General features: G+C 37.1%; 3 protein-coding genes, 1 long non-coding RNA gene and 1 other non-coding gene across 6 annotated transcripts in view; 2 read left to right on the forward strand and 3 right to left on the reverse strand.

Annotated features, from left to right (window-relative positions):
- Positions 1-9,202: 9,202 nt before the first annotated feature.
- Positions 9,203-13,583, reverse strand: LOC113344238. The gene is made up of 9 exons (XM_026588246.1): positions 12,956-13,583; positions 12,586-12,680; positions 11,978-12,057; positions 11,795-11,836; positions 11,595-11,722; positions 11,281-11,461; positions 10,980-11,158; positions 9,886-10,128; positions 9,203-9,774 (listed from the first exon to the last, which is right to left on the reverse strand). Exons 1-9 carry the CDS (start codon positions 13,426-13,428, stop codon positions 9,477-9,479), a joined length of 1,719 nt encoding a protein of 572 aa, XP_026444031.1. The 5' UTR covers positions 13,429-13,583; the 3' UTR covers positions 9,203-9,476.
- Positions 13,584-33,367: 19,784 nt separating this feature from the next.
- On the forward strand, positions 33,368-33,441 carry TRNAN-GUU. The gene has a single exon. It is a non-coding gene; the product is annotated as a tRNA-Asn (tRNA).
- A 15,907-nt stretch (positions 33,442-49,348) lies between these two features.
- LOC113344262 (kinetochore protein NDC80 homolog) lies at positions 49,349-52,564 on the reverse strand. The gene is made up of 4 exons (XM_026588270.1): positions 51,266-52,564; positions 50,354-50,597; positions 49,860-50,006; positions 49,349-49,773 (listed from the first exon to the last, which is right to left on the reverse strand). Exons 1-4 carry the CDS (start codon positions 52,441-52,443, stop codon positions 49,537-49,539), a joined length of 1,806 nt encoding a protein of 601 aa, XP_026444055.1. The 5' UTR covers positions 52,444-52,564; the 3' UTR covers positions 49,349-49,536.
- Positions 52,565-64,923: 12,359 nt separating this feature from the next.
- Positions 64,924-70,555, forward strand: LOC113344265. Of its 2 annotated transcripts, XR_003357724.1 has the most exons (11): positions 64,924-65,313; positions 65,412-65,516; positions 65,657-65,722; positions 66,331-66,414; positions 67,418-67,539; positions 68,003-68,175; positions 68,845-69,049; positions 69,407-69,558; positions 69,756-69,846; positions 70,105-70,161; positions 70,252-70,555. It is a non-coding gene; the product is annotated as an uncharacterized LOC113344265 (long non-coding RNA). The 2 variants fall into 2 exon arrangements; XR_003357725.1 differs by lacking the exon at positions 69,407-69,558.
- A 682-nt stretch (positions 70,556-71,237) lies between these two features.
- The window catches only part of LOC113344214, a 1,829-nt gene continuing 977 nt past the window's right edge, over positions 71,238-72,089 (reverse strand). Inside the window, exon 2 of the mRNA XM_026588224.1 lies at positions 71,238-72,036. Coding sequence (XP_026444009.1) covers positions 71,238-72,036 — 799 coding nt within the window. The remainder of the gene's footprint in view (positions 72,037-72,089) is intronic.

Here is a 72,089-nt window from a genome sequence, read left to right on the forward strand (position 1 = left end):
AGGATTGGGTTGAGTTTGACTAGGAAACTTACCTTTTTCCCTCAAAGATTCATTTATCTGACTAACCTGGTTTTTTAACTCAGAAATAGCTTGGGAGTTAGCATAACCTATATTTTTACTTTCTTCTATCCCTTGAGCAACCATTAGGTTGATCTTATCAGAGTTTTTAATAAACGAGGCTAGAGTGTCTTCTAAACTTGTGATCTTTTTATCCGAAGGGTTCTGAAACTGGGGTTGACCTGAAGAGTTCTTAGCATAACCAAAACCTGGGGGAGGCTGAGAATTACTAGACTGACCTTGATTCTGGCCCTTAGACCAAGAAAAATTAGGATGGTTTCTCCAACCAGGGTTGTAGGTTTCTGAGTATGGGTCAAACTTCTGACGGTTCTCAAACCTAGCGTTGTTATAGACAGCATGGGCTTGTTCTTCACTAACATGACCTTCCCAAAACGAGTTATTGGGCTCTACTCCACAACTAGAGACTTGAGCGGCTCTAATCCTATCATCAGGTTCAACAAGAGACCTATAATTAGGCTGATTCAATTCCAAAGCTTCTAACCTTCTAGACAAAGCAGCAAACTTAGCATCTGACTCGAAGCTTGTATCTACCACATTGGTGCTACTTCTATTGACCAAGAGTCTTTTAGGGGGTTCAACACAAGACTCCCACTGTTGGGATTTTTCAGCGATAGCTCCTAAGAAGGTAAAAGCATCATCAGCATTTTTACTGGTGAACTCACCAGCGCACATAGACTCGACCATGGCTTTGGTCGAATAGTCTAAACCATTATAAATAATCTCAACAAGTTTCATTTTATCAAATCCATGGTGGGGACACTGGGATAGGAGATCATTGAATCTCTCTAAAAACCTATAAAGAGACTCTCCCTCTTGTTGCACACTAGCACTAATTTTCTGCCTAACAGCTGCAGTTTTATGCTTAGGGTAGAATTTCATATAGAAAGCAGCAACAAGTTCCTGCCATGTTTCAATGGACTCAGGTGGTAGGTTGTTCAGCCAGGTCTTGGCTTTATCTCTCAAGGAAAAGGGAAACATCTTAAGTTTCAAAACTTCATCAGTGAGGTCTTTTATTCTAACTGTCCCACAGATTTCCTCAAAGTCCCTAATATGAAAATAAGGGTTCTCATCATCTTTTCCTAAGAACATAGGGATCATCTGAAGAATACTAGGTTTTATCTCGAAATTAGCCGTACTGGCTGGCAATTTAATGCACGAAGCTCGGTTGGTCCTAGTTGGGAACATGTAATCTTTCAAAGTTGCCATCGCTGGCACAGCTGAAGTACTAGGGGTACTTCCTCACGAAGAGACAGATTTCAAAACTAAAGTTTCCAAAAACGGGCTCTCAAAAGAAGAGTCTTCGAGCTCCCCGCTTTCACAAGAAGAACTTCTAGGCTCGTCACTAATCAAACGGCCAAAAGTATTTCTTTTCCAAGCCCTTTCGGGCATACACTAAAAAAAAAAAGAAAAAAAGTCCTAAAAGGAAGGGAAGTTCTATGCAAACACAAACAAGGCTGACTCCACCACAGCAAACCTACTGATTTCTAGCAAACAAAAAGCATGATGGTTCCACTTAGATTGTTTCTAGACCAGCTTCTGATCCTTCGAAAGGGAATTCGTTACAATTTAAGCAAACCCCCCTGGAATCAATCCAAGTCAAAGTAAGTTGAATTGAGGCGAGGGAAGCTCAATGGAGCTTTGATACCCAAGGCCTCACCGCTATCACAAGGCGGCGCAGTCACGCATTCAACTCACAGAAACCATCAAGAACTTCGAAGTATGCTAAAAGAGTAACCAATATTTTTCGAACGACTTTCCTACTAAGCTCGTTACCCTATAGGTCTCGTTTTATTCCAAATTTTAAAGCTTAGGTTCGCGTTTGGTTTCGTTTTCCTAAGGCGGGAAAGAAGAGAACGGTGATGAAATCCGAACCCTTATCTTGTATGGCCAGTGCTTGCCCTTTACTAGGAATTTAAAACAACCGTTTTCAGTTCCTCAGCATATATGCAAACGAAGGAATACAGTAACTCGGTGACAGGGGATTCGCGAGTGTTTCGACAGACTTACCTCCCGTTCCAGACGGGGGATGAACCGTTGTCGTCGACTCGGGCCACAACTCCTATGTTGTGTACGAACCCGAAGGGTGGAGGTGATATTGTAATCACCGTCCTTCTCTGCAAACAGTTTAATATTTAATCTACCCTTCCGTAGGGTTTAAAAAAAAATTAATGTCCAAATGTCCAAAGTCCAAAAGAAAGGTCCAAAAAATAAAGTGCAAAAAGAAAAAGAAAAATACAAAATAAAAAGAATTCCTAATACAATCTAATAAAATACTACTCTCTTTTTTTTTCTCTCTTTTTCTATAAAAAAAAAATTCTTCTTCTTTAGCTCCTTTCGCTTTGCCTTTTACTTCAAGTCTTTAAATATTCTCCAAAAGCTTTGGAAAAAATTTCTTTCGCTCAAAATTCCCAAAATCTGAAAGGAAAAGACAAAAACCCAAAAACGTAAAGAAGAACAAAAAAACTAAAAAAAAAATAAATCTAAAAACTCTATCCTAAAGACAAGTCCGCGTCGGCGGCGCCAAAAATTGATTATATTTTCAATGCTGTTGTAGTAAAGAGTTCGTTGAGGCTTGTGAAGGCAATGAATTCTATAGTTAATAGAACTTAAAAATATATAAAACTTAACTCAAAATTGATTTCAAGTGATTGGAAAATAACCAAGACACTAGAATCCACTATTACACATGAATGATGTCAAATATTTCATAACTCTAATTATCCTTTTAATCCTTTATTTCTTAATCCACAAATAATCAAACATATTATCAAAAATTAATTGTATCTCTTAAGCATAGATTATCTAACCAAAGCATAACCTATGTAATTGAATCACAACTAATGAAGAAAATTATGTAAACTTTTAAGAACTCTGCAAAAGCAGTGATTGAGTGAATTATAATTAAATACTAGAGAAAATGAAATAGCTACCCATTGTTCATGTGTGAATAGCTTCATCCATTGTCTTGGTTACGAGAGAATTAACCGCTCATCATGTTGGAAACACGCTCAAAAGTTGATTTCATTTATGCTCAAAGGGTTACAAATGATGAATAAGGGAGAATTATAATAAAAATCGGGTTTGCAATGCTTATAACTGTTGCAAAAGCCGTTACAAAGAGCCGTTACTGTACTGTTGCGTTTTTTAAGTCTGCCTATGATCTGCAACCCACAGTATGTGTCGCTGACACTGTTTAAAAACGACGGTTGTGGCAAGTCTGTTTTTCGTGTTCTTCAGTGGCAGCAGCAGCAGCAGGTGGTCTCTCTGCAAATTCGATTTTTTTGACTCTGTGGTGCTCTTAACTTCTCCCAATCTCTACGTCCCCCTTCTGCTCGACCCCAGTATCCTATTTATAAACCTTTGGACTAAGAATCTTCGATCATTACTCCAAAAAATCTTCCCATATCTCGACAGTAAAGAAAAAATAATAAAGGAAATTTTCTTTCCTTTCTCGCCTCTTCACACGCCTGCTGATGTCGATATACTCTCAGGGCATTGTTTTCACGTTCCACCAGAAGTAAAACTCTATCAATCCACACGCCAACTATACAGAACTCGTGATGGAGCAACCAAAACCCGAGTAACCATGTTTTCTTCACTGCAGATTATCCAACCAAATCCAGATGATTTTTGAAGCCCATACCACGCCTGTATATCTCAGTCAAGTGTTCCCGTGAAGTTTTAGCCATTGAATCACATTATAACATCTTCAAATTTCGACCGAAAATTCTCAGAGAGCTGCCACATTTTCCCGCCAATTTTTAAGTTTCAAACGAAGAAGATGGTGTCCCCATAACCAGTTGTGGGGTGCGAATAGCAACTGCCTTTTTGGGGTGCCCCTTAGTAATTGAGGTGCCCCTTAACCAAATCTGGGCTCCGTATAGCAAGTGTCCTCCGGGGGTGTGCCGAGTGATTCTTCGAGACGATTTTTCCAACAATATTTATTTTCCAAAAATACCTAAAAATACACAAAACACCATAATAAGGACGAAAACGAGTACCAACGATACGAAACATTGAGGACAATTTAGGAACATAAATGCGTCTATCACTGAACATTCCATTACTTGTTAAGAAAAGCCTTTCAGCAAATATCTAGAAGTGAAAATATATCCACGCCTGTAAAAGAGTCATATTCCTTCAAGTTTGGTTCCTTTGATCTTTAAAAGCCTTTATCAACTCGTTCAACGAGTGCGCAAGGATGGCATTTCCCCAAGAGTATTCATGAATCTTGTAAACTGGTTGCAACATCTGAATAAAGTTGGTGCTCATACAGGATCTAGAAACGTCGGTGGAGATAATACATTCCAGGATGTAGTGGACATACTCATTGACCATAGCGAAGATTCGTTCCTTACCGTGTACATGAAGCTTATTTGTTCCCATGAACAGGTACCTCAACTCCGAGAGATGGAATATCCTCTTCTTTGATTTACCTACTAGCATCTGTGACTTGTTCATCTCCTCATCCCATTGGAACACATTCTTAGTTAAGCGTAAATCTTGTCCCACTCAAGCTCTTGCGCGTATTTTTTGTGCTTCATGGATTTACCTTGTATTCTTATCTCGGTAATGAACTTCGCATCATTTGGAGTTATAGTCATTTCACCAAACGGAAGATGTAAAGTATCTGTTGTTAGAGCACCGCTCGGTCGAACTCGTAAACATTGTTATCTCAAGCATTTTTGTCAAGTTTAGTTGCCAAAACTATAAGTTATGATTTCTAATCTACTTATAGATAAGTCTCATACTAGGATAGTTAAGTGTAGTTGAGCTCTAGACCCCATGGCATTCATCATATGAAGACGAAGAACTACTCAAGGAACTGGTGGAACTTCAACGACAAATGGTATGTGGAGACTTGAACTTATCTATCACTCAAAAGTATATCTATTGTATCTCCTATTTTGAGACAAAAGTCGTATTGCTTTATAGACTTCGTTATACACATTTTTTATTTTGAGCCGAGTTTATCTCGCTTATCTATTTCTCGAAATATGTGTTGGTAAGCTTTCGCTTTAGCAAGTTCATCTTTACTCGTGACGAAAGTCATGTTCATATTTCAATATCTTGAAAATTGCTTTGATGAAAAATAGTTTGTGGATAAGAACTATATAACATCCTCTAAGAAAGTTTCAATGACTGAAATGAGAGTTTAGAATATGTAACTATGCTTGGATATAAACATAGTGTGTTCCCACATCCTCTAAGTCATAATCGGGAACTGAAAGTATGCATACATGTATGTGTACTAATGGCTGATGGAGACTGGGTAAGTATGTGCACCCGTACGCATACTGGCGAAAGATAGAAAAGAAGTCACAAACATCTTCGTCTCATAGTTTGTGATTCCGCAATATCTTGTTTCGTTAATCGATTAAGATTATTGTGAGGTGATTGATAATTCTAGGATGTTCTTCGGGAATATAAGTCCGGGTTATCGATTGGTTCCTGTTCACCTTGATTTATCAAAAAACAGAACAAAACTCGTAGGTATTTCTGTGCGAGACATTTTATATATTACTATAGACTTTTATGTGTGAGACTAATTTGTTTATCAAGTCTTCGACTTTGGGTCGTAGAAACTCTTAGTTGTGGGTGAGATCATCTAAGGAAATCAAGTGCATAGTATCCTGCTGGGATCAGAGATTATACCTTAGTAAGGAGCGAAATTGTACCTTGAATCGCTGTGATAATTATCGGGTTTCAACTACAATCCAGATCGAAGTTAGTTTGCAGTAATCTAGAGTCTATAGCGGCTTAATACAGTGTGGCGTTCAAATCTGGACTAGGTCCCGGGGTTTTATGCATTTGTGGTTTTCTCATTAACAAAACTTCTGGTGTCTCTGTTATTTCTTTTCCGAATTATATATTGTTATATAATTGTGATATCACAGGTTGAATCGATCAATTGGTAAATCCAACCTTTGGTTGTTGATTGAAATTGATTGATCCTTGAACATTGGTCTTTGGTACCGTTCAAGTTATAACTCTTATATTCAATCGGGCTCGCAGATTTCTATTTGTTGATTGCAAAATTGAATTGAGAGATAGAGATGTTAACACTTTGATATACGTTTCTTAATATTGAGTCTAACTATCTAGTTGATTCTCTTGAAAGTATATTAGAGTTAGTCCATCCAAATTTCTAAGCGAAATACTGGGTGAGGTTGTTAGACCCCCGCTTTTTCATCGGTTTCCCCTTAATATCTCTCCTCAAAGGCGGAACAAAGAGGTTTTTCGCAACCAAGAACCAAATTGTCGATCGCAAGCAACAACCCCATAGATTTGACTAGCTTGATTACTTTCTCAACTTCTCCTATGGTTGATTCTGGTGTTTCTAATGGCCAATTCTTCATCATACTCACTGACATTCCTGGATTCACAAGACTAACGACATCCTTGTGATCCTAAAAAAAACAACAACAAATCCGATGGAAAATAATAAAAACACTAGACAGATAATAAAATTTATCTTACATAACATAAGGTTTAGGTAGTTATTATGGTATGGAAGACGCCAACGGCCCAAATATTTTTATACCCCGATAACAAATTTCCTCCATCACTGGGAATCCCTTAAACTGGATCATTAGGGCCGCGATTAAATATCTTCAGCGGTTCGGGCATCCCCTTTTCATCTTATTTGAACAATCATTCTTACTATCTTCCTTACCTTGAATCAGTGTGAGATTTATTGGGTTTCAATTACAGTCCAGATCGAAGTTAGATTGTAGTAGGCTAGAGTCTATAGCGGATTAATACAGTGTGGTGTTCCAACCTGGACTAGGTCCCGGGGTTTTTATGCATTTGCGGTTTCCTCGTTGACAAAACTTCTGGTGTCTGTGTTATTTCTTTTCCGCATTATATATTGTTATATAATTGAAATATTTGTGCGTTGAATCGATCAATTGGTATATCCAACCTTTAGTTGTTGATTGAAATTTATTGATCCTTGAACATTGGTCTTTGGTACCGTTCAAGTTATCTCTCTTATATTCAATCGGGCTCGCAGATTTCTATTTGCTGATTGCAAGATTCAATTGAGAGATAGAGATATTAACTCTTTGATATACTTTTCTTAAGATTGAGTTAACTGTCTAGTTGATTCTCTTGAAAGTATATTAGAGTTAGTCCATCCAGGTTCCTAAGTGAAATATTGGACGAGGTTGTTAGACCCCCGCTTTTTCACATGTTTCCCCTTAATATGTCTCGGCAAAGGAGGAACAAAGAGGTTTTTCGTAACCAAGAACCAAATTTTCGGCCGCAAGCAACAACCCCATGGATTTTACTAGCTCGATTATTTTCTCAACTTCTCCTATGGTTGATTATGCTGCTTCTAATGGACAATTATTCATCATACTCACTGACGTTCCTAGCTTCACAAGACTACGACATCCTTGTGATCCTAAAAAAAACAACAAATCCGATGGACAATAATCAAAACACTACACAGCTAATAAGTTTATCTTACATAACATAAGGTTTGGCTAGTTATTAATGTATGGAAGCGCCAACGGCCCAAATCTCTTTATACCCCCATAACAAATTTCCTCCATCACTGGGATTCCCCTAAACTGGATCATTAGGGCCGCGATTAAACATCTTCAGCGGTTCAGGCATCCCCTTTTCTTCTTCTTTCCACAATCATTCTTACCATCTTTCTTACCTTGTGCTTGATCTTCTCCTACTTTGACTTATTCTTGCACTTTTCCTATCTCTTCATCAACTTCGTTCTCACTTACTTTTTCATAAGTTTCATTCTCACTTTCTTCTTCATCAACTTCCTTGCCGCGAAATTCTTCTTCACCAACTTCCTTGCCACCACTTTTTCTTCATTAACTTCCTCACCATTTTCTTCTTCAACAACTTCTTTATGCCACATCTTTCTTCAGTAGGTGTAGCAGAATCAGATTCTTCTTTTGTTGGTTGATCCGCTTGAGGTGGCGGGTCATTGATGCGGATCCCTTTTGCTTTATCCCCCGATCCCCTTCGGTGGGAAGCATTCAAATTTTTACCACCCTCTCAACAAGGTCCCAAACTCTGAGGAGGATCAAATTCATTTATCCTCTTATATTTGTTTTCGGATTGTCGTTTGCTTGCCCTTGTTTTCCCTGTGGAATGCAGAGATAAGTGACAAACAACAATGGAACTCAATGCTTTTTTTTTTTTGAATTCTAGGTATATACACAATCGGTTTACTCGATACACATTTAAAATCTGATTCCTAACGTAACACATCAACTATCAATTTATATAAGTGTTCATGAATCCGATTCTAACAAAAAAAAAGGATACAAAAAAACTAGGCATTTTTTCTTACAACAATTGGTTTACTCGATATACATATAAAATCTACTTCTAGCATTACACATTAACAACCGGTTTTTATAAGTGCTCATGTAATCAGATTATGGGCTAAGTAGTTAAGAATTCAAAGGCTACACAGCCTGTATCGGTTTTTGTGGACACACATGTAATCCGATTCAAACAAAAAAAAGTTACAGAAAAACGGTTATCCCTACCATAACTTAATCGGTCTATGTGGACATTAACATTTACTGATTCTGATAAACCCAGAAAAATTTGATTTCAAAATTTTCAATTTTTGAGCGATTGCATGTCACTAAAACCTAGTTCAGGGGATTAGGTGGACAGTAAAGTACCTGATTCGCCTCATTTGCTGCTTTTTGTGTGTGATGAAAGATTGTTCTTCCTCCTCAACCGTTGTGTTCTTCGGTTTGTTTCGAATAGCTTCAACAATTCCGAGGTTTCTCTCACTAGGAAATTTCCTGTCAGTAGCATACGTCACTCTTGTTTGTTTCGACATTTTATAAAAAGAAAAACGATTAATCGTTTTTGGATCGTCGATAATCGACGATGTTTCGGTTCAAAAAAAAAAATAGAGAGAAGAAGAGAAAAAACCTAATTTTAGTTTTAGGTTTATATTATTAAGAGTTAATCGAGTTAAACTGGTAGTATTAACATTTAATAGAGGACAAACGGTAGTTTCGGAAAATTTCGACACCCCATATCATTTCCTACTGGATGGAATAATCTATAGGCCCCAAATAATCACATTAGACCCAAACTAGCCAAGTTACTTTTGAAGTGCTTCATTTTCAATTATTGGCAGGTAACTATTAATAAATATAGTTTTTTTAAATGTGCTACATCAGCAGGTGGAAAAAACAATGAAAGCCTAGTCTTAAAGATTTCGGAAAAATTTGCTTCACTGTAATTGCCAAGCGATGAACATACAACAATATAGGTGATGATCAATAATTAACCTTGTTAACCATACATGCTATGTTAATTTACATACTAACTTCTACCTACAGAGTGGTAATCGGCAAATCTACCTAGGCAGTAGTACGGTGAACCCGAGTGGTAATTATTCAATTACTTCTTGCACGCACCCAACGTGAGGAGCCAGTCTTTGCCAAACCTGAGTAGTAATCTCCTACATTAGCAACGAAGAGAGGGTCTCTTTCTTCCTCTTTGACTTCGATATGTTTATCGTTGTTGTCGTTACTCTTACTTGTCTCCTCCAACTTCTTTGTCAGATCTTCCATGGTCTTCTTCAAACTAGATCTACTCACTTGCCCTGTTTCACCAGTGGAGATACCAACCATTGTAATCTTTGGGAGAAGAGGATTTGATTGTAATTCTTCTGTAGTGCTTGTCCTCTTTGAACTAGTTGTCATGGATGAGGAAAAGAAAATCAAGGTTTAAACGACAGAATTTCAAATTCATATCAAACATCATCTGATAATACCCGAGAAGATTTTAGTGGTTTGGCGTTACCTTGTGTCCGAGGTAATCTGATTATATGTTTTCTGCTCTTGTGTCGACCATGGGTTGGAAAACCAGCCTCCAAAAGGAAACCGAAAATCTGTGTGATCTGGTTTCTGTTCCACCGGAGCACTCTCCCTTAATTTAGATTCTCTAGAACCAAGTTCCAATGCATCCCTATTGTTCTCAAAATCAGAATCTAAGGTGGCAGCTGCACTAGTTGACTTGGCATCCTTCAGAAAAGAAGCTGCAGTCCTGCATCAGTAACATTTCAACATGAATATACCATAGAGGACATATTCTAGGGATAAAGACGAAAAGATCAAATAATAAACTTCAAGAAGTATCTAGACTTGCACAAAAACCGTGTTATTACTTAATAACAGCAAAGAAGTGCTTTTGACTTCAGTCTGTATCTAGAGTTGTGATTTGTTTTTCTGTGGACAACAAAACAATCAACTAACAAAGACCACCGCCACTTTAGGTTACTTTATTGTTTTGCCGTTCAAGCTATTATTAGATGGAATATTTAGCGTACAGACCTCAGCCAAATTTCAAGAAGCCATGAAATCCATAGTTGAACAAGAAGAATTCAGTCAGCATTTTCGCATCATATACCTTTATCAAAAAATCGATCTTGTTACACTTACAGATGACAGGCAAAGGGGATACACCACCACTAGTAAACTGGAATACTTTTGGTAATTGCTATGAAGAAAGATGATCCCAAAACTCGACTCACCAAGTAGGTTACCACAACCAGGTTCAACCATGTTTCAACTCTATATTGCAGCGGCTTTTGACCCCCAAATTACTTATGAGGGTATCTCGCCCAATGTCAATAACAACTCCTAGGCCAGCTAAATCAAACTCTTAAACTAAAGAAAGTAACCATTTGGTCACTTTTATGAAGTGTGTCGTTTTGTTGAGTTCAGTAAACTAATATTACTGACTGTAACTTTCTTTTATCAACTATGTTTTATGCACACTAACGTATCAGGATTACCAATGAGGCAACACATCTACCAAATGTTCAAGGTTAATAGCATTCTGACCTATATACAATCCTTTAATCGTTAAAATAGGGTAAAATGGTGGAGTAGTACCTTCTCTCGAAAGAGTCGACCATATAAGGGAATTTGGGTTGAATACCAGTAGCTTTCCTTACCCACTTGTTTCCCAACATTACTTTGTCTACAGCATGATGGAGTTGCAGTTCTGCAACCTTTGAGATTACACTCAATGGAATTGTTGGTTGGCCCATCTCATCCATCACCTCTTGGACCTGTCAGAAAAGAATAGGTATCATGTTAACTACATATCCAAGTATTCAGTAATATTACGAAGTTATGAATTGAGAAAAGATTTTAAACTGCAAGCTCAATGCGTAATGTATGTTTCTTATACCTCTGGAGGTTCCCATAAGCTATCCGCATTGTCTTCGACCGCATCCGCTGACAAGCTATCATCAATAATATCCCTTCTCCGCTGCACACGGCGATTCTGAATAAGTGTGTGGAAATGCTGATCAACGGAGTCTTCAAGGATGTTGTCCAACGTCTTTTTATCAAAGAAGTATGGTGTATACCTGAACCAAGGGATAGTTACAGTAATTTGCATTAAATGCCTTCTCTAGGATAAAAATAAGTGAAACCCTCGGCAGGAAACTAGAACGAACATCAATCTATATAGTGTCAAAATGAATGACAAGAAAAGCATACCACTTAATTCCATCATCCGTAGCAATCGCAATATCTAAGTTTTCAGCAGTAAATACAGGAACACCATCTATGGTTTTCACTCCATTGTTATGTGGATTTTCCATCAAAAGCTTTTTAGCTTCCTTGACCTACATGACGGGCGAATTGGTACCAAGAAATGTATGTGTATGAAAGGAGGAGAGATAACAACCCAACCATACCTGTTTCTCATTTGGAACAAACTGGAACATATGGGGTTTTTCCTGCAGAGCATCAAAAAATGACATGAGCGGACCAATGGAAATCCAATGATAACATAAGAAGGAAGTAGACAATATCTTCATAGTTTTAGAAGGTAAATAAGGTAGTCTAGGGAGAGAAATTCAGATCTTGAAGAATCAGACCTTGAAATGTTCATATGCCAGATCAAGGCGGCAAGCGCCTACAACCCCAGAAGGAACATTCAGCTGTTTAACATATGAAACTAGCACAAGCATAATATGTTAGAAAGCAGGCAGTTTGTTCTTTTAGCAACGAGAATAACAATTTAATCAAAGCCAAAAAATAGCAGGACGGTGTTAACTATCGCGATAGATGCTGTTACATTAATGCCATCAAACAAAATGACAGAAAGCAATTCGTATATTGGCTTGAGAATGGAAATATAAATCACTATTGTACTTCCGGAAAGATTTCTATCATCCATGAGAAGATAGATTGCAATCTGAGGATCAAATTCTTCCAATGCCTAATAAACTAATCGATGGATAGGACCTATGGTTCGAGGAGCATAGAAGGACATGTTCAATACAGTAAAGCAAAGCAAAGCAGGAAAACCGGTTCCATTTGGGAATTGTATTCTTTTCGTTAGGAGCGTTATGTGCATCCGAACAATTGTAAATGCAATCAGTACTATCCACCCACAGAGATCATTAGGACAGACCCAACATAGAAGAAGCTCGTAAACATTATCCTAATATCTTTGAGGATATTTCACTGGTAAAATGCTTACCTGCATCGCCTATATCCATGAAAAACCGAAACATGGGGCAATCTCTGTTGTTCTTGGTAACAGCTGAAAACATCCTTTTAAGCCACTCCGGTGTTCTACACAAAGACTAATCAAAATTAAACATAGGCTCACATCAACATGACGCATTTGCATACACACCAATAGCGCAATACTGAGTATTAGTGTAGCTCGAACACAACATATGGAAATGGTTACTAAGAAATATAAGCGATTTATAGATGAATTTCTACGGCACCAGTAATCTGCCCATAACCTAATAAACAGATTTTGCCCAAATTATCAAAATATTGCAATCAGAACTGAAAATTAAAAAGAACCCAAATTCAAAAAAGAGATATAAAGTTGAAACCTTTTAGAAAGAAAGGGGATTTGGAAATGAGTAGAAACAGCCATGAGACCAGTACCAGAAACATCACACATACTAAAAACTTGCCCAACAAAAGCAGGCCCTCCTCCTCCTTTCTCATTCACAGTCCTTGAAATTCTAACAGTCGACGGAAACCCAGAATTGGAATTGGAATTTGTATTCGAATTCAATCTCTTCATCGATGATGATGATGATGATGATGATGTTGGTGGTACTGGTGAATTTATGTTATTATCAGAATCAAAATTGTGAAACGAAGACGAAGAAAACAGCAAAGGAACACAAATCGATGATGATGCAGTGGGGTTTAAGGTTTGGGGGTGGTCGGATCTTGGTGAGTCGTATTGAGTTGGACGATCTATTAGAGTCCATTGGTTTAAGATAGAGTGAAGAGCTGATGAAGTTGAGTGTATAAACTTTGAGATATTATTAGTTGAAGAAGATGAAGAATCCATTAATCATTGAACCCTGAAAGAAGAAGTATCGACGAATTGAATAAGAAGAACAGAGGAGGAATTTTTTTAGCGATTTTTCCTTCCTCACTCGTCTCCTTCTCTGGAAATTTTTATTTCTGTCTTCAATTTTGGAGAAGAAAGAAAAAGGATAATGCTCTCAGTCTCAGATGGTGGGTGTTTGCTGAGTCATCTGAGTGAGAATTTCATTGTCTCACTCGTTTCGTCCGACTTTTTTGATTTGTTCCCCTCTTTTTTTATTGGAACGGCTTTTTTGGGAAAACTACTTTGTGATTGGTGTCTACCCTATACCTATAAGGGTTATCCTAAAGTGAAAACTAATCAAATAAGTATAGACACATGTATATAACCTAATCTAAATCATTAAAAAGACAAAATTAAAATCAAAATTATAACAAATTCATTACTTTTAATTTTTCACAAATCTGTTATTATTAGAGGGTTTGTTTTCTTCTCTTCTTTCCACTTCATCGTCTCGATTCAAAAAAAATTCCACAACCCATTACTTGGTTGAAAAAAATGAGTAGTAATCATCAAAATTAGTTGAAAATGGAAGTTGCAGAGAGAAGTTCGGCTAGGAATTATCTGAAACAGTTTTTCGAATTAGCCGAACTTAGCTTTTAATGGAGTTTTTTTCTTTCAGAGAAAAGTTCGGTTACCTCGCAAAAAAAAAATTCCCAGCCGAACTTTTAGTTTGGTTACGTCGCAACTTTTTTCCCTTTTTTTCCTAGACGAACTTGTAGTTCGGTTACGTCGCAATTTTTTTCTCCTAACCGAACTTTTATCTGAAAACGTATACATCGAGTTATGTTACATCGAAAAAAAAATCCCAGTCGAACTTTTAGTTCGGTTACGTCGCAACTTTTATTTCCTAGCCAAACTTTTCTCTGAAAGCAAAAATTCCATTAAAGCTGAGTTCGGCTACTTGTGTCTTCAGAACCATTAGCCGAACTACACTTGAAGATGTGTTCGGCTACCTATTCCTCAGATGTCGTAGCCGAACTTTATTTCCATGGTCAAAATCAGTTTATAAATTTTTTATTTTTTCGAAAGTTTTTGCCAATTCAAACAACATTAACTAAATCTGATGTATACCTAAATACTCAAAACCCTCATTTCAAAATCAACCATCTTAAAAAAACAAAAAAAAAAACAAAACCCCCTTCTTCTCAAAAATTATTCTTTTAAAACAACCAACTAATTGATCTAACCTCACTAATTAATCACTAAACTAATATTAGTTAATCATTACACTAAATAATTTAATTGTCAAGGACAAGTTTGGTATTAGAAAAAACTTAGATAAGGGGTGACTCAATATTACTTCTAATATCCACCCCAAAAAATGGAGAGTAGTCCCCACCATTTTTGGCTAGTCCCCGAAAACCGTTCTTTTATTGGGTGGAAATGTTATAAATATCCTGGCGTTTTTAGGGGCCACTCGAAAGGATTTAGGGGCCAACAATAAAACAAAAAAGGTCACCCAAAGGGAAAATGTAGCCAGCCCTTATCTCGCGTAATTCGTAATGGCGAAATTACCCTTATATATTCGGAGGATATGATAACATTGTTATCCTCCGATTGCAATCGAAATCCAAAATATTTCACAGACTTCCGATTGTAGTTGGTGCAGTATTAGAATGATTTGTGTTTCATTTTTTCCATTTCTTTTTCATTTTTGAGTTGTTAGAGTTATAGAGAAGAAGGTGAAGGCTGCTATAATCGGAAGGGAATACAACTTAACAACCTGCCGATTATAAGGAGTCACAGATCGAACCCTTGCCATATATGTTTTGAGTGTACACAGCCAGCCATAACCACTTGGTTCGTGTTTTGGATGCATCGTTAATCGGGAGTTAAATATATTACAAAACCTACCGATTATAAGTTGCCCCAAATTCAAATTTTGAAAGATACCATAATCGGTAGATATGCTAAATACAATACCTATCGATTATTGGTTTCTCCACATTCAACTTTCGTCAAATTAGCCGTTGGAGTTTTTGGGAAAAACAAAAAGAGCCGTTGGACCCTAAACCTATATGAAGAAACTCATATCTATCACCCCAATTGCACCAAACTCTTTCCTCTCTTCAGTTTTAATTTTCATAACAAAAAACATGGATATTGCTTTTGCCGAAGAAGAAGATTGTGCTATTTATAGAGCGTGGGTTGTGGTAACTGCTCATGATCGTGTTCACAAGCTCCACAAATCGGAATCCGAAGAGAAGATATGGAACTGTATCTTAATGGTATTTGAGGCCTTAGATGGTAATCGAATTCGAAGATCATCCAATGACATTAAGATGAGAAAGAATGCGCTCGATAAGGAGATTGACAAACTTGAAGATGAGGAACGGTTTGTTAGGAACGCTTTTCCTTGGTGGACGTATGAAAAATGAGTAAGTATCTCTGTAACTCCAACTCACATTAACAAAAGTTAGTACTAACTTGTTACTCATTCGTAATTTCAGAGAAATCTTGCGGATCGCCGGTATGTGGACCTCTACGGGAAACGGTTTGAACATGAAGGATGCTACAAAATCAAGAGGGACAATTTCTATGGTCACTGGAAGTTATGATTTGTTTTAATACTTTTATGGTCAATCAGGAGTATGGATTTAGGTGCTTTTGACGAAATTGTAAGGTTAAGGCAGTTTGAACTTTATGTAATGGATGTAATCGGAGTATTATTAATATAAAAACTAGCCGATTATACGAAATCGGTAGATTATTTTGTTAAACAACCTACCGATTGTAATATTCGGAGGATAATATTTTTGTAAAGTTCCGAATGTATGATGGCCCAAAAATCAGAATTTGGAAAAACTTATACTTTTCAAATTTTGTCTTTGAAATAATCGGAAGTTAAATTAGTTACCAAAACGTCCGAATATGGGCTGTCTAACCTTCAATATTGGCCATTGGAACCACCTGGAGCCATGGCGTAGTTTGTTTTGAACTTGTAATATTCGGAGGATAATATTTTTGTAAAGTTCTGAATGTACGATGGCCCAAAAATCAGAATTTGGAAAAACTTATACTTTTCAAATTTTGTCTTTGAAATAATCGGAAGTTAAATTAGTTACCAAAACTTCCGAATATGGGCTGTCTAACCTTCAATATTGGCCCTTGGAACCACCTGGAGCCATGGCGTGGTTTGTTTTGAACTTGTAATATTCGGAGGATAATATTTTTGTAAAGTTCCGAATGTACGATGGCCCAAAAATCAGAATTTGGAAAAACTTATACTTTTCAAATTTTGTCTTTGAAATATTCGGAAGTTAAATTAGTTACCAAAACTTCAGAATATACCACACAAATCATTGTCATTTGAACTTGTCTAACTTAGTTACCCAAACAAATTTCCGAATGTACAACAAAAATCATTGTCATTTATCTGCTCTTCTTTACTTTACGACCGTGACTACCTCCCAGTCCTGCACGACCACGGGTTTGAGCACCTTCAGTTGGAGCAGCTTCAGCGCTCGATGAAGCTCGAGTTCTTTTACCCGTCTTTGATACTGCCACCTTGGGAGGATGCCTCTTCGTTACTTTCTCCCCAAACTGGGAAGCATAATCTTCGTTATCCATATTATCAACTAGATCTCTAGCCTCTTTGATCTTCTCAGCTAGCATGGGATCTCCGCTCTTCAGGCATGCAGTTAACATTTTGGAAACACGCTTGAACCTATTCACCTGTTTTTTATACGTAATGATATAACATCAAACGGTAATTACCTAAGATTTATAGGAATAATATAAAATGAACAAAAATATAAGAACACGCACCAGTCTATCATAACCAGCTGGTTTGTCTTTGATGATACAATTATAACTTGAACCCGCCGCAGTAGTGTTGGATTTGATTTCACGGATAACCAAAGGATGTGATACCTTGTTATACCAACTCATATAGTCTGGAGAATTTTCATCACCTCGGGTGGTTCGTACACCAGTGTCGATAATGAAGTCATTCCTCTTATCCCAGTTATCAAGAACAGTAGGTGGGCCAACAATCGTGAGATTGTCACCACTAGAAGAACACAACTCCAACTCCAATTTGTAGTAATCCCATATTTTCTCCAGAGGTTGATGTTGTATATACCCGTGTTGTCGCATCACCCTAGAGGGGTTATACATCACATATCCTGTGGGGTGCCACAATGGTCCAAAATAAAGGGACAAGTCCGACCGAACATTTATATGCCCACTGACTCGATCTTCCTTGTATGGATCAAAGCATACGTCCGAGGCCTTCAATTGGTCCAAAATCTCCCTCATGCGAATCAACTGCTGCTCCTTTGTCCTAGAACGATTGTCTTCAAATATATACTTTGTTCCTCTAGGAGTACCTTTGCACCACCCCGGGTTCTCTCCTGCCAACTTCAGGATAGGGAACTGGTCATAGATCCATGCCTATATACATAAGAAACCAAGTTTTAGTAAATAGATTGTGTATATTCGGTAGTAATTTACAAACATAATTTCCGATTATATATAATCGGAAATATAACTGAGTAGCTATCCACCGAATACCCAACATTCGGAAATATATATGGATCATTTCCTACCGAATATGCGTCATTTGGAGTTCAGTAACCTATAGTTTTTCTGGCCTTTATATTCGGTAGTAATATCAAACACATATTTCCGATTATATATAATCGGAAGTAAAACTAAGTACCTAGCCACCGAATAACAAACATTCGGAAAATTAGATGGATCTTGTCCTACCGAATATGCGTCATTTGGAGTTCAGTAACCTCTAGTTTTTCTTGCCTGTATATTCGGTAGTAATATCAAAAACATATTTCCGATTATATACAATTAAGTACCTAGCCACCGAATAACCAACATTCGGAAAATAAGATGGATCAATTCCTACCGAATATGCATCCTTTGGAGTGAGTTATAGAGTTAAAGAAAAAACCTGCAATAGAGCCACGTTCCCGGAAACTTGGCAGGTTCCTAGCCTCGACGCCTTTCTCAACTCTTCCATCAAGAATGCTAGGCATGTCGTTCCCCAAGAATAGTCACCGACTTCATGGAGAGGATCCAAAAGTTGTATAATGTTGGCGTCGATCCGGTTGCCAGAAGTATTGGGGAATATGACACATCCCAATACACAGAGGAGATATGCAGTGGCAGCGTGGTTCACTTGCTCATCAGTTAACGTTCCATTCTTTTCCTTCTCCAAGGTGCCTCGGAACATATTCATCAAAGCTGTAATGTTGATCTGTCTTGTTCTATAACTGGCATGCCTCCTAAACTCTGCTGTTGTTGTCTCTTTATCCCAACCTAAGCATTTGTTAGTTAGAGAATAAAGTTGTGCCCAACTTAACTGCTTTGTGTAGTTAAACTTCACAGCTGTGCCTTGGTCGGGAAGGTTAAGAATCTGCACAACATCATCCGGGGTAATCGTCATCTCCCCAAACGGCATATGGAAAGTATCGGTCTCAAGATACATTCTCTCCACGAACGCCGATATGGCCACACGATCATGTTCCAACAATGAATTCTCGGCGGCATTAGCTAACCCCGAGTTGGAAACAATTGTCTTGAACCTTTCACATTCACCGGATAAAGGCCACGCAAGCATTTTTGTTGGTGCGGCGGTAGGTTTGAGTAGACGGACCGCATCTTGATGATCCTATTAAAGTACATAAAAAAAATCCTTAATACAAATATTACGATATAACACATAGACAATACATCAATAAAAAATAGTAATTTTATTACCTCGGTTTCGTATATTTCTCTGGCCCATGAGTCTTTGTATCCAAATAGCAATTTTCCTCCATCCGCTGGTAGCCCAAGGATTGTGCCTGTTGGAATACCCTTCTTCTTCAAGTGCTGAGGGACAAGATGTGATGCTTTCTTAGCGATATCCTTCTTTACACCATCTTTTCCTTTTTTGGATTTTTGGGTACCACTTGGTTGTCCTTCTTCTTCTACTCTTGGCACTGGATCAACTGGTTCAACACTTGGTCCTGCACTTTGTTGAGCGGCTTGTTCAACACTTGGTCGCACCCCTTGTTCACTGCCTTGTTGTTCAACACTTGGTTGCACTCCTTGTTGACTGCTTTGTGCTTGTTCGCTTTGTTGAGCACTTGAATTATCTTTGGCACTCCTTTCCCTCCTAGCACTAGATGTCACTTTCTTCCTCCCTTCTCGACTTTGTCTAAACAACAAAGAAAGGAACAATATTTACAAACTATACAATCGGAAGACAAAGTATGGAAATATAACCCGAATGTACACATTCGGACGTATGAAGACACATATTGTTCTCGAATACAAAACAATCGAAAGCTAACTAAACATATTTTCAACCGAATATGCATCAATTGGAGTTCGGAAGCTGTAAATTTTTCATCCTACACAATCGGAAGACAAAGTGCACATCTATAACCCGAATGTACAAATTCGGAAGTAAAAAGACACATATTTTTTCCGAATGAAAAACAATCGGAATATAACTAAACATGTTTACAACCGAATATTCATCAACTGGAGTTCAGAAACTCTAAAATTTTATGCTACACAATCGGAGGTATAAAACATTATATTGTCTTCCGAATAAATACTGGCCCCAAAATGGGATTTTTCCTATATCAGAAATTTTGAGATTTTTTCAATATATACATTCGGTAGTGAGTGTTCTTCCGAATACTGTGTGTCTACTTAAATATATTCGGTAGCCAAAAAATTCATCAAACTACCGATTATTAGTAGTTTGTATCCAGGAAGAAATGGCCACCAATATTCGGCAGATAATTATCAAATCTTTCTCCCGAATACTGTCGATGTTCTTGAGAATGAAGAACACGACTACATTCGGAAGTAAACGAGCATGAATGTCGTCCGAATCTGGATAAATAACCGAAAATCCTAGAAATTTTTTTCTCGATTCGACGAATTAAAGCGAAATAAACCCCAAAAACGATAGATTCTTACCTACTTGGGGCCATTTGAAGTTGAAGAAGTGTTTGACTATCGGAATCACCACCACCGACTACATTTCCGGGTACTTGTTCTTCGCGTTCTTCTTCATTTGCAGCAAGAATTTCTTTATTTCTTGTTAAAATCCCAATATTAGGATCGATACCCCGAGCAACATTTTTGGTTCTAGGTCTATGGGTTTCATTTCTCTTATCCATTTTTTTATAAAAGAATCGACGATGTTTTGATTTTACGATTCGCGGCGATGTTTCGGTTGAACGAGGAAATTTTTTTTTTCTTCCACAATCGGAAGATAATAGGAAACTGGAAGAAGAAGAGTTGAAATGAGTAGAATTGTTTTTGATTTGGTTTTTATACAGTTTTACCAGAAGGGCATTTATGTAACTTCAATATCATATAGGATACCCCTTAACTAGAGTCAATGGCTGGGTATAAATTGATGGCCCCTAAATCCTTTCGGGTGGCCCCTAAAAACGCCAGGATAAATATCGTTCATTTTTGTTTTTGAAATCCCAAAGGATATATTAAATTTTAAACCTGAAAGATGTCTACTACCTACAAGCCCATGTAGCTAGGAAAAGAAAGAGAAAAATCCCCCCACCCCGATGTTGATGAGTTTCGAATTCGTGTAGCTGGTATCATCACCCAACGACGTTATCATTGTACCACAGTGACATCTACATAAATACCCTTCACTTTTGTTGACTTTGCATAAATACTCCTAAGGGATAAGAAATAATTTTTTCTGGAGTCAATTTGAGAAAGTTGCTTTGAATTTTAGAGCCAACTTGAAAAAGTTGCTTTCACTTTTTAGAAGCAACTTGTGATGGTTGCTTTCACTTTTGGAAGCAACTTTTGTTGGTCGCATCAAGTGAGGGTATTTTTTAAGTTGAATAAGGGTATTTTTTAAGGGATATTTAAATAATGTTCCCTTGGTTATCAATGTGTAATTATGTTAAGAATATCTAGAATAAATCTCGTTTATTACTGGGATGCCCTTATGTCTTGCCTTATAAATAGAGGCTCTATATGTGTGTTTATTGTACATTTCTAATAAGATTTTCTCTCCTTCTTTATCTCTACTTTGTATTTCTTGTTCTCAGTATATCACAAGACGTAATCAGCACGCTCTATGCTGAGGCGTTTTTATCTTCTCAGAATCGAAGCTAAAGAAACTTCAAATCAAGTGATTAGATGGATTAAACTTTCCTTCAAAAATAGATACAAACACATTTCTAATCACATGGAGAGATATATCTTAACCTTCCTTATTTAATTTATATTTTATATATGGTTCACGTTTTTGCATATATGCTAGATTTTCTTTTGTGAAGCATATGATGTTTATGGATGAATCCTTAATTAATTGATTCATTAATTATAAGTTCCCCTTGATTCAATGTTCATTGCTGATGTTTATGTTGTGTTGATGTAGATATACGGCGAGTTCATATCTCAAACGATATGTATAAGGCTTCATTATAGATGTGAACAGATGGCCATAATCAACAGTACAGTCAGTACTTGTTTCTAATGGATAATGGATGGTGGAGACACTCATACGTGTTTGACTTCTTACGCAATAAAATCTTAATTTTCTTTTTCCTTCTTTTTGCGTTAAAAAACTTTAATTTCTGTTAATCGTCGTATATATACGGCAGGTGATCAACTTTTAATCAAAAAAGTTTGACTTCCTTTCCTTCTATTCTTTCATTGAGAATAAAAAATCCATCGAAAGATGGTTTACAGTTTCTTTCCTTTCATGAAACTGCAATCACCAAAAATAGGTGTCTTCGCAGATTTTATTACTGTTACGGTAATTAGTCATATGCATGGTTCATAAACCTCCTGCCAATTAAGTTTGGTATCTTTGTCTTTCAGAAAAGGATCATGTGATTTACATGTGAGAAAATAGATTGGCATATTTTCTAAAATTTGGCCAATAATGATTTGATTTTTCCCTATTCTGGAAGATTGATCGATTGAAACAAATTTTTACGATCAAATATATATGGTTTTATCTAATAGTAAACCATTGGTTTCCATTTCCCTTTACATGAAACCATTCTCAACCAAAAAGAGTGAATTTTATCTCTTCAAAGAAAAATAACGATATGATTTCTTTATATTCTTAAAAAAAAACACATAATTCAGTCAGAATTTATTTCATCTATGTCGATCCCTAAACGATGGGATATCGTTATTATGGTATAAGCCAATAGTTAAATACCGATGACCAAGAATTTGCTGCATTCTTTAAAGATATTGAGAAATTTTATTTTTTTTAGTTTTTATTTTTCTCGATAATAATCTCCAAAATTCGAATTTGTTCCGCTTTATGGCCGGACATTAAAGATCAATGGGTGCGCACTCGGCATGTTAGCCAATATTATTAGTCCTAATAGTGACTATATTCATCTTAATTTAATCTTATTTTGATAAAGAAGTCCATAATTTTATTCCGAAAAACTTAATTTCTTTTGGAGATTTATTTACGTATTCCGTATATTTTTGGCTACTACCAACAAAATCCATGATGGATGGTAATTGTATAATGACTTTTGAGTAGTCGATATATGTGGTACATAAAAACCAGAAATTATTATGAGTATATATATTCGAATTAATCGGATAATACTTTACGAAACTTGTTTTTGCTTTATGAGATGAAAATATTTTCGCCATAACCAGGAGGAAACTATACACTAACAACAAAAGTTGGTCTTAATTAACTTCAATGTTATGTCGGTTTCTTTCCCGTCATGACCAAATCGAAAAAGCCTTCTATTAACTAGGCGTAAAATGTTTCATTTGCTTTTATATAAGCGTTTGTCTCTTTAAGAGGAAAATCCAGTCACATCTCGTAAAATAAGTAGCGTTCCATGAGAGGCTACTGGTGCTGCTCCAATTGAGTACACCAAAACACCATTCACATTCTCAAAATTAATATCTCATCCATTGATGATGATGAGATTATAACGACCGTGGACGCTGGTACCAGTAAATTTTGAATTTTTCAAAATATGCATATACTTGAGAATTGTGTGGGATCGTGGTAAACAAAAATGATTGTCGAATATTCAATCAAAGTAGCTACTAAATAAATGATGGTGGTTTTGAACCCCTCTGCAGAGAAATATCGACATATGTGATTGGTTGGCATATAATCCAAATTATGTTGGATTAATTTCTCGATTGACACAATTTTGGATCCAAAATTTAACACCTTAAAATTTCTAAGCTTATTAATTACAGGTTGATGCAATCATATTGCGTCATTATACGAGAAATGTATTCGTTGTAAAACCGATTTGAGGGTTTTATTTTTATTAGACCCTAGGATTGATTCAATAATTGCTATCCTTATATAATTGGGATGGTAGTCCTTGAAGGACTCGTTTATGGTCGGAGAACATTTTCGAATTTGTAATCCTTAGAGGATTCAAATTACATTCACGCAACCACTTGACTCGACAATGTCAGGTTTAACATTCCTTTATGTGTTTTTAGAAATTTAGTACAAAACCAAAAATCCGGATTAATTAGTTGATGAATTCAACGTTATAGGTCTCTTGAGGAGTCCGTAAAAAAAACAAATATTCATGCTTTAGCAGCATAAAATTATTTTTCTTAAATATGCAGTTTAAATATTATGCTTGCGTAAAAATCGTCTATCTGATATAGACTAGAGTTATGATGCTTATTTTTTATAATACTCATATAGTTGAGTTAGCATTAATTCATAAATCGTCAAAAGTTGTACTCTTTTCCCTTCGTTTCAGGTTTTTCCAATGTGGTTTTTCTGACAAGGTTTTTAACGAGGAAACATCTCTAACGTTTAAACTTATTTTAATGTTGATATTTATTCTCTTTTTCCTTTGTCCATATTTTTTCCCATTGGGTTCAACTGACAAAGTTTTAGTGAGACAATCTAATTCAACATTATGTTCATCCAAGGGGGAGTTGTATAAATTTTGGTTGTTTAGTGGATGCCCACATTTGATTAAACCAAATCAACTTAATCATCTCCTAAGAATTTGGATTTACTTCTAACTAATACGATTTCTGTTCACGTATGATAAGGTATTCATATCTTGGCACTTTGTTGAAGAAACTACATCAACTACTTTTGCTAATCATCTCCGAGAAGCTAGCAATCCAAGAAGAAAGTCCTCAATGTATTTAAATAACCGTGAAGACTCGAGAACTCTACTTTTAGAAGATTAACACAAAGGAGGAGTTCATCAACTAGCAGTTTTCTTCACGAAAGCATTGTTATCTCCAGCATTCAAGAAATTCTTTCATCGAAATTGGGAAGTCTCGACTTAAAGATTTGCAAGCCAAGATTTAACTGAAGTACTTATCAGGGGGAGCATCATAATAAAAAGGTATTTTACTGGACTATCTCGTTGTACTCTTTTTCCTTCGTCAAGGTTTTTGTCCCACTGGGTTTTCCTTGTCAAGGTTTTAATGAGGAAACATATGCATGTCCATCTCGGTTCTAAGTTTACTCACAATTGTACTATTTTCCCTTCGATCAGGTTTTTTCCCTTTGTGGTTTCCTTACAAGGTTTTAACAAGGCAACTAGCTTAGACACAATGTCATCAGGGGGGAGTGTTATAAACGTGTAATTATGTTAAGAATATCTAGGATAAATCTCGTTTATTACTCGGATGCTCTTGTGTCTAGACCTATAAATAGGAGTTATATATGTTTCTTTATTGTACATATCTAATAAGATTTTATCTCCTTGTTCGTCTCTACTTTGTGTTTCTTGTTCTCTGTCTTCTACATCACAAGAGCCTTTTTTTTTTGTTAATTTTTAAATTTTGCGTCTAATTTGATTGATTTATAAATGGGATGCCACTATTAATGGAGTGATACCAATTTAGTGATTCGACGGTCAGGATCTGTTAACATTTATTCTTCTAAGATAAAATGGTGGCACCCCAAATAATACTGGTACCCCTTTATAAATCGTGCTAATCTGACTGCTCTCGATTAGATACATTGCAGTGTGTGTTGGTGAATAAAACTAAAATCCGTTGCTAAACTTACTGATTGAACTAACTGGCTTAACATTAATATCCTCTCGAGCATCACAATTGAAGCGGACTACAAACAATTAGCATATATTGTCAATACGAGAGAAATCAAGTCTTTCTGGTAAGCGAAAATTATTATTTAACCATGCAACGATGATTTTTGAAAATCTCCCACAAGCAAAGGTAAGTTCATCAACAAGAAACATAACAAAGCAGCAGACTCTATGGCAAAAACATCGAAGATTCAAAGGCTACAACACATTTCAACGAATCTTCGACAAAAAGTTTTCAAGTCATCTACTTAATGTAATGTGTTTACACAACAAGAAATTGGTAACTTGTGTAGTATATAATTTGATTTTATATTATTTAACATTTTCATAAATAAAATAAAAAACAAAGAAAAATTGACATATTGGTAAAAATTAGAAAACACGATTTTTTTTCTTTTTTGCGGATGTCACTAGAGTATAGCGGAAACGTCATTGGATGGTAAAACCAGTAACTCTTTTTTTATTTTGGTACTAAAAGAAACTCATTGATTAAGAGAAATCATTACAATTATCATTCTTCACCGGAGTGATTATATACTCTGGGAAATTGTCTAAATATTGAACATTAGTTGCTTCCTTTCTAGTTTTTTTTGCTAGCTCATGAGCTACATTGTTACCTAGTTTGTTTATGGACTCACAAAACAAAACATTAATACTATTAAAATTATTCTTTATAAATTGGAAAATATTTTGATTATACCAATGAACCTGTAGCTTATGATCACAAGTTATTGATTGCACTATGCTTCATAGTCCAGTCCAAATATTACTCTAGTTATTCCCTGTTCCTTCATCCAGTACATGGCTATTCCTATTGCTTTGTATTCAAAACACTCAATCTCATATTCTTCTCCCACCTCCTCATTTAAGTTGATTTCTTTAGCTCCTAAGCATTCACCTGGAAAATTGCACATGACTAGTCAAACACTTCCATTTTTAGGTTGAGGTATATATGATCCATCAACATTGATTTTCACAAATTCTTTATCCGGAGGTCTCCAAGTCTTATTCTGAAGAGCATTCATAACATAAGAGTTTTGGTCATTAGACAAATTAGTAAATTGAACATGTAAATTATTAATTCTAGCTATAGTAGTCTGCAGGTTAGGCTTTTTATTCTGGAAAATAACCAGGCATCTATATTTCCAGACATGTCGGAAAACACACTGCAAAAGAGATTTTCCTGTGTTAAGCATAAGGAAGGAATGTGACCATCCATATAGTAGAACCAACTTATAACCTAGTTTTCAAAATCAAAATTCTAATCAATGATAGCCTTAATATTAATGTTCATAGAAAACCAGATTTCCCTAGTATAGCTGCAATCCATGAAAAGGTGATTCATGGTTTCATTATTTGCACTCCAAAAACAACAAAGAGTTTCTATGTCAGGCTTATACCCGGAAATCTTAGTTCTTACTGGAACTATTCTCTTAATACATTTCCATACAAAAATCTGTATTTTATGTGGAACTTTAAATTTCCAAAGTGTTTCCAGACTGCAGTTGGAATAGTACTGCTTGCAACAATAGAATTCACCTCATTGTAGCAAATAGTGTTATAACCACTTCCGACTAAAAATTTTCCATTTCTATCTGGTATCCAAATCATTGTGTCATCACTTGTAGTTTGGATTCTCATACTTAATATAAAATTAGAACAATCATGGGAAAAGAGAGCATTTACAATATCACCATTCCATTTTATCACCATTCCATTTTCTAGCTCCTAGGATAAACAGATCACAAATAAAAGTAAAGTTTTCATTACTAGATGATCCAATAACTAGAACACGTGGGCTATTTAATCCTATAACTCAATGATCTAGCCAAATATTATTTTTGGTATCAGTTTTAACTAGCCACTTAGTGTTTTTTTTTGGACAATCTCAATACCAGAGTAAATGCTCCTCCATAACCATGAACTGTCATCTTTTAGTGTATCTAGATGAACTAAACTACCATTTCAAGAGTAGTTAGCTTTGTGAACATTATAAAAAAAGTGAATCCTCATCATTGCAAGCTTTCCAGGAAACTTTAGTCAAAAAGGCAGTATTAAAATTTTTCAAATTTCTAAATCCTAGTCCACCTAGAGCTTTAGGAATCTGAAATTTATCTCATCCTATAAAGTAAGTGCATTTGTTACTACCATCGTTACCCCAACAAAATTGTCTTTGAATATAGTCTAGTTGAGTGATCATGTTTTTAGGTATCTTAAAAACACTCATCTGATGGGTGGGGAGAGCATTTAGCACATGCTTAACCATTATTGATCTATCAACGTGATTCATATTCTTTCATTTCCAAGGCATCAATCTAGAGTTAAAACTTTTTATAATAGGTTTAAAATCTTTAGACCTATATTTACCTATCAAAAGAGTAACACCTAGATATTTGTCAGTCTTTCATCTCAGTCATATCAAGGGTGTAGAAAAATCAATTCTAGTAGAAGGACTAACATTGTTACTAAAATAAACACCAGACTTACTAAAATTGAGCATTTGACCAGAGAACTTATTACCAAACTGATTGAGGGTTTAAAGAATACCTGTTACATAGTACATATCATATTTAGAAAAAATAAACATATCAGAATCAAAATCGTGAAACGAATATGAGAAAAACAATATAGGAACACAAATTTATAATGATGTACATGGGTTTAAGGTTTGGGGGTGGTCGATCGGATCTTGGTGAGTCATATTGAGTTGGACCAGAGAACTTATCAGAATCAAAGATGAGGAAAATAGTAAAGTAACACAAATTGATGATGATGTATTAGGGTTTAAGGTTTGGGGGTGGTCGGATCTTGGTGAGTCATATTGATTGGACGATCTACTAGAGTCTATTGGTTTAAGATAGAAAGAAGAGTTGATGAAGTTGAGTGTATGAACTTTTAGATATTATTAGTTGAAGAAGATGAATCCATTAGTGAATGAACCCAGAACAAAGAAGTATCGACAAATTGAATAAGAAGAACGGAGGAGGCATTTTATCTTAGCTATTTTCGCTTCCCTTGGAAATTTTTATTTCTGTCATTAATTTTGGAGAAGAAAGAAAAAGGATAATGCTCTCAATTCTCAAACAGATGGTGGGTATTTGGATGACTCGTCTGAGGGAGAATTTCATGTGTCTCACTTGTTTGGACTGACTTACTTGATTTATTTATTATTTTGCGATTTATAAAGAACGCGTAATTTGGGGATACTAAAACTAATTGGGGGATTTAAATTATTAAATCCATCCAATAGTGTCTTCTAAGGGGTATTTTTTTTTATTTGGGGGTGGTGGTGGTGGGGGATACCAAAATACCCTTTAAAATCATACAACTAAAATCTAAAATCTATATGTATATCCAATTTTCTGTGTAAGTGTAGGATAGAGAAATCAAAATCAAACCCTAACGAGTTCTTAAAACTTCTTTTGGGTTAGAATCATAAACTAAAACTTTTCTTGTGCCGGAATTGTGTTCATGATGTATTTTATACCGTTTTCCTGTGTCGGCATTGTTTTAGTTTGAATACCATGCCGATACTTTGTGCCGGCATTGTTTTTAGTTTGAATGCCATGCCGATATCTAGTGTCGGCATGGTCGATTCCCAAGTGTACCGTGCCTATTTGAGGACAAAAACAAACAGAAAATCTTGCATGCTCGATAATGAACTTTCTGTGCCGGCAGTGTACTTACAATTTCAAAATTAGGGGTTATTGTGTGCCGACATGGTGAAAGTATGAATACCATGCCGATTTGGTCCCCGCTCGACATGGTTCATTACTTTTACTATATCGGCACTGAGGTTTTCATGCGTAACAATGACACATTCAATGAATAAAACATCAAATTTCAGTATATTTATACATATACATGAGTAATTGGAGCACTTATGTTCAACTTGTTTACTTTCCTGGGTTGGTTCTTCACCTAAACTTTCATGAACACAAATATCTTGATTTAATTTTGTTGCATCAACAAATTCAATGATTATGATTTATTCTAATGATTATAAAACTAATCTATTAACTTAACTAATTATATTTAACCAATAAACATGATTAATGAAGGGTAGATAAGGAATTATATAAATTACCCGGATTGGGAGTGACCTTGATTTGCTATTTAAATCCCGTTTTTGTCTTCTTGTATCCCCCAATTAGTTTTACCATCCCCAATTGCGCGTTCTTTATAAAAGGGATACCACAATTGGATGGGTGATACTAATTTAGCAATCCGACGGTCCGGATATGTTAACATTTATCCGTGTTGGATGTCACCCCCGAATTACCGGTATCCCTCTTTATAAATTGTGTTAATTTGGTTGTTCTCGAACTAGAGTGATGTATGCAGTGTGGGTTGGTGAATAAAACTTAAATCTGCTTCTAAACTTATTGATTGGCCATAAGTAACTGGATTAACATTAGTATCCTCTCGAGCATCACAGTTGCAGTGGACTATAAACAATTAGCGGATGTTTTTAATACCATAAAAATAGAGTCTTCTTGACAAACAGAAAGTACTATTTGACCAGGCGAAGATGATTTAGGAAAATCTCCCACAAGCAAAGGTAAGTTCATCAATAGGAAACACAACAAAGCGGTAGACTCTATGGAAAAGACATCGAGGTTTCAAAGCCTATAACGCATCTTCGATCAAAAGTTCTCAGGTCATCTATTTTATGCAATGTGTTTACAAATCAAGAAATTGATAACCCGTGTACTATATCATTTTATTGAGATTATTAGTCGCATATTGTCTGAATTATCTAAGATTCTTCGGTTTATAATCCTTATGGCCACTCTACTCATTTCCAATAGGTTTTGAGTTGGATGCCCATATTCTAACATGGTATCAGAGCAGTCAATTAGTGTCAAGTTATGTCATTTGAACGCACCTTTACTTCGCGTCATCCGGTTTATTGTCCACGTGTTAGACCCAACGAAACTGCACGTGAGAGGGTGTGTTGAAATTATTAGTCCCATATTATCTGGATTATCTAAGATCGTGCAGATTTCAATTTTTATGGCTACTCCACTCATTGTTTTGATTTGACTTGGATTGTCATATTCTAACGTAAAGTTAATGGATGTACCAATTGGGCACTGAAAAAAGGGAAGACTCTTAAGGTAGACTAGACATGAACACAACCCCATCATTACTCCTGGGCCTTGGGTTTTAGTCTGGTTTAGGCCCTTTATATATATGGGCCTGTCCTAAACGCACTAAAGTTGGAATTCAGAACTCAACTTTAGAATGATTTTTTGGGCACTACTCAAAAATGGAGGGTGACTGCTCTTCATTTTTGGGTGGATATTTGAAGTAATTTTGAGTCACCCCTTATCTAATTTTTTTTAATACCAAACTTGTCCTTGATAATGAAATTAGTTAGTGAGATTAAATTAGTAATTTGATTTTTTTCAAAAGAAGAATTATTGAGAGGGAGAAGAAGAAGATGAAGACGATAATGAAGATGAGGGTTTTGAAAGAAAAAAAGTTTGATCTTTTTCTTTAAGAGCCACAACAAGAGCATGATGTTTTGGGTACTCACGGATACTTCAAATTTAGTTAATGGTGTTTGAATTGGCCAAAACGTTCCTAAAAATGAATAATTTACAAATTGATTTCAGTTTGGTTAACAAAGTTCGGTTATGAAATTTGAAGAACAGGTAGCCGAACTCATCTGCAAGTGTAGTTCGGCTAATGTTTCTAAAAACACAGGTAGCCGAACTCATCTTTAATGAAGTTTTTTCTTTGAGAGAAAAGTTCGGTTAGGAGAAAAAAATCGCGACGTAACCGAACTAAAAGTTCGGCTGGGAAAAAAATGAAAAAAATTGCGACGTACTATAGATTTTCAGAGAAAAGTTCGGTTAGGAGAAAAAAATTGCGACGTAACCGAACGAAAATTTCTGCTAGGAAAAAAATTGCAACGTAACCGAACTTTTCTCCGAAAGAAAAACCTCCATTAAAGTTGAGTTCGGCTAGTTCGACAAAGTTATTCACATAATTCCTAGCTGAACGTCTCTCAGCAACTTAAATTTTCAACTCATTTTTGATGATTACTTCTCATTTTTTCAACCAAAACGAATGACAAGTAATGGGTTTGTTATAATTTTGATTTTGATTTTGTTTTGTTAATGATTTAAATTAAGCTATATATAAAGGTGGTTGTGGTGGTGGTTCGAGGTGGTCGGTAGTGGTGAGCGGCGGTGATGATGAGAGGAGGTGGTTATATACATAGGTTAAGGTGGGTTAGTCATTTCCACACTTTAGAACACCCGTAGATATTTTATCACTTAGTAGTCCCCCACCATATTTTTGAGTAGTGCCCAAAAAATCGTTCCAACTTTACATATATATACAGGCCCTTTAGTCTGTTCTTTACAATATAACGTCAAGGTAGACATGAACATAACCCCATCATTACTCCTGGGCCTTGGGTTTTAGTCTGGTTTAGGCCCTTTATATATATGGGCCTGTCCCAAACGCACTAAAGTTGGAATTCAGAAGAACCCTTTTTTGTGTTCATTCAGTATGTCTTTGAAGATTTTGGTATGCCCAAAATCATAGTTCATTCAGAACTCAACTTTATATATATATATATATATATACAGGCCCTTTAGTCCTTTACATATATAGCCTGGTTTAGCCCCCTTCGATCTCTTTTCTTTGTTGGCCGACTTAAGGAATATCGATAAACTCGCTTTCAAGGTAAGCTAGGGTTACCTTCTCAATCCTCATTCTATATACCTTTTTTTTTAAATTTTTTTTTGTTGATTGACGTAAGAGTTCAGCGTTAAGCTAGATATGTTTATATAAGTTTAATTGTTCTACTTTATGTTGTTGATCACGTACAATTTGTTCCCTTCAATTAAATATACAGATGCAGATCTTTATCCTGTTTAACAAGACCCTTACCTTTGAAGTTGAGAGTTCAGACACTGTTGAAAGCCTTAAGCTTAAGATTCAAGACAAGGAAGGAATTCCGGCAGACCAGCAACGTTTAATTTATACTTTTCAGTTGCAAGATGGAAAAACTCTAGCCGACTATAATATTCAAAACAACTCTTCTGTTTTTCTCCATCCTCGTCTGCTCTCCTATAAGTCCTGTCCGTCCAGCTGCACTACGACTCCTAAGAGACGAAACATTCATTCATGCGAAGGAGTGGGCGCCGCCATGAGTAAACGATTCAAGTTCGCAGGTGATTTCCATCTCTAACCAGTTTTGTCTACTAGAGTTTTATTTTGCATTGAGAATACAAATGAGAGTATCCGGTTTCTGAAAACAATCAGTTCCAATTTGTCCCATGATCATTTAGCATGACTATTCTCTGAGGCTGAGATAATGGAGATAGCAGCAAAGTGGTTCCTTTCTTTCTTTGGAGTTCGGAGATGTTTGAAACAGTAGGAGCACAATGTGGCGGTTTGCTGGAGGTTTTCCATTTCACCTAGGGAAGAGAGAGACTTGGTTACGACAACCAGGATTGGGGAATCAGCACTAAACGAAACCGGAAGTTAAGTCCAAAAAGAAAAAGGAGTGCAAAATTGAAAGATATATACCTTGCTAGGATCGCTTGGATTGAAGAAGTCAGGCACAAACAGAAAACATGGCTTTAAGATATCAAGATGGTGGTCATGTCATCATGATGCAACTACGTAGAACACAAGCGGCCTGCAACCTTCCAAGGTCATCCCAGACTGTGATTTTTATTTTATTTTTTATTTTTTCCAATTCCAAATGTGGAGATCTCCTTGACAGTTCAACTGTTGGTTGTAATCTATTTATTTTATTTTTTTGAGAGAAATACTTGAGAAATTTAAAATTTCCGTTCAGATTGATAGGTTACGAAAAAGACCACAACAAAGCTGGAATAGCTCAGCTGGTTAGAGCGTGTGGCTGTTAACCACAAGGTCACAGGTTCAATCCCTGTTTCTAGCGATTTTTTTTTCTCTCTTACAGGGTCAGATCACAGTGCAGTAGTTTTAATGGAAAACAGGAGTAAAACTGTGTGCTTGTGATTTTTTTCTTCTTTTGGGAGTCGATTTATATTTTCTTTGATCGAAAACAGGAGTAACTGTGTCCTTGATTATGCTAATTTTCATTCACTTAGAAATTACCCATTGTTGCTGCTTTATTGGTTAATGTATTGTTTTCGTCAGTAGTGCGCAAAATCTGTTTTGACGTGTTGTCCAACTCGCATCAAATTCTATACATGATTACATGTTTTGCGCTTGTAACTTTGGAAAGTGGTGTTACAAGTTCACAAAGTGACCCTGTAAAAAGATTATTAATTCCATTTTGCTAGCCAGAGGAACAAACAAAGAAAATTGCGGACATAGATTAATCGTGGTAGATGACAACATCGACAATGGAGTTAACTCATTTTCATCACATTCAGGATACCTGTAAATAACCATTGACCTCATTCATGCTGATTTGGTCTGAAGGCAACTCTGAACAATAGAATTAAGAACAACGAAGCTTGAAAACCTCAGCTGGTTACTGAATGGGGCTGTTAAGTTAACCACAACATCACAGGTTCAATCAATCCTTGTTTCTAGTTGTTCTTTTTTAGGATTGGCTGGATTCTCTAGTACTGTTGCTTTGTTGGTAATTTATTGCGGACTTTTTTTCTTGCTTTTCAGCATGATTACCGTGATTAGCAGGGCTACCATTTGGTGATGTGACGGTCAGGACCGGCTTTGACTTTTTTGTCTCATATGAAACTGTATCCGTGCTAATTCCGGTAACCCCCTTTAGAAATTATGTTTTCTCTAGGGCGGGCTGGATTTCGTCAATCTAGTTGTTTACATTACTACTGCACACAATCTGTTTTCTGTTTCCGCTCCTACTCTTCTATAGCAGTATAATGCAACTCAGTTAACAGTTCACAAATACATTTCATCACAGTAACAAGATTATTAAATTATTAATTCCATTTAGCTAGCAAGAGGAACAATCAGAGACAAGTGCATATCACTGTGGGACCATGGCTATTGCATATCTTGGCAGGCTAGTCTATAGCTTGGTTCAGCACTTTCGGCCTGTCCCTGGAAGATTGTTTTCAAGGTAATCTACGGTTTACTCCCTTTCAACGAATAATTGAAGCATATCTTAGTAACCGTATATATTCTCATATATTCTTCTCTTATTCAGTACATCATGTACATAGCTTCTTTATTTTCTAGATTAGCTTTCGATTAACTGTATCACATTTGTATACTTATCTAGACTTAGTCTTTTCCCTTTCAAGTTGTTAGCAGTCCATGTATATCTTATGTAACCAGAATACCATATAATGAAACTCCAACGTCCTCACAGTTTGTGCGTTAGCTGAAGATTGATAGGGATGGATGACCCATGGAACTACATGGAGTGTCAGAGGGTGGTGCAGCGGAATGATCTGAATGTGTATCGGTTTGGGGATGGTCAGAATGAGGCATTGACCGAGAAGCAGGAGAACGAGTAGGAACGGATGCTTCATAGTGTGATTCTGAAAAAGACAAAGGATGAAGCATGGAGTCATATTGACTATACTCAGATTGTTGGACATGAACATGTAAGGATTCAGAAATAAATGGGTCATGAAAGGGAAAAATGTTTTCAAGAAACACTACATCTCATGATACGTATGTAGTTTGGATTCAAGATCGTAAACTGTATAACCCTTTTGACCATAAGGATATCCAACAAATATGTCCGCACGTTGATCAAATTTGTGAGATATTATTTTTGTGTTTCTGCCTAAGCTGCACGCCCGGTCATGTGCCGTCTTTCTTTCGAGGATCTTGCAAAGCATTTTCTTACAATATCGATAGGGAGGCTCGGCATATGGGATTTGACCAAGGGTCCCCACTCGTTCGTCAGCCGGTTGATCCAAAAGACTCGTTTCCAACTATTCTCGATGCTAGTGTTCTCGTGTCGGGTAAAAGTCTCCTTTTTCCGCTCGCGGAACTAAATCCAGCAACAACCTCCAAGTATAACATATTTTGGAAGGATGCGTTTCTCGCTATCCATGGATTCGTGACTGATGTGGTAGAAAACCATCGCGGTAAGCCTTTTCCTGCGGTTTTAGCGGAGCACCCACTGCTGAGGGATCCTTCCTCGACCAAGCGAAAATCTGTTAGCCCGAATGCAGATAGTCCCCAAGTGAAGGACCGAAGGTTTAAAATCCGTGCAGACGCTTCCCAGTCAGATTCGACAGCCCTACCGACTTTCAGTTCGTCTAATATGCGGGTACGTATGCTTTTCCTCTTGATTTTAGTTGGATCGCGTATATCCTTGTTTCTTTTCTGAGTATCCGTCTTTGTATCTTGCCCAGGGTCTCAGCAGCATGAACACCTTTACCAAACTTGCAAGTAGTCAGAAAATATCGTTTCTCGAGACGTAGGGTGGCGGTGCTGAACCTATCCATGGTGATGGGGAACCCGAGAAGGATGAAAGTTCAGAGTCCAGTAATGGCGAGAGTAGTTCTTTCGACAGCAGTGCTGAATCTTCCTCTAGTCGGTCTGAAAGCGAATCAGTGAGTCTCCCGCATGTTTTTTATTCTTTCCTCTCTTCCTTTCTCTTTGGAAAATATCTAATCTGTGATATCATAGGGGGGAAGTTGTTTCTGAAGATATCCCTGAAATGGAGGATGGCAGAGATACAGCTTTGTCTCCAACTGTGACAGCCGCACCGGACGACCTTGAAATGGATGTTGATCGAGATGAAAACGTCGTTGTGACTTAGACAATGGAGAGTACTCCAGTGGACGCAGGTGCAATTGTCGTTAGGAATCCCTTGTCGGTTGCTGATGCAGTCGCGGGCGCTACTTTCAACCCTCAATATCTGGTTCCTCATCCGGATCATGTGTTGATCAAGGGATTTAGCGTGTCATCCAAACACGCGGAGCTATACACCAGGATATGGGAAAGATACGTACATATCGCCATCGACCAATAAAATTACTAGTCGATTTGCGTTGGTTATGCGTGTGGAGGAAGATTTGTCTTCGATTGACGACATGTGCAATGTGACTGGTAATATGTTTCTGAGGATGTAGCCTCGAGCTGGAGGTTCCATCGTGACACGTATGTAAACTTCGAGTTCAATGTTCCTTGGTTTGTTGAAGGTTTCTCTGAGGTTGAAAAGTTGTTAGCCGAAATAGTCGAAGGTCCTTCTGCGGATATGGTGAAGAAGCAGGAAGTGGAATTCGAAAAGTTGTCCAGGAAGCTGAAGTTGAAGAAGGCGGATTTCCAAAGAACGAAAGAGGCTTTTTCCAAGAAGAGCAAGCCATTGTTGAAAAAATTTCCTTGAACGCATTTCTGTCTTCTGAACTTCTTATTTTAGTTTTTTTTTTGAAAGGAAAATGAAACGCCTAGTTTACGGTTTTGATTTCCTGGATTTTTGGTTTGACAGACAAATGTTACCTTGAGGGTTTTGGATTATTATTTGGAAAGAACTGTTTTTAGAATAACGATGCTTTTTGGTTACGATTGCCAATGGTGCAAACATCCCAGGAAAGACACTGAATCGTGAGCATTGCTTGTCGACATAGAGCATGAGACGAAACATAACATGGCTATTGGTTTCATCATTCCCGTGAAAACCTAAAGTAGTAAACCACGTATTTTGTCTAGGCAAGACTTACTAGGTTTTTGGATCTTCTGGTGAAAAAGGAATATCCTGGATGTAAGACCGAGTTTTGTGGGAAACATCGCTGTGACTGTGGAAAGTCCCCAATCATTCCTTGTCGTGTTGTCGATCCCTGGGAGGATCGTTTTCTTCTAACCCCTAGGAAGTCCCCAGTCGTCCCTTGTCGTGTCATGACTGGTAATCGAGCCGCCTAGTAACTGAGTCGTTGATTCCTGAACGGATCGTTTGATTTTACTGTCTTGAAGTCTGGGTCGAGGTATGAGATCGAGGATTGAAAATTGATATCATGACCGAAATATCAACCTCCCACTGTGGTCACCAATTGTTTGAGGGTGAAAACGATTTCTGCTGATTTTGGTAATTTCGGGTGTGTGAGTGAGAAATGAGTTTAAACCCTAAACAATGTACTGCAAGGGAGTACTTTAGATTCGAGAGATTAGTCTGTAATAATCCGTCCTAAACCAAGAAATGTCCGTTCCATACTTTCTTTGGTCACAAAGTGAAGGAGAAGGGTTGGTTTTGGGGAGGGAAGCGAAGAGAGTGTTGAGACCAGAATAGTTGATTCTGGAAGAGTAGTTGTTTCACGACCTGTATCAGAAAGTAGGAAGCTAATATATGGAAAGCTAGCAAATATTTTCTGAGTATTGTATCCTCCTGACTTGGACTTGTTGTTCGGTGGAAATAGGTAAGACCTATTTATACAATTTGAAGTGAAAAGTACTCTGGTCTTGTAATAAATGGAAAACGGATGAGTAAATGGGAGGAGGTGGTAACCGGTAATGCCTGGAATTGATGTTCCATAAAAGAAAGCGTTTCACAATTACTCCTTGTATTTACTAACCGCCTCATCCTTATGACACTGTCTTATTACAGGCGCAGTGTATGTCGCACGCTGTAAACCGCCAAACCAATACCCAATGAGCATCCCCCAGTTTGTGACATGTGTTGATTTCTCGAGTGTTTTCGTGGAAAACATGTAGCATGTTATTGTTCGGCAAGTTGAGCTTGGGAGACTTGCCGGCTCGGTGGTGACCTTCGACGGTCGAGATTTTGCATCTTGAGAGGAAGGCTAGCCGTTGATTATTACAACCCTTAGTATGGTAGCCAGTGTCATGAAATCATGGCCGGTACGGCTTTAATATGGCCTAGTTTAGGCGCGGCCAAAAGTTAGGGTTTTGGCTTTGTTTGGGCGTGACCAAACTAGGGCTTGGCATCGGGCCAAAGGTTGCCATGCGTTAGCTGGTAACCTTGGACGGATAAGATCTGTATCTTAGATAGAAAAGTGACCGTTGATCTTCGCAAGACTTTGTTTTGTTAGCCGCATAGGGAAGGCCGACATGGTATGGCGCGGAAAGGTGGTTGGCATGCCATTGGCACATGTGGCATGGCTGGCATACCTTGGCGCGGTTTCGGCGTTGGGCCAAAGGTTACCATGCGTTGGTTGGCGACCTTGGACGGCTAAGATTTGCATCTTCGATGGAAGGATGGTCGTTGATCATCGCCAGCCTTTTTTTTGGTAACCGCATAGGGAAGGCCGGCATGGATAGCGCGGCAAGGTGGCTGGCATGCCATTGGCACATGTGGCATGGCCATCATGCCTTGGCGCGGTTTGGGTGTGACCAAAACTAGGGTTTTGGGCCATAGGTTACCATGCGTTGGTTGGCGACCTTGGACGTCTAAGATTTGCATATTAGATGGAAGGATGGTCGTTGATCGTCGCAAGCCTTTGTTTTGGTAACCGCACAGGGAAGGCCGGCATGGTATGGCGCGACAAGCTGGTTGGCATGCCATTGACACATGTGGCATGGCCGGCATGCCTTGGCGCGGTTTGGGCGTGACCAAAACTAGGTTTTTGGCGTTGGGCCAAAGGTTACCATGTGTTGGTTGGTGACCTTGGACGGCTGAGATTTGCATCTAAGATGGAAGGGTGGTCGTTGATTGTCGCACGCCTTCATTTTGGTAGCCGTAAAGGGAAGGCCAGCATGGCATGGAATGGCTTAGGCGCGGCAAGGTGGATGGGCGGCATGCCATTGGCACATGTAGCATGGTCGGCATGCCCTGGCGTGGTTTAGGCGCGGCCAAACTAGGGTTTTGGCGTTGGGCTAAAGGTTACCAGGCGTTGGTTGGTGACCTTGTACGGCTGAGATTTTCATCTAAGATGGAAGGGTGGTCGTTGATCATCTCACGCCTTCGTTTTTCTAGCCGCATAGGGAAGGCCGGCATGGTATGGTGCGGCAAGGTGGTTGGCAAGCCATTAGCACATGTGGCATGGCATGCCTTGGCGTGGCCAAAACTAGGGTTTGGGCCAAAGGTTACCATGCGTTGTTTGGCGACCTTGGACGACTAATATTTGCATCTAAGATGGAAGGGTGGCCGTTGATCATCGCACGCCTTCGTTTTGGTAGCCGCTTAGAGAAAGCCGTCATGGTATGGCGCAACAAGGTGGTTGGCATGCCATTGGCACATATGGTGCGGCTGACATGGTTGGCATGCCTTGGCGCGGAGGTGCGGCTGTAATGGCATGACATTGGCGCAGTGGTGTGGCTGGCATGGTTGGCATGCTTTGGCGCGGAGGTGCGGCTGGCATGGAATGCCATTGGCGCAGTGGTGCAGCTGGCATGGTTGGCATGCCTTGGCGCGGAGATGTGGCTGGCATGGTATGCCATTGGCACATTGGTGTGGCTGGCATGGTTGGCATGCCTTGGCGCAGTGACGTGGCTGGCATGATCTGCCATTGGCACAGTGGTGCGGCTGGCATGGTTGGCATGCCTTGGCGCGGTAGCATGAGAATTAGGGTTTGGCATAGATTTTATCAGTCAGTGTTAAGGGTTCTGTCGTGGAACATGACCCATGTAAAAAAAAGAGTATCCCGGTAATTCTTACGTAGGCATGTTGATTGATTCAATAAATGTGCTAATGGTCATAGTGACGATCATGTCAGATGTACAGTTTTACGATTTTGACCATAAGCTAAAAGCCACCATCAACACCAACATGACCCAATCGTGCATTCCAGAGTGAAATACTTGCATTTTGCTTTTCTTTTCAACATAAGCTTCACCAGCAGATAAAACATATAGAGAATCTATTCTTTGTCCAGTAAAGAGAACATCAACATCAACAGATTTGAAATTTGAAAGAATTTGAACATCATTTGGACCAAATAAAACATACCTCCCATAATCAGTTATTTGCGGTACGGAAGCAAGGTTCTTTTTTAATCCCGGAACATGATAAACATCTTTTAACTTAACACCATCGAAATTAGAATTGTCCTTCACAGTTAGTTGACCTTCTTTTACTACCGGGTATAGCGAGTTATCAGCAGTAACAATAACTCTCCGCCCTTGGTGTGTACAAACTTCAGAGAGAAGAGAAGCATTACCAGTGGCATGATGAGAACAACCAGAATCGACAATCGAGTCTTTTTTATAATCAATAGAATTATTAGAACCCTTTTTTACATTCGTGGATGGTTCACCAACTTTGATAGGAAAACATTTCTCCCAAATTGGTTGAGTATCTTCCTCTTCTTCATGAACAGCAGTTGCATCTTCATTTGCAAGATTTACACGGCAATTTGGTTCAATGTGACTAGATTTACCACACCTTTGACAAGAAATTTTCGCCCATGCAATACTTTTTAATGTGTCCATTCTTACCACATCTATGGCAGGTTATAGGTTCATCTGTTGATTTTGTAGTAGGCTTGTTTCTACCCTTGTCTCTGGTGAAGAGCACATCCTCGACTTCGGAAGTAGGCTTGCTGGACATTTGCTTGATTAACGCTTCTTGGTTATACATCAAGTTTTCTAGCTCAATGACGGTGGGATGAGCTTTCCACCCTTGTACTGAAGTAATAAATGGCATAAACTCCTTCCTCAAACCATGTATAAGATAACGACGCAATTGTGGCTCTTTAATGGGATCATCTGGTTCTAATTCTGAAATTTCATAACACAAATTCTTAACTTTTAAGAAGTATTCTGGAATAGAGAAATTACCTTGACTTATGACAGCAAGTTCATTCTCCAAATATTGAAGTCTTGCAGTATTTTTCTTAGTAAACAAATTTGCAAGAGTATCCCATATCTTCTTAGGTATATCCTTATCACAGATCTGATCAATAAGTTCTCTACCGATCGATGTGCGCAATGCATACATAGCTTTCCCACATCTGACCTTCCACTTACGACGTGCCTCTGTATTGTGTGGATTGTCCACTGGAATTCGTTCTGCACCTGAAACCAACTCCCATAAATCTTGTCCTTGAAAATAAGATTCCATACATAGCTTCCATTATTAGTAATTACTGCCAACAAGTTTCTCCACAGTAGACTGAGAAAGAGAATTACTTCCACCATCCATGTTGATCAAAACAGTTGAAATTATAACAGCACCTCTACAATGGAAAACTATGTTAAAAAAATCAAAGAGTAATAAAATCAAACACTCTGTGAGCAACAAGGAAACAATCACTTTATCACTAACCTAGCACTAGCATACCATAACACAAATGAAGATCGAGAGATAGAGTTGTAAACACAGACAGAGCTGATGAATAACTGATTAGATTATCTCAATGAAATAACAAATGGAAGATAGAAAAAAATAGTTTCAGTGAAGTGTATTTCAACTGAACTTTACAACTCTATTTATACTATACTAAGCAGTCGACTAACTAATTACTAAAGTTTCTCCTACTTTTATTCAACTAAAATGGACTTAACTGACTCCTATTTCTACTGAACTGAAAAATAAAATGCGATTAAATCAAAAGAATAAATCAAATTTCCCACAGGTTCGGAGCTGCACTACTCACTATTTTGTGACACAGTCTCTATTCACTAATCCAACCAACTTCACCATAATCGGGCCTTTGAATGGGCCAATCAAGGCTATAGCCCATCCATGAGTTAGAACGGAATTTAGTTGTACGTATCACTCCCAAGTCCCAAGGACCCAAGGTGATATATCTGTACCACTAGTCATTCAAATACCATACTCCACTCTTTCTGCTCCCCTTCAAGTAGTGATAAATATTAGGTTGACTACCTGCAGGGGATATCTGTCACAACTGAGTCGCACTATTTATTTAAAATCTTTTACGATCAACTTATCATCAATCCAAACTACCACAAACAAAATACTAGAACTCACACGTAAACAAAGTTCATATGTGTCTCTCGGTAACCATAAAGGAATGCACGTATTGATGAATTGAGCGAGTTTGTTAAGAGAGTAGTTTATTGTAAGCTCTCTATGCTCGTTCCTATATGCTTCATATGTCACGTGACTTTTGCTTCTCCTCTTCCTCCCCTGTGTTCTTCTCCAAACCCAAAATAGAGGAGATTTTGCACTTTTGCTTTTGAGTGTGCTCGAGGTTGCAACATGACAAAAACTTCTAACAGTGAAAAGTGATTCCATTGCAAGTTTCAATTTAATATTTTACTTCGGGAAAAAAGAATAATAATACTAAAACAAGTTTGATTAGAATTTTAGAAGAATTCAGAGTTGTGGCACAAACGTTTAATATTCATTAGAATCGACATATAAGTTAAATATTAAACTACCAAGGTATGTTTCAGTTTTGCAGTCTGTTTGCTTTCTGGGTCTAGCTTCCTTTTTTTCTCGTGCTGACGTTCGCAGAAGGAGTAGTAGTGCAGCTGGTCGGACAGATCTTGCTGGAGAGTAGACGAAGGCTTACAAGATGAACAGTAGACTCATTCTTGATATTATATTCGGCTAGATTTTTCCCATCGTACAAGTAATTAGAGCCGTAAACTAAACATATTTCAAGATCTGTCGGAATTCCTTCCCTCTCCTGAATCTTAGACTTAAGACTCTCAACAGTGTCTGAACTCTCAACGTTGAAGGTAATGGTCTTGGCGGTTTTTATAAAGATCTCCATCTGTATATTGAATTAATGAAACAAATATTACGTGCTCAACAAACATACAATCAAAGGATAAACTTCCATAAACGTGCACATAAAAAATATCTAGAAACAAGAACATATGCATGAACAGTAATTAGTATAATTAGGATAATTATTCTGATTTTTAGGAAGAGAGAAGCATGTTCTTCTTCTTCTTTTCTTTTGTATCTACGTACTTCGTTTCTTTTTAATATAACCAAATTTTCAAAGGAAAAAACAAAAAGTAATTAGTATAATCAACTCCTAATTACTGCATATATATGAATCAACCAAACGCAAAAAAGTATACGAAAGAAGATAATAAGGATGGAAATTTTGCTTTGCTGATCAAAAAGAAAAAAAAAAAGGTAACCCTAGCTTACCTTGAAAAGTACTTGAGAAATATTGCTTTAATCGACCAAAACTCAGTAAATTTTTTTTTGGAGAGTAGAGAAAACCACGAGATTTTAATTAAAAGTGAAAACTATAGCTACACCCATTTTCTAGATTTTGGACACTGTGAAAACCACCGATAAAAAATTTCAGGCGCGCACTCATTTCTTCAGTCAAAATTATTCCTAAACCCATAATTTTTAGAATTAGGAAAAATGGAGGCGCTTAAGAGTTAGAGATGATGAATTTCGAGAGAAAATCGAGATGATTGAAGGGGTTTCGGTGATGATTTGTCGACCAGAGATGGATGATTGTTGCTATCACTGAATGGAGTGATCTGAGAGATTAACAGGAAGTTGGATAATGGGATCTGTAAATGGTTATCGATCTATGAAGGGGTATGACGAATTGAAGAATTAGATCACATATTTGAAGAACAAGATGAATTAAAAGCATGTGTTACCCTCAGATTTGAATGGTGAAGATGCAGTTGCAGTCTCAGTTGGTCTTAGTATGCAGTAATGGTGAGATAATGATGTTGTTGATGTGTACAGAGAGAAGATTCAGGTGAAGAAGGAATTGGTTCTCTATGAGGAAATTATAGAAAATGTGAACTGAATCTGGTAGATGAATGTCTATAACATGTACAAATTACAGGATGCAGTTACTGAGAGCTATTGCAGATTACAGGGTCTGTGTGGTTGAATCTGGTGATGTATGAACGAGTTGTTCTTATAGTCAAGAGTTGTTTCAGTTCTAGGAGATGATATTGCGGGTGAATATGATGATATGGAGGCACTGGTGGGTATATGAGGCTGCTGTTGTGGGTTTGGTTTATCATGAAGCTGTAGGTAACTGAAGTTGTCATAGGAAGAGAAGCTGGTGTTGTGGTTGAATTCAGAGTTGGTGCTATTGGTTTTGGATGCATTAAGTTAGCTAGAGAACATGAAGTTTAATTGGAATTTCAGGTGGTGTTGAAATTGCAGTTCGGTGGAGTTGTGTGTTGTTGCAGGGTGAAACAATGGCTGAGCAGAGTATGAAGGGACTACAGAAGTTAAGTTGATCATGGTGATGAATGGAGGTGAACTGAGCTAAAGTAATGGGAATTCTGGAATTTTGAAGCCACAACAAAAGACAGTGTTGCTTGAGTTGCAGGGAGGAACTGAATCTGATGATGTTGCAGTTGAGATGGGATCAAACTGAGTTGCAGGATAATAGTTGTTATGATTGCAGCTACATAGATGGTTGTGCTTTGGTCTGCAGTGAACTGCTGTTGCAGTCAGTTTGAGTGAATTGCAGAAGCTACAGGCAGAGCTGAGAATGGAGGTGACAGTGAATGGTAGAATGAAAAAATGCAGTTGTGTCATTAGGCAGCTGGATTGGAACTCAATATTGCAATGTGTGATAATGCTAGCTGGTTTGATGCAATGGTGGCACTGTTTGCTGCTCAAGGTTATGAAATTCTTGTGAATGTCGCAGAATATGATGAATGAATCAGGTAGACAGATGCATAGAAGGAATTGAAACACGTTATGCAGCTACTTTTTGTTAGTATTGAAACCAACAAAAAAAAGATTGCATAACCCATTATGCACCTATAATAATATCTGCATAACTTGTTCTGCAATCCAGAAAACACGTTATGCAGCTACTTTTTTCTTAGTATTGAAACCAACAAAAAATAAGGTTTCATAACTTGTCATGCACCTACAATTATATCTACATAACATGTTATGCAGTCGTGAAAATTGATGCATAACAGGTTATGCATCCGAAAATATGACTGCATAATGCATTATGCATCGAGAAATTTGTTGCACAATATTTTATGCATGAGAAAATAGATGCATAACCCGATATGCATCCTTAAATATGGATGCATACTGCATTATACATCAATTTTTTTTATGTACGCACTAAAATCAACCAAAAAAATGGTTACATAACTTGTTATAGATGCATAACTTTGTTATCCAAATGCATAATTTGTTATGCAGTGGAGAAAATGGTTGCATAATTCGTTATGCGTTTGCACAATGTGTTATGCATCTTTTTTGATGGCTGCATAATGGTTATGTATCAAGTTTTCGAAAATTTTGCCTAAAATGATGATCACCTCCGACTTTTTTTCGTGAAAAACAAACTTTTGATATTCTTGTGTGTACTCGTTGCTTAGCTTTCTTAAAAAGATTTTCAATGATATAAAATTTGTAGAATTCCAAGGCGCGGATTTTTAGATATGTTATATCCAAGTTGCGTTATCAATTATACCCCTGATGCATAACCCGTCATATGGATGCATAATCCGTCATGCAAACATTTTTAATAATTTCATATAATTATGGGTGTCACTGGACTAAAAATTAATTGTGGGTCTGACAATGAGAATATTATTTTTTTTTGGGCCTGCGCCTAGCTTTCCCTAATAAAAATTGCTTTATGAGAGCCAGCTTTTATGCGTTTGGAATAGGCTTACGCAGGGCTTAAACCCGGCTAGGTAAAACCCGTGGAGCTAGGGCACACGCCATGCACATGGGGTCCTAATCATCGTCGGATTGACAACCCAGGTGGGATAAATAAACGGTGGATAAGTGGTGGCATGCATGCGTGCACAAGAAAGACATGTTTTTTTAGCGTTGGGCCGGTCATTAAACCGGCTGGTGTCACTGTAGTACAGTGGTAAAGTCACTCGGTAATGATACCAGTGACTTGAGTTCGAAATTTGCTAGCATCAAATTCTTTACTGAAAACTTGCTAGTAGCATCAAATTCTTTACTGATCAAAAAAGACCAGTCACTAGCAGAGAGCAGTCTGAATGCTGTCATTCAGACCAAGTATACCAGTCACTAAGCCGAGAGCAGCCTATCAGAATTAACATTAGTTGCATGCTGTCATTCCAAACCAAGTATATTATTCTTCGTATTGACATTTAAAATTTAGAAAACTATAGAAATTAGCAAGCAGAAACATGTTGAATGATCGAGGAGCTGAAATATTTAAGGAACAGACTTCATGAAATTCTACTGAGAAGTATGACCAGGAATTTCCGGATGTGCGGTGGTGGTGCCTAGAGATACCTATGCATGGTTTGTTGAGGTGGTGTTTTCTGGCGTTTTACCACTCGATTGGTTCAGCTTAGGAAAAACTAGGAAGGGATGAAATGCAAAGTTTTTTTGGAGATGATTTATTGGCGTAGTGGACTGCAAATTCTGGAGAACACTGTTTTTGGAGTTATCCTTATTAGATCAGCAATGGGTAGCCACAGAAACTACCTTCTGGTGTCGTTAATCTGTACTTTGACATTCCTTGCTCTTTTCTTCTTCCTTAGAAGCTAGTTAGATCAAGATTTTAGGATATTAAATCTACTGAAACTCTATTTTATAGGAGCAACTGAACGCTAAGTCATAGTAGCAAATATTCTCGTTCCTATCATAGAAGCTTTATGCAGCATTACCGAAGCCTTCTTTTCTCTTGACAAAATTGGATTCTATCATGCACTTATCATCAATCTGCACGGATTTCTTACCTTTATTCTTCCAGTCGTAGTTTCCATTGATCAGCTGCTAATGACAAGGAACCAGTGAACAGCACAGGCTTGTGATTTTGAGTGTGCTTGAGGTTGTTTCATGCCAAATTTCTTTAAATCTGTTATAACCAACGGTGGTTCTATTCGCAAATCTAAATTTCAAATTTTACTTTAGCAAAAACAAAGAAAAAAAAAAAGACAAGTTCGATAAACTTAGAGTTGTGGCACAAGAATCGACATATAATTTAAACACTAAATTATCAATTAAGCTCTCTTTCAATTTTCTGTACGTTTCCTTTTGGGCATAGGTTCCTTTTTCTTATAATGCTGACTTCCTCAATCTTGGTGGTCCTAGCCAGGTTCCTTTCAATTTTGCTTTTCTTCCCTGGGTTAGTGTCCGCTATCTCTTGCCGCTGTAGCATTCCTTGATCAGTACACTCATCAGGCTTTGCAGAAGCTGAAATTTTTATTCTTCCGGTTGTACTTTCCATTTTTTCTGATTGATCAGCTGCCACTGACACGGAAACGGTGAATGACACTGGCTTGTGATTAACTTGAATTGTAAAAGCATCACTCAGTAGAGGTCCTTTGACCCTTAGTTTAATGGCAGATAAGTTTAACCCAAATTTTGTGAAGTGAGAAACCTCAAGCAGACCACCACATTGTGCTCCTATTTTTTCAAACATCTCTTGATTCCAAAAAGAGAAAGGAACTCCTTTAACTAAAACCCACTTTGCTGTTATCTCAACTATCTCAGCTGGAGAGAGTAGGTTCATGCTAGATGACCATTGGACAAATTCGAACTTATTGTCTTCAAAACCCCATGGTTCTTGTTTAAACAAATACTCTCTTTCTTTAGTGTTCTCAATGCAGATTAGAGCTTGAGTAGACGAAATCGGTTGGAGATGGAAATCACCTATAAACTTGAATCTTTCACTCATGGCTGCTCCTACTCCTTCCCATGAATAAACTTGACTCTTAGATTTAATAACAACCATCATATTCCAATTTATAGAATCTACAGTTTTGTTTTCATGAATTATAGATGCGGATATCTTCTGGGGAGTGCAGGTTGGACAGCTCTTGCAGGAGAGTAGACGACCGCCTACATGATGAACTGTACACCCCTCGGTGATATTATAGTCAGCTAGAGTTTTCCCATCTTCCAACTGTTTACCATAAACCAAACGTTGATTCTCTGGCAGCATTCCTTCACTGTCTTGAACCTTAGACTTAAGGCTCTCAACAGTGTCTGTACTCTCAACCTCAAACCAAAGGGTCTTGCCGGACAGGCTTCTCATAAAGATATGCATCTGGATATTGAATTTAATGGAATAAATAGTACGTGATCAACAAACATACAATCAAAGGATAAACTTATTCACAAACATGCACATAAAGTTAAAGTTAGAAAAAAAAAAAGTATTCAGGAACGATAATCTGAACTCTAGTTTACCCAGAATCCCTGCATATATATATATATATATGAATTAACCAAACGCAAAAAGCATAGGAAAGCAGATAATAAGGATTGAGAAAGTAACCCTAGCTTACCTTGAAAGGTGGTTGAGAAATATCAAATATTCCGTTAGTCGGCCAAAACAAGAGATCCAGCTCAGAAAAAACAACAGAAAAAAGGTATATATATATTGAGCTGGTCACTTAAAGTTGAGTTTTGAAAAATTGAAAGCCAACTTCAATGAGTTTGGAACAGGCTTATGAAGGGTCTAAACCAGGCTAGCTAAAACCCTCTCTAATCACCTTTAGTGCTAGGGGGCACGCCATGCACACGAGGTCTTAATAATCTTTGGATTGACAACCTGTTCGGTATATACGTGTGAGTCCAGTTGGGTTGAATGGTTTCATAAACCCACACAATTTGGTACAAAATTGAAAACCATCATTCGGAGAACAAAACAAATTTCATAAAAAGAATATGAAACGAATCTAATTTGAAATTTTTTTAATTTATAATATTGATGACATTAATCGATTAAATCCTGTAAGAGATCCTCTAACAATAGAGGAAGGGTTAGAGGATTTAAGCCTAACCGTCTGCATGTAATCTTCACGTTTGTTCCCTATTGGAGATGATTTTTATGGAAAAATAAGTGGAGATGCTCTAATGGGCAAATGGCTAATGCGTTCTAAATAATCCGAACTTAGCTGGCGAGTAGACACGAGAAGAGGCCCAAGGGGTTGAACTACGCAGAAGCCCATTTCGGAAATGCCCAACAATTTTTTTATTTTTAACAATTGTACTTGTCTAAGAGAAGTTATGAGAAGCGACTCGTTAAAAAAAAAAAATTTTCAAAACATTAGCCACAATAAGTAGCCTGTTGTCATGAGAACAAGCTAAAAAGAGGGAAGTCTGTCATATAATGCAACAGGAATGACATTTGCTAGATGGATAAAAGTTCACATGTGCAGAGAGGTCCAACACAAAAAGAAAACTTGTACAGAAAACATGTTAACCCATACAGACTTGACTATTCAGTTACAATTCAGTCTAAAGACTAGTAATTAGTGTCTAAAGCTAAAGGACACGCCAATATCCTTGTCATTGTAGGTTGACTAAGTCACTGGAGGTATCAAAGTTAGCTGGTAATGAACCTCTGAACAAAGTTTCTACAGCTTCAGCAGTTTCAGACAGACCTGTCTTCATTTCTGATATTGTAGACTCCATGGACTCTTTGTACTTTGAAACAGAATCAACCAGGGCGAGCAATTCACGAGCACACGCCTGGATTTCTTCATCTTGTTGTTTAATAGTTTCTTCCAACTTCAAGTTCGAGAGCTGCTGACAAAAAATTTAAGATGATTAGGAATTAGTTTTTGTTGTATCTTTACCTAAACGTAAGTCAGAATGTAGTCAGTACATACCTTCACATATTCTTCAGCTTCTTTTTCCATAATCTCGACATTACGTGTCTCTCTTTCAAAATCTTCTATCATTCTTTTACCTTCCAGACTACACTTCATCGTGAAATCTTCTGTTTCCTTCTTAATCATGCTTAGCTGAGCCTCCAGCTGTAATGACAACCTAACATGTCAGCTGTACTAATCGGATATCTCACCGACCGCCAAAGAAAAACAACTACAGAGATAGAAGCTCATCTTGAACTACGCCTTAGTAGTCTTTTCTGCATAACCTGTCCCCATCCAGGATAGAGCTAGGAGGGGGGTCGTAATAGGCATGGCGAGCCAAAGACTGAATTTCAGCCATTCTCTTATAAAATGAAACCTATAGTAACTTTGACATGGGTTTCATTTCTAGCCTACCCAACTTGTTCGGGACTAAAGGCTTGGTTGTTGATACAACTAACAGCTAATTGGGCATAACGAAGAAACATGCAGTAAAGTGAACAAGCACGTACCGTGTCGATCTTGGACTGAAGCTCTGCAAGGAGAATTCTTTTAGACTCGAGTTTCATAGCATTTTCAGTCCACTGTTGTTGCAGGGAAATCTGTTCCTCCAACTTTGCAACAGAGTTCTTTTTAATGTCGTCCGTTAAGGCATTGAGTGCAACTTTGAGAGTTTTGTAGTCAATCCCCATGACATCCGCAGGAGTGGATCCTTTGGGATTTAGCACATACAGAAATTCATTTTCAAGCTTTAACCTGCAAAAAACTAGGATGATATCAGTCATGAACTCAAATTCCTAAACATTGGAAAAATCAGAGAGAAAGGCAAACATACAAAAGGGTAAAATGTTGCAAGGAAGGTAAGAGTATCTGACATTTTTCCTAATTAGCTAATTCACATATCACATATAAGCCAATCTTACTTGAACCATTGAACCTAGAAAGTTAGTGAAGCAGAGATACTGAACTCAGAGTTATAGCTAATTATAAGTGGAACAGTTAACCTAAAGAGTACACAATCTAAATCTTCGCACCTGAAAAACGAGACCAAATGAACAAAAAAATAACATTTCAACCATGTGTCCAAACCCCTTTGAATTCGGAAAAAAATGACAACCATAGTTATGGTCCCAAATATGCAATGGCTCCACAAGGTTTTAAGAGCAACTTATATGGTGTGGAAGTATTCATCCACATTCATCCACACATAAATGAACTATAAAAATGTTAACCAACCTTTGGGTTAACAGCCTTCACTTAGTTTTAGCGAAGATACTAAATACATAAACACATAAGAACCTTTACGACAATGAAGAAGTTGAAATCTGCTGATGTTTGGGTCAGTGCAAAATTCGTTAGTAGAAATTCCAAGTAAATGCGTCTTGGTAAATAAATAACAATCTAAAATATCATAAGAGTATCACCTCCTGATAGCCTGGTTGCATTCGATAGAGAGATTGACAAGCTCCTTGAACGTGTGACTAATTTTCGAGTCAAGATCCCACGACTTCTCTTCCCACATATTTTTAGCCTCCTCAGCCTCTGCAATATCTCTCTCAACAGCTTGTAACTCCCTCTTCATCCTATCTGCATCTCTCATATTCACCGTCTGTGCGTCAATAGTCTTCTTCAACTCCTCATTCTCCTCACAAATCCTCCGATTTTCCACATACTTGGCCTCCAATTCCTTCTCTTTTTCCTTAATTCCATTCTCCAAAGTTTCAATTCCACTACTAAGTCCATTAATAATAACATTAAATTTCTTAACATCATCTTCCAACATTGCTTTCTCCTTCTCAAGAGCATCTCTAGCAGACGGCTTCGACCTCAAACCCTCAATTTTCCTCTCAAGAGCAACAATCTCATCCTGCAATTCTTTCACCTTATTCTCAACAGATCCTCTCTCCAACTCCAATTTCTCTCTAAACTCATTATCCAATTGATCAACCAAATCATCATCGCCAGCAATAAAATGCTCATAACTCCTCAACGCATAATCAAGCAATTTATTACATCTCATACCAGTCGATGTCGAAGTCGAATTCGACGAATTAACATGATCACTATAAACACAAATTTCAACCAACCAATGAATCACAGCACATAAATTAGGCCAAGAGTGAGGAGTACCTGGTGCTTTCAAAGCCGATTTAGTAATCTTAAAAGGACAATTCATGAAATCCAACAAAATTGGAAGATCTTCATCGATTCTGACCGTCGAATCCGAAGCCGAATCAGTATAACTGAGACGAATGAAGAGAAATCGAATACAATCAGTTATATCTTTAGCCGAAGGAAGTGGTGGTTTGAGATAAATTGAAGTTGAATGAGATAAGAGATAAGCATTTATCCGCTTTAGGGCTTGATTTTGAAATCGCTTATCATTAATCGGTAAATCATAGGTGCGGCCACCGGTGGAGGAACCAGTGCGGTGGTGATTTCCGGTGTTGATGCTTGAGAAACTTGCATCGGAATCTCTAGGGTTGGTGTTGTAGCTGATTATTGATGGTCTGTGTTGTTGCTGTGGTGGCGGTGGTGCTGGTTCGATTTTTGGTCTTCTTCCTCCTCCGCCTCTTCCTCCTCTTCCTGTTCCTCTCATCATCTATCTGTATGCGGATGTGATTTGGGGGTTTAGGGATTTTTTTACGAAGGATTTTATGATTCTAGGGTTTATGGGAAATGAGAGGGTGGAGAAAAATTGGGAAATGTTTTCAAATTTCGGAGAAGCAAAAAGGGGGAACAGGGAGGATGGGAAAGTGGTCAAACCTTTTTTGAAATTTGCGTCCGATTATTCGTCTGACCGACACGTGTGGGACTTGTATCAGGCTCGTCTTTGCTGATTCGAGTCGGAATAATATATTCTCTATTCCTTTTCGGATCCGAGTCGAATATATATTCTCATTATTTTCTCTTTTTGTGCCCTCTTTACCTCTAGCAAATTTCTTCTCCTCCTCCTGCAAATACGACAGATTAGCCGTGCAAAAACCAAATCCAGTATTACGAGTTTACGACAATCTAATAGTCGTTTGAACAAAAAAACAAACGCAAGGCAAGCAGTTTGCCTTTTTTTTATTTATTTACTTGACACGGCAAACTATTAGCCGTATAGGGAAGATTTTCACTCACTCTTCCAATTTAAAGAGAGGCCGGTTGAGTTCGGGGAGAAAGAGGGTTTCCCTCTACCCATAATAGGACCTAATTTGATCAAATCTAATGGACTCTTTTATTTTGAAGGAGACTCTCAACTCCCATAGCCCTTACTCTAAATGGGTTATATCCAATCCTGTCAGATCACTCGGGTACACCTCGTGCTAATTTCGTTGACCACTTTAGTTGTATATCATGTGACTTTGCTACATGTCCCCAGAAGTGTAAATTGGCTATCCACCACGAGCACAACCCAGCACAACAAGTCTCAGCACAGCCATCCTAACACGTGATTTAGCAAAAAAAATATAAATTTTTTTTGTCCAACTATTGATATCTTACTATGGTAATGTTTATTTTTTTTGCAGAACAACCCATATAATTCTTAAATATTTGGAAAAAATTTATATTGGAAAACATAAAATAAATTTACCCGGCAAAACTCGGCATGGCACAACACGTTTATTTTTCTGGTACAACACAACATAACACGGCTTCTAACACGGCACAGTATGACGAGTCTTAATATTTTACACGGCACAGAACACGCTAAACACGTGATTTCGTGCGATAAATTGTGCAGGGCTGGCACGTTTTACACCTCTACATGTCCCCCACATAATCCTCATCTTTTCCCTATCCAAACCCTCTGTGTCTTGGAATGGTCAAAATATTGAGATTATAAGTGACCCCGGCTGACTAATACCTTATCGATGTGTCCTAAAATTCTGAAACACCAAGCATTGTTTTCGGCTGAATGAGTTACTTCACCATGACTTTAAATCTTTTGATTGAAAAAAAAGTTTATATTAAAAGAAAAAAGATATTTACGGTGAATATTTGGTTACAAAGACCATATAAGTCATACTACATACTCATAACTGGTTGTCAATTATTTAAGATTTGTGCATAGCTAAGAGCATCCACAATGGGCGACTAAACCCAAATATTTGGTTTATTAACGAGACGTAGTGGGACGGACTATCGATTAAATCCTGACCATCGATTAAATCCCAGACTATATTTGGTCTGGGACCAAGACTAAACCCAAATTTGATCGTGCGGGACCTGAAGGCTACGCCCCACACCAGGCGTACATTTAGTTTACGCCCCACACCAGGCGTGTTTTTAATCTCCGCGCGATTCATTTTTTTTTCAATTTTGTATGGGGCGGGGCTTTACACCTCCGCCCCATAAGATGACTTTGAAATATTAGTGGGACGGGCGGAGATTTAATCCTCCGCCCCAATTTTTTTTTTTTTTTTTTTTTTATAAAACAACGGGCGGACGTATAGTCTTACGCCCCACATCAGGCGAATGCACAGTGTTACGCTCGATCAAATTTAGTCTTCCACCCGTAGCGTCACACACCAGACTAAACTCAAATTTGGTCGTTTTTTTGGTCTTTGATCTTTGGTTATACTCGCACCACTGCAGTTGCTCTAACAGACTTAAAAGTTCTTTTGTCACAACTCTAATGAGCTATAGTCTGCTTGACTAAAACAATAGTTTCCGCTGCTGATTTCTGACGCCCTTTAAAAATCCAATCATTCCTTTCTTTCTTTGACATTTTAATACGTGGACTAGTTTTTTGCCATCTCCCCCACCCCACCCCACCCATCCCGGCGATGCCCACCAATAAAGTCATGTTAAGTGTCGTCGATATAGTCTTTAAATTAGAAATGGCTTGTTCGACCAATAGGAAGCGACGTTTCATCACCGTTCAACATGAGAGATATTTTTTCAAGGCCTTTAACGGAGAAGATAAAAAATCTTATGAGAAATTTTTTCGGACATCGCATTAAGTTGGTTGTAAATATTTTGTGCTAAAGGATTCATAATCCGCATCTAACGATCAAATGAGTAAATTTTCTCAAAGTATACAACAAATAGTTAAAGAAAATGGAAAATAATTAATACCTTAGAAGAATGTATGTATATTTCATTGATTAATAACATCAGAGAATCGAGGCAAATCAGTATATATTTGTAGAAAAACTAATGATAATATCCATCATTAAGTTTTTCCAGACTGTAAAGAGCAAAATATATTAAAAAAAACTAGGCACTCAAGGTGACAAAACTACAACGGCTCAAAGAAGAGCAAACAACTAAAACTGTCAAGGAAAGTTAACAAAAGCATCTGAATTACTAAGTAAAGTTAAAAAAGAGAAAACATTAAAAGTTTTGATATGAATCAACCAATTGAACATAGTGCACTTAACTGCAATGGTAAGTTGCTTACTGCTCCTATATTTATTATTGAAACACTTGTTATTTGTTTCTTGCCAATAATCCTCCAAACTGCAAAAGGTAAGAGAACACAAATCTTTTGTTTTCTTGACTTAGGTGTCACAACTCTCCAATTCCAGATTGTTCCCTTAACAGATTCAGGGAAAACCCCATTTTAAACCTAAGTTATCAAAGAAATAGTTTCATACATTGCTAGTAAACTTGAAATAAATGCGAGTTTGTTTCCTTTTTTGAAGCACAAAAAAGACAAAGAGGGGATTGCAGCTTCCCAGCTCCGTAGAGAATATCACTTGGTGGGGCACCTTTATAGTATAAGTTCCAAACCAAGAAAGACACCTTCAAGGGTATATCAGCATTCCAGACTTATTTATAAGGAAATGTAATCATTCCATAATTACCATAAGTATCATAAGATGCACCAATCGTAAAATTATTACCATTAGGCAAGGTCCTTTACTCTGCGGCTTTAGCTAAATGATCACTAGGAGAACCAATTATTTGGAGTAACTGAATTGGAAACCCGAGTTCAGATTCTCGAAGGTTCCTAGAAAAAATCAGGTTTCATCCGGCTGAATTTGTATCCAATTCAACTATGGAAGCACTCTTTGAGACCGACAATTAATAGCATTATAAAAAGGGGTAAGATTGGTAACAACAAAACAAAAAAAACAGAAGCACATCTGATACACTACGGGAAAAACAGTTATCTACAACTGTCACTTGACAACTCATATTTTTAAGGTTGTTAAAGGTGGTATGTTTTACTACCTTTATCAAATAACGGTTGTCAAAGTTAAAAAATGTTCAACTCTTAGTACAAAGAGGACCAAAGAGTAGTGACGAGAATCAAAACCACACCATTTTGTGTGAAAAGAGTTTCAAAGATTAGTGACCACCTTTAGATTTTAATACTCATAACGTAAGGGTAGTAAATAACTATATAACAACATTCATAACGGTCGTTGAAGTTAAAAAATAAAATATTGTTTCGACAAAAGCTGTTGGAGAGATTCGAACACAATCCTACTATGCATTGCTACAAGTTATCAACCATCCTTTCGTATTCACAGTACTGGTAGATTTGTGTTTTGTTTTTTGATCTCTACTCACTACCGTTATAAGAGTTGTAAAATGAAGAATTAACATTGAAAAAAATGAAGCTCAGGAGAGTCGAACCTGGGCCTCCTCTGTCCAAGTCTGGGATTCCAACCATCTTTCCACATTTACATGTGTGATTATATTTTACTTCTACCTATATATGTAAGAAAAATTTTAATTGAGCCTTAAAAAAAAGGCAAGTGAATGCAACCACTTCGCCTGAAACATACAAGGCGGTCTCTGAAACATATTCTCCGAAACATATACAGGTCCTGCAATCCTATTTCAATTAACAATCACAATACATATTGTTCCAATGACAATGCATGAAATGCTGAAAAATGATTGAACAATGACTTGCATTAACACTCGCAAGTGAAATGACACTACTCAAAATAGTTCTCGCATAATTTTGCAATTGACAATATGTATTGTAAAAGTTTCAGAGCTTATAGGCATGCATTACCTGTGTTTCTCGCCAACTTCAGAACTTGAGACCAACACATACATTAAGTAACCAATTTCTGCATTTAGAATTCAATAAATCCATTTTCTCTCCTCTTTTATCCGGGCTTGATGTGATTTGTAGATAGTGGTAAAAGTGGTTCGATTCTCAGACTTGTGAAGGATATTAATTAGACTTAAATTCTCATATTAAAATAGAAAACTCACTAAAAATTAGCAAACTCAATCAAAGATGATATCAATACTAAAAGAAACACTGAGCCTAAGATTCCACTATTTTCCAAGTTCAAAGTAAATAAACCAATACTTATATTTATGCAATTGGTGTGAAATTAGGGTTGCACACAAAACTTGCAAGTATACAAGGCCAAGTTTTATAGTATAGGGATGAGTAGGAGTTAGTCCACAGGGAGTGGGAGCATACAAGAAGCTTTCCTAAGCTAGCAAATGATGTAAAACAAGATGCAAGATCACAATGTTATAGTGGCAGTGAAACAAAGAGGGCAAATGGCATGAACCAAGGCTGTGAGCCAAGGGCAGGGGTGAGTTTGTGTACTGACTTCAGTGCACACAGCTTCAAAATGCAAGAAAAACAGGCAAAACAGGCAAGGAAATAAACTGAACTGAATTTAAGTGACTGTAAAAGGGATTGTGGCTAAGCTAAGGGCTTAGAATCCACCTTTGTGTCCTAGCCAAGCAGTGTGATCCTAGGTTGAGTTGAAAATCCTATGCATACATCTAGAATGGGAGGAAAACTAATTTGCTCCCTAGTTTGCCCCTAGCATTGACTGTCTTTTGACAGAACAATCAATCACAGGCACTATGAGCATTAATCTCTTCCCATTGCTCAATCAAAACATACATCAGGATAACTATCCTAGCAATTCACCATTTGACAATGCACTAGGCTTCATCTGAGCCTCAGCCTAATGCAGTTTAGCTCATGCTAAACATGTAACTAGCAATAACATTCATTGAGTATGATAATTCAAGCAACATTCAACATTCAAGATAATTGAAAACAACATGCACACATTCACTGTTAACTGCATAAGAAGAACTGAAATTGGAATTGCAATGAAAACAGAACAAAATGTTTTTCTGGCTAGTCCAGAGATACCTATTGATGCCCCCCTCACACAAAACATTACAAATTTATACTCCCCATATCAGAATTAGGGTTCCAACCCCTTTTCCCCAAAAACAGAAAATTAGGTAAAATTTATTTACCTAATGTGTTGAGATACTCACTCCATCTCGTCGACCCACTCTCCAATTACTTCTCCTCGTTCATCTCATGCTCCAATTGTTGCTTTAACATCACTTATATCCCCAATTTCTCACCTAGGGTTTCAGTGAGAAGAAAGATGAGAAATTGGAGAAATTAGTGGTTGATAAAGAGATAGGACGTGATGGTAATGATGGGTTTAGGTTTAGGGTTGGTTTGGTGGCGTATGGAGTGGTGGTGGCGAGGTCAGAGCAGGTGGAGAAGGTGGTGGTGGTTCTGCACAGGGTATGGAGGAGGAGATGTCGATGGAAGAAGGGGAAGGGGATGTTTGGTATGGGTATAGGTATCGGGTGCTCGGGTGTTGGGAGGTTGTAGCAAATTGGATGAACATCGAGGATGAGCCGTGGGATGTGGAGATGATGGATCGATCTAACGTCTAAAAGTGAAGAGGCTGGCAGCGACCGTTGGATGCAGATATACAACGAAACTAACGGTGCCAGATGGAGTTAGGTGCTGTAGTGTTAGACAGGAGCTTCCGATTTCGATGAACGACGATGAAGCGACCATTGGATGATGAGATGGATCCAATCCGACGGCTGAAGATGGAGGGTGGTTTTGGAAATAAAATTTAAAAACTTATTCTCACAGTACTTACCTTTAAAATTTGGCAAATTAAAAAAGTAACTTTTTTATTCAGAAACGGATGGAGTATTCACTTACAGAGGACCCTCGTTTCTCTAGCTTCCCCTAGAGACCCCAATTTGTTCGTTACAGCCCTGTTGAGGACGGATAACTCGGTTAAGATCGGTTGCATGTACCCATTTTGTTTTTGCTCGCAGATTCTATTATCTCACTGTTAGATGCCTACGTTCATACTTCAGACCTTGTTCCCTTCCAACAGATGCTTAAAAAAAGATGCAAATTCTGTCCCAAATTCGTCTACCTTCCAAAAAGGTTTGGCATTAATTAATACCAAACCATAGGAAACTGGTAGTGTATACATGTTACACCTTTTCTGCGAATTGGTATGGCCAATGAGAGTGCCGTTGTTCTGATCAGCATAATTGGTTAGTGATACATGGTTTTTGTGCATTAAAATGAACATTGCTTTGTAAATAAAAAGGAAGGGCATGGCGCACAAGGCAAGGTTTTGAGAGATTACATCAAAGATGAACATTTGGAAGATGTTGTATTTATTTATTTTAACGTGTGTTGGTTGGTGTAAATCTGTCGAAGGAAGATTAGGGAGTGAGAGAAACTTAGACAGAATGTTACACCACTACACGCATCATAACATATTGATTATACCGCGTGTAGCTACTTAATTTTGAGGATTTTAATTTAGAATCTCTACAATTGCGGTAAAGATTTTCCTACCCTCAAATTTATATCTTCCTTGGAATTCTGTTGTTTATATGTCAATTCTAGTATACATTATATCTTCCTTGGAATTCTGTTGTTTATATATCAATTCTCGTATACATTATATCGGCATATAGTCGTTTACTATAACCATTAGAGGCTCCACCGGATTCACCACATCTCTTTTGAACGTAACCGTCACGAGTTCTACATTGCCTTTCTGGAAACCTAGCCTCCTTTTGCACCGCAAGTAAGAAGATGCAACAATGTCAAACCTTCCGGAAAAGATCATCGAGGACATCTTTTAAAGGTCAAAAGAGAAGGAATCATTAAGATTCAGGTGTGTATGCAATCCTTGGCGTAGACTATCCATATTCCTAATTTCATTTATAAACATGTCAATCTTAGTTTCTAAAAACACTTATGTTTCATTGTAGCCGTCTAGGTATGAGATTTTTTGATGCATCGTCAAAACATTAGTATCTGCAGAAATTGGATTTCCGATATAGAATGATTCATAGAAACTACATCAGCCCACTAGACCATTTTTGTAATTGAAATTCCGAGGGAAAGAATCATTACCTGATCTTATCCAAAGTAGTTAATATTGTGTATCGGTCTCGTATCAGACGAGTCCGATACACCTATACCAATGGTAACATCAGTTTTTATAGGTGATACATCATTAAAAATATAGTTTCAAATATTTATAAAACCATACACATATCTTAAATTTCTAAAATACAAGGTGGTTTATTAGCCAGTGTTGTGGTTGTTGTCCCATTATGCCGGTAAATCTTTTTTATTTTTTTCTTTCTTAAAAAAAATAAATAATAAAACTTAAAAAAGATCATACAAAGCTTTTGGTTGGTAACCTAACAACAAGTTTGTCTCCGAAGCTTTTTTATTATCCTTCATATTTATATTTTATATTTCCCTGTCTTGTAATCGAAATATGGTCCTACCATTTATTCATTGATTTTATATTATAAATATATTAGACATTTTTATTGATATTATACTTGTTTGTAAAGACTAGATGGGTGTTGATTAAAAATTTATTTACCGAAACCGATATTATCAGTGTACAAGTAAAACCGATATATCGGTTTGTACCGGCCTGTACAACCGATAATATCTTTCTGTCTTTGTATCGCCGATATTTTCGATATCATAGATGTATTTTTCGATATCCGTTAAAAACCTGTAATATCGTCCTGTACAACCGATATTGAGTACCTTGATCTTATCTTAGATTTATAATTTTGATGATTCACAACATAAATTGATTGGTTAAGCATTTAATGAATTTATTGGTTTCTTAAAATGGATTTGTTAGAGAGAATTGATGAACCGATAGGCTATAAGAAGTATATGCAACTTGGAGATGGGACTCTCAACCTTATTACTTTGGTTTTTCCTCTTAACAAAAATACTTTGAAATTTTAGTTCTCTATTACAATTACAAGGAGTAGAGATACGACAAGTCTTATGGGGAAATCAAGATACATATCTTACAATTTATATGGAACGGATTCAATTCAGGTTCACTAAAAGAGATAAGCCACGTTCACTAGTGCGTACACGCCCAAATCGCGAAGGGTTTCCACGTTTTCAGGAACACATAACATCTCTAATCTTTTCTTGTAAATAAAAGAGAACCGAGGTTTCTAGAGAAAAAATTATTGCCAAGAATAAGCAAAGCAATAAGGTTAAGACTCCCTTCTCCAATATCATACGCTTCTTAAAGCATATAGGTCCCATGAATTCACTAGAATCTAACATATTCATTTTATGCAAACAATAAATTTATTAAATGCCTAAACAATCTGTGTATGATATAAATCATCACAATTATGGATCTGAAAAGAGAGAAGGTAATTAAAGTTATCTATATTGCCCGTCAAGAAATTCGAATCTGGACCAACGGCTGCAAGTTCCATGAATCATCATTATATATAAAAAGTCCAATGTTTAGCTGCATTTACACACTGAACGGTGTCAATAGATTGTACGTAAGAAAATGTTGAGTCGTGCCATTTTGGGCATTTGTAAGCCGGTGTGATATGATTCTCACATAAAAAAATTATTTTTCCCAATAATTTTAGCAGGGAAAATTTTGATTTTTGGTTCAGTGGTAATGGATTTTGGAGGCTTTTTCTTATTAAAAGGTCTCTCGTTCAACTCGAGCCAGACCATCCACTTAATACGGATGGATGATAGATCATTGTTAAAGTACTATAATCTCCATTTGATAGATGATACGATGGGTGGTGGTGCGATTTTTCTGGTTAATTCCGTTAACGAGCGAGACCTCAGCATGCTAAGTATTTATGTGAAGGATTCCCTCCACGACCAGCTTCTTAGAGGGACTATGGCCATTTAGACCACGGAAGTTTGAGGCAATAACAGATTTGCGATGCCCTTAGATGTTTTGGGCCCCACGTGCGCTACACTGATGTATTCAACAAGTATATAGCCTTGGCCGACAGGCTCGGGTAATCTTCGAAAATTTCATCGTGATGGGATAGATCATTGCAATGGACTATGTCCAAAGGTAATCCAATAACCAGACTCGATTACCCAACAATGTTGAGCGTTGAGGCCGTTGTTATCGACACATCTGGCGTTTTTCCCATTTGGGTGGCTTAAGATATTCTTGGACCTCCAGGTGTATGCTCTCCTTCGACCAGGGTCACACTCTTTCGATGGCTATACCTCAACATGCGAACACGTTAAACCACCCTTTTGGAGGGTATAGTCCTCTGGGGAGGGATAAAGTGGATGTCCTGGTCTAACAGTCGCGAACGCGTAAACCCTACTATAGCAGTGCATCTTCTCCTTTCTTATCACAAAAAAGACACGGGATGTGTTAAGGATTAACCTTACCTACGGGTAAGTTGCGTCTAGGCCCGCAGGCAGACAGTGTAAAAACTTCGTCGCATATTGGAGATACGATATCTTTAAGAGATACCATCTCTGCTCTACCTGGTACTTGCTATTGGAAAAAGTGCTTTGATTATTGGTTATTGGATGATATGATCATTTGTGTGTTTCATTTATACATTTCAATTTGTGTGCCTCAATGTTTCTATATGAATGTCCGTTTATTAGTTTTTTTCTATTTCTCGAGTGGTTATCATCAGTCAGTGTGTTTAATATAGAGAAATTGGATCAATTGCCCAAATATTTTTAAAGCATGGTTCTAACGGACGAGTAAAAATTAGTATGTGTGAAATGGACACCAAAAAGTAGCAAGAATGAATCTGAAGTCATCCTGGATTAAACTTAAAAAATAGCGAGGATGAAACTGGATACATCCTGGTGTAAATTAAAAATAAGAAAAAGTATTTAAAAATGGGTAGGATAAAACTGTTTACATCCCGACTATTTATACATTCTCGTCCATTTAAACAATATCAAATTTTACATGTCTTCTTCACCCGTTTAATTGACCAATTTTGTGTTAAATATATGACTATTGATATCAACATCGGTTAAGGATATGGGTGGGACTTGGGTTGGTTGGTCGGGTTAGAAGGTTTGGTCGAGCCAGACCCTATCCATAATTTCTTTGCCCAGATTGCCCGTGGAATTCGTGGAACTCATGGATATGCTTCCCAAGTCCTACCAAGTTGTGTTCCTAGGGTTTTAAGGGTTCCTCGAGTTGACCCAAGTTTGAAATTTAAACCATAGTTATCTAGTAGGCAAAGATTACTAAAGATTTCCCAGATCATGGAACTTTCTTTTGTATGAATTGGTTTCGTCCACACAAATTTACTGAAGACACAATCTTCTTCATTATCGGCCAAAGCAGTATAACAAGCTTTAGTAGAAAAGCTATCCATAATCTCAATTTCATCATCTTCCTCAGTAAAGACTGGGACATTCCTTAAATCTCTTTTAAGCAAATCTCATCCAAGTGGCTCATTTATATTCAGACTTTATTTAAACTTCCCATACCATCATTCCTGTTGGAATATTTTCAACGCCGCTAACCAAAGGGGGGTCCTGGGGGGCATCGCCCCCAGGCTGTGGTCGACCTGACGTTTCGTGAATAGAAACCTGTTGGCGAATAAAAAAAACCTATTCCCAACAGGTGCAAAACCCTTTATAAATAGCTTCTCCCAGTTTCGTTTAACATATAAGAAAAATCAATCTGTTTTCTCTATTTCAAAAAGCATCATCAGAAATCAGAAATCTCTTTGTGTGTTCTTGATTGAATCAAGGGGTACAAACCTTGAATTCAGTTTTCGTTGCAGGGCTTTCATTGTATCCTGAAGGCAATATTTCGCATACCTGTTGTAATCGCCAATTGTTATTGGGAGGGTAGAAATATTTGTCTAAAAGAAATTTATACAAGCCTTGAAAGTTTTGGAGTGCAACACTTTCTTCTCTGTGTCATTCATCCTTTGTGAAACCCTTTTTTTTACAACAATTCCTTCTGTATCACTTCAGCAACTGAAGCTTGCTTGTTTTGACAGCATTGAAAATAGAAGGAAACATATCCTTCAAACAACCATTATTCAACCATTTATCATGCCAGAATCTAGTTCCTTTCCCATTTCTTATCTTGATGGTAATAAAAAATTTTAATCTCAGGTACCAATCTCGAGACATTCTTCCAAAGGCTTCTACATTAAGCATTTTTATCCTTAGCAGGCAGTAAAAGTCCTTCAACAGACTTCATTTTTTTGCTGAAACATTCTTCTCCATAGTGCATTCTTATGCCTAGAGTACCTCCAGATCCATTTCACCAGCATAGCTTTGTTAAACAGTCTAAGGCTCTTCACACCCAAACCGCCTCCCTGAACCCCATTATTTTGGATATTTCTAAATTACACCTACTGTCTTAAAATCGTTAAATCCCACTGTATTAAGATCTATCAAAATTTATTAACGATGGAGAGCTATGGTGTAGAGTAATTAGTAAAGCACTGTGCTCAACTTGTACCTCCTGACAACATTTCCTCTTCTATTAGTTCGATAAATCTATTTCCTCTTCTATTAGTTCGATAAATCTATTTCCTCTCATATACATCGATGGTTATCCTTGAGAAATTGTATTCTTTCTACGCTATACATGTACATTTATACTGGTTCTTTATCGTGAAGAAAAGAGATGAAAATGCAATTAAGATACGAATGGGACATGGGTACAACGCAGACCGGAGAGAGATGCAATCCATAGGGGATTTAAAAGTCCTGACATATGTATGATAACAGTAAACATCACCAGTGGAAAATGGGGTATTTTCAACCCACAACCGTGACTCTCATTGATGGTCGACGGACCTTGGACCGGTCAAGACGGTCTAGGATTTAAAAAAAAAACACGGAGCACATCACTGATAGCCTATATTGGTCGTAAAATGAATTTTTTTATTATTATTTTATCCTAATTCGCTGACCCATTCTGTGACGATGCAGTTAGTACTTCCTATGGTTCAATTTTCTAGGCAGTCATCTCCCCACCACTCTCCTTATCTCTTCATCTCTATTATTTTTTCTTCTCTCTCGGAACAAGAAAGAGAAATTATTTTGTTTTGTAAACCTTCTTCATCTCTCTATTACTCCTTATTTACCAAAACTAATCAACCTTCCTTATCTCTTTATTTTGCCGCTACAATCTAAATCTGTTTGAAACAAAAAACTTCTTCCCAAGAAACCCGAAACCCCTTTTCTTCATAATCAGAAAACGTGTTCTCTCTGTCAAAAAAAAAAAAAAAAACCCTTCTTTTTTATCATCACAATCAGAAAACCCTAACTCTCCATCGAAGATCAAAAGGTATGAATCTAATTTTTCCAGTTTCATACTTGTCAAGACTATTATTCCTTAGTAACAGAAATCATTTGAAGACTAATAGAAATCAGTGAAGATGTTTCGGTTGGATGATATTCTTCAATTAGGAATTGTTGGTAATTTTTTGTATCATTTCTTCTTAAATCTTTTGTGAATTTTTTAACCCAGACTTCATTTAAACATCAAGAATGATTAGGGGTTTTGTTGTTTGCAGATTTTGGGTTTGATTTTGAAGTTGGGGCTTCAAAAAAAAAATAAAAAAATCGGGGGTTTTGTTGTTTGCAGATTTGGGTTTGATATTGAAGTTGTTTCTTACAAGGTGAACGCCCTTTTCATTTAAATCTAGGGTTTTATTGGTTTTACGATAAGAGAATCATAAAGATTGAAACTTATTGGTTTGTATTAATTGTTGTTGTCAGTTGATTAGATTGTGTTTGATTTGGTTGCCTGTATGTACAGGCATCAGCTCCGGCTCATAGAAGAGTTAAGGAAAGTCATCTTATTTCTGATGCCATCTTCAGACAGGTGATTTTCATTCATTCTGATTTCGTCTACTCAAATTATGAATTTTGTAATTAGTTAGCTAAAAAGTTGTGATTTATCTGAAATGAAAGTGGAAAATTCTGCAAAATTAATGTTTTCTTGCAAAATTAAGATGCCCATGTTGTGTTTGTTCGTAAAAACTGTTAAATTTGATCAGGTTGAGACTAGTATTCATGGATTTACATCAATATTAGGAGATAACACTATATTTAACTTCTCTTTCGGATTATTGGGGTACTTTTAGTGGGAGTATCTTTGAAAATTCTTGTTAGTACTTTGCTAATTTCTCTTACTGCAAAGGATTGTTACAAGCAAGTCTAAAACTTGGTAGCGATGTTTGAAATAGTAAGCTTAATAAAGGTGATGTTTCGTAGGAAGTTATTATAAAGAACTGCTAAGATGAAATGTTGGAAATGTTGAATGAGTTACAATAGCTAGTAATCAATCTCAAAATCTTGCTTTAGCTAGGAAATGTTGTTGTGTTAATTGTCTGAAGATATTGATGTGGAAAAGTGTGGTAACTTACTATGAACCAGTAATGAAGTCTGGTTATTTGATTTTGTTAGTTGAACTTCTTACTTTGATTGCAGAGTCATCATGCTGGTTTGTCCAATCTCTGTATTGGTGTACTGGTCGCAGTCAAAAGAAGACTTATTACTGAAAATTTAATGAAGGTTTGTATTTTTTTCCTTAGTATGCTGCGCAGTTGAATTGGAGTCCGCTATTACAGGAGACTTACTAATATGTTCCTCAGTTTTAAATCCAATCCTCTTGTGTATACGACCGTCTGGTTGTTTGAGCTTTTGTTATGCTTATTGCAATATGGCTTACTAATTGGATCTGGATTTTGGTTCAGCTTTACATCACTAAGAGACTGGCCATTTTTAATGTGTTGGTATGCATCTACCCATGATTACATTGAAGTAACTACATCTTTTGAACTTCCTGACATGAATATTGTTGTACCGTGTTTATCTGAATTCAATCTCAGCCTACCTTTGTTTGCGGTTGCTTCTTATATGGTTGAAAATATAGCTCAAAATAAGCTCGTTTCGGAACCAGTGAGTAATAACAAGGTTATTTCATTTTGCATTTTATGCCCTTCAGCCATCAGCATAGTTATCCATGATTGTATACGTTCACAAGATGTGCTTTTAAGCTCCCTTGGGAAATTTTAGTTCCTGTACTGGACTTGCCGGTTTGACATGTAGGTGAATACCCTTCCATTTTTTCAGCATACTTGACTTCGATTGTTAGTCTTTACTTTAATTGCTAATTCCCATACAATATGTCACAGGGACCCATTTTTGAATTAGATCGAAAAATTGGGTAACTGTTCGGAATCTTAGGATCTCTCCTGAACTAATCACTTAATATAATGAAAATATTATCTTTCAAGATTGGAACAAAGGAAAAAAAAAGAAGGAATGAATGGTTATTGCTAATTTAGAAGCTTGCTCAGTTACTCTCATATCTTGCAGTTTGTAATTTCTCTTCATGTAGTTATTACCATAGATTCAATTATGTACCCAGCTTGTATGATTCTCAATTGAGTGAACTTAATGCATTTCGATTTAATCCTTACATTCTCCAGATACAATTTTTTGTTATATTAATGTGATGGTTTTACTGTTGTATGTTAGAGACCCCGGTTTGAGTTATTTAGTTGTTGTGCAGGTTTGATTCAACTGTTGTGTCTGGTGACACTAATGGTTTTTGCTAGTGTTGTCTGGTTTAAGTTGGTGTCATATGCACATACAAATTACGATATGAGGGCTCTTTCCAAGTCCAGCGACAAGGTAATCTCAACACTCCTGCACGTAAGTACTTACAGAAAAAAAACTAGTGGTGAAATGTTCTAGAGATTTCAATTTATTGAATAGGTGGATATATAGGTAACGTGCAATAACATACTTGGCCATATGAGGACTTAGATCATATTAAGCAACTGTAACACCAAAAGCAACATGAGCTTCTGTTTGTTATATTGTAATCCAATCCACCAAGGAACAATCACTATTTTATTAGATTGTTATTTGGTGTTCGTGCACCATTATACCTAAAGTGTGATATCCCAAGTTGGCCGAACATCAATAACTTGTTTTAAACCTTCTTACGATTCCATATTCTCTTTCTAGTATACAGAAATGTTGCTGATGGACATTATGGATCCATTTTCATCCTACTCATTCTAGAAAATGATCAGAAAAGTTATCGATCTTTCCTGCACAGGTGGCCTCTTACAGTACTTTCTATTCGCAGATGGAAGAGCACCTGAGCCAAGCTGGTGTCGATACAACTAACAACAAATGGAACGAAATGCTTGTTTTGGGTGTGGTGGATCCAAACAATTCATTATCTCATCCGGCAGGGTCATTGATGTTCAAGCTAATTCTGCTACGTGCTTAGATTCTGATCATTTTGCCAACTTCTTGGTATGTTGCCATCTCATTTTCGTCTTAATAGTATGAAAGAGAGGATTCAATTATGTTTCAAGCTCTGTAGTACAATTTCATTTCTTCCTTGTGTGGTAGTTTTCTTTATCAAATTACAGGTGTTTGTAGCTGAACCTCCTATGTTCTCAGAACTTACAAGTTATGAAGTCTGGTTCCAATATTTGAACGGTTTGTGTCTGTTCATTTTGCATGTTCTGCAACTGTTGAGAGAAAATAAATAATTTGTTTTAAGGTTGGGTAAAATTAGTTAATAGATGGGCTTACATGCTTGTCACTAGAGAAATACTCACTTGTCACTGTAGTATATCATTTGCTGATCCAGTTGACGTGAAGCATGCTCTGGAAACGATTTCTGAGTTGGCCTTTAAAGATCTTTATTCTAGAGCTCATACATTAGATGTTCTCCTTTGATTGTAAGTGGTGATATAAGTATTCTTGCACAATCATATGTTACATCTCAGGATGGTGATACTAAAATGAAGCTCGCATGCAGTTTTATGTCTGATGTTTTCTTACAGAATTCTTTGTATGTTGATATTTGTTTTCATAAGAATGGTCTTTGGATTTTTCCTTGTTGAATAATTTATATTTCCTGTTTTTCCATGCCGATTTTAATAGGCTGGAATATGTTTCATTTTCTCATTACAGGTGAAAACCCGGGCAAAGCTTCTGAATGCCTTTTGTACTGAAAGCTGGAACTTGAATTAATCTACAAAGTCTAAATCCAATGTTATGAGGACACCTAGCTGATGAAGTTATTCCCTGAAATTGTTCGAAACATCTGTGACCAGGACGTGCTTGCAGAAGATAAGATTCTTCAATGATTCCGCTAAGGATTCAACCTCAAGGGAAGGTAAGCAGTTGGGATATCATTTGCTAGAAAATTCATAAGCTTTGATTTAATTGCTTGTATCTGGATATGCATGTAAATGATGATTGACGATTTTCGATGTTGTACTTCAAGGCTTATGGTTTATAATGATGATTGCCATAATTTTTCTTCTGGCATGTAACCATGAATATATGGCAAACCCCTTCCTTTCGCTTATTAGAAAGCTAACCCCCTCCTTCTGAAGTTGGTTTAATATCTAATATAGTGAGAGAGATACAAGCTTCAAACAGGTTACATACATAATGTAGATACTCTTTGCTGTAGTAAAATTTTTAGATTCAAACAGATTCGAATGACCTTCATATTATATTGTTTCAGTGTTGCAGAGGGAAAAAACCTTGTGTTGTCGGTTACATCTGTCATAGGAAAGGAGCAGATCTGTATCGTTAAGGACATTTCTATCAAAATAGAAAATGACCTTTAGACTTTATTACTACAGTATATGTTCGTTACTTCATATGGGATAAGAGGTGAGCTTAAGTTAATGAGTGGCCATTTTTACTCCTGTCTTTCTGTTTTAGGCAGACAAGAGCATATCATTATTAGTTTTTCATGGGATGTTTACTTTTATTTTATTTTAATTTTAATTTTGGTGGGTTTGTTTTGCCTGAGACACACAACTGGTATTCATATCTTTTATAATTGTGAATTATGATTTGGTTCGTAGGTGAACTATAACTTGTAGTCCCCAAGAAATTGATGTGCTGAGGAAAACTAATGTTCTTATTACTCCAACAAAAGCTACTAGCACTGGAGGGGTATGAATAACTATCCCACGAGATATTGTCATCTTCAGTTGGTGAAGCATTTGTTACTAAGTTTGAGAATTTACTATGATTATTTGGTACTTGTCTACTGGGTTCATAGATCCAGCATTCCTCGCTTACATTTTCTTGTTAGATACCCTTGGCCGGAATCTCATACTTTGATCTAACATCATAAAGTGTTGTATCTTTATAATACCTTTCTATCTATAAGTAGATCTTGATGATATTGATGCAAAAGTTTTCAATTAGGTTCAAAGGTCTTGCAGCTGATGATGGTAGATTACTACCTTCGGGACAGGTAGGGAGGTAATACTATTTCCTTAACATCTCAATTTTGTCTTATGTTAACTCTGTCTCAGTTCACCATTGTGATTAGTTTCATCTCAAATATTGCAGATAAGTCTTATTGGAATCCTGCGCGGTGCTCAGGGTTGTGTTGTACTTGACAGAGATGGGTTCACAGCAAAGAAACAAACACATCTCTCTGATATTGTGAGGCGGCTCCAACAAAGAAAGTTGATTCAACATCTCATTGTAAACTAGGGTATTTAGACTTGCACTTGTCTTTAAGAATTGTCTTTAAGAAACAAGTGAACCTATCAGCTAAGACTTGTATTGGTGCAAATTCAGGATTTTTTTTTGTTTTTTTTTCCTGATTTTGAAGCTAAGTGCAGGTTTCATTTCATTGAAATTTTGCAATTTGAACCTGTATGAATTGTACAATGAATACTGGTTCCTAAATAATTGTCATTTAAATTTATGAATCCAGGTTTCATTTCATTGTAATTTGAATTTCATTTTAGTCTCAGTCAGACTTGTTTCAGCTCAGATAGATTTAGTCCAGGCAAGACAGCCAATCTGAATCTATTATTTATTTTTTTATATTAAAATATATATCTACGATTGAGGAGGACCAGTCTTACTACCTTCACCGTTAAAATCGGTCATTGATATAGGTTGTTGTACGACCCGCAGAGCCACGTCATAGATGGAAAAGACGCCCAAACAACGACCATTTCCGTGACTGTTGAAACAAGTCATTTAACTCGGATCTATGACTTTCCCTGGCGGTCGCGAAACTGCTATTTTTCCAGTAATGCATGATGTCCATTAGCCGTTTTTTATTAAAAAACGGATAAATTTATCGTACCGGGTGTACTTTAGAAATATTCTAAAAAAACAAGTGTATTTTAAAAAACAGACTATCAAATGGGTGCATATGAGAAAAGACCCCCAAAAAAGCCATAGTTGAATTGAATTCTTATTTCTTTTCCTTTTGATGAAAGAGAGAATTTTATTCAGAGTAAAAGAATGTACAATGAACTAATTACCAGAGGTAGTTAGATGAACAGAAAATACAGAAATTAAACAAACACAGTACTCTAGTTTCGTATAGAATAGAAGTAATTTACATAAATTGTAATACCAAAACTTGCAGCCCAAGTGAGAACTAGAGATTTTGCCTCTATGCACAACTCTTCGTCAGTTTTGTAATTGTAATTTTCCTCAAAAGTACGACAATTACGTTCCTTCCATAAGACCCAAACTACAGCTGCAGGAATAATGTTCCAAACCACCTTACCACTTGTTGATAACTTATTGTTGAACCATGCGCTTGCAAGGCTCAACATAGATTCCAGGAAAACCCATGCCCACTGCTCATTAGGCGTTATGGATGACCAAATCTTGTGAGCGACTTTACAGTGTATAAGAATGTGATCTTGAGACTCATTACAATCACCACAGAGAATGCAGGAACTATGTATGTCAATCCCCTTATATTGAATCATGTCTTGTGAGTTTAACTTACCATAGACAGCACACCATAAAAGGAAGTTAACTTTTGGTGGAATGCCAGAAACCCACACAAAATTGTATGGGGAATTATCAATTCCATCGTCATAGATCATTTTTGCATATAAAGTTTTAACTGAAAAAATACCTCCAGAGTGTAAAGGCCATCTTCTTGTATCAGGTAGAGTATCCATAGCCGGTGGATCATAACCAATAAAATGGAAAAGAGCAGCTAAAGAGTTTGCTTCTCCGTAAGTAAGAATCCTTTTAAAATCAAACTTCCACGACCCTTCTACAGTGATGTGCTCAGCAATAGTTGCGTTTCGCAGTCTGTCAAGCTTGTACAGATCATTGAAAGAGTTCATGAGAGAAGTTTCACCTCGCCATCTGTCATGCCAGAAAGAAGTATTTGCACCAGAATGGATGCAGATTGAATAATT

Source organism: Papaver somniferum, unplaced genomic scaffold (assembly GCF_003573695.1).
Source record: "Papaver somniferum cultivar HN1 unplaced genomic scaffold, ASM357369v1 unplaced-scaffold_75, whole genome shotgun sequence".
NCBI classification, from domain to species: domain Eukaryota; kingdom Viridiplantae; phylum Streptophyta; class Magnoliopsida; order Ranunculales; family Papaveraceae; genus Papaver; species Papaver somniferum.

Coding starts and splice junctions, on each gene's coding strand:
- LOC113344238 (XM_026588246.1), bottom strand. CDS start 13,428: ATGGATTCTTCATCTTCTTCAACTAATAATATCTCAAAGTTTATACAC. Junction 11,159..11,280: donor GCTTATGGGAACCTCCAGAG/GTATAAGAAACA, acceptor CTTTTCTGACAG/GTCCAAGAGGTGATGGATGA. Junction 10,129..10,979: donor GTCGACTCTTTCGAGAGAAG/GTACTACTCCAC, acceptor TTACTGATGCAG/GACTGCAGCTTCTTTTCTGA.
- LOC113344262 (XM_026588270.1), bottom strand. CDS start 52,443: ATGATGAGAGGAACAGGAAGAGGAGGAAGAGGCGGAGGAGGAAGAAGA. Junction 50,598..51,265: donor TGCAACCAGGCTATCAGGAG/GTGATACTCTTA, acceptor AGTTTTTTGCAG/GTTAAAGCTTGAAAATGAAT. Junction 49,774..49,859: donor AAGCTGAAGAATATGTGAAG/GTATGTACTGAC, acceptor TTTTGTCAGCAG/CTCTCGAACTTGAAGTTGGA.